The 72,089-nt window shown below is 39.8% G+C and overlaps 2 long non-coding RNA genes across 2 annotated transcripts; one reads left to right on the top strand and one right to left on the bottom strand.

Moving 5' to 3' along the window:
• Window positions 1–37,697: 37,697 nt before the first annotated feature.
• Window positions 37,698–62,566, bottom strand: LOC309658597. Its single transcript, XR_014262297.1, has 3 exons — window positions 62,440–62,566; window positions 44,639–60,268; window positions 37,698–44,604 (listed from the first exon to the last, which is right to left on the bottom strand). It is a non-coding gene; the product is annotated as an uncharacterized lncRNA (long non-coding RNA).
• On the top strand, window positions 58,095–71,101 carry LOC309658603. Its single transcript, XR_014262305.1, has 2 exons — window positions 58,095–58,226; window positions 58,358–71,101. It is a non-coding gene; the product is annotated as an uncharacterized lncRNA (long non-coding RNA).
• Window positions 71,102–72,089: the final 988 nt, after the last annotated feature.

Below are 72,089 nucleotides of genomic sequence, written 5' to 3'. Positions count from 1 at the left end.
ACCTCATTTTTATATTAATTTATTTTTCTAATTAGATTTTTAATTAAAACATTTATATTTGTTTTAAAGTAAAAAACTTAAATACACATATAGAAATAATGTGACTTCAATAATTATAACTAACATATATTATTATTTAAATATCATAAATATTAAAAAAGCATATGCTTGAAAAACATTCAAGAGGGTTTAAAGAGTAACATATTTTACAAAATTATGAACTGAAAAATAGAATTAAGATTATTTATAATCAGGAAAAATTTATTAGCAAGTTGAAATAATTTTCTACATAAATAAAAAATCACTGCTATTGTAAAGGATTCTTTGGACTGAATAATCCATATTCATAGTCTACATTGATCAAATCCATTGGACAATTGTATAATTTATTCTTCACCTTAACTCTATAGCCAGAGACTGAGTTTAAACCTCTCACATTAAGCAAATCAACTGGAGAATTCCATCTTTTGTTTATTATCCCCCTTGTTGCAGTGAGCAACTATCTGACCACAGTTAAATGACTGATCTCTCCATTTCTTTATATCCCTTCCTGGTGAACAAGAATTCTATCATGCACCAAGGATGAAGACACTTTTCTTAAGATGTTGAGACATAATTCTTAATTCGTAGAATCTGCTATCTTTGTGTGCATGAGACAAAAGATGTCCTACAACATTTCCCTTATACGCTACCCCCACCTCATCAGCAACATCCCTTCAAAGCAGGATATAAAGGAGAAAAGAAAAAATTAACTTTCAGGCGTAATTATTTTCCAACTGCCTCTTGGAAAGAGTATGGGAGGCATTGCCTAACATGGTGCTAGCCTGTTGCCTCCATGTAAAAAGTGAACCTGGATTCATTTGCTCAAAATATGGAAGGCATTTGGCCAGGGCCAAGGTATTACAAAAGAAATAGGGTTTCTATTTTCTAGGAACTTGCAGTCTAGAGATGAGGAAAGCACAAAAATTTGCATATATATATATATATATATATATATATATATATATATATATATATATATACATATCCTTTATATAAAGTCTTTTTGTATATTTATATATTTATATTAATTAGGAGATAGATACACATATTATAAAACATCAATTGGTATATATACATACATAAATACACACACACATAAACACAGACATGCACTCTTTTTTCCAAGATATAATATTTTCAATCTTCACAAGTTAATATTTCATTTAAAATTCAGAGGGTGTTCTTTTTTAAATATAAGATTATTCTAACTTCACCTGAAAGTGAAACAAAACATTCAAGAATAACTAAAAAATTTTTTTGAAAAGCATTAAAATTTAAGTGGAGACATATTCTATTAGCTGCTTCAGAGCCACGCTTGTGGTAAATCGAAGATGGTGGAAGAATAGAACGTGGAGATCACCTTCCTCCCCACAAATACATCAGAAATACATCTACATGTGGAACAACTCCTGCAGAACACCTACTGAACGCTGGTAGAAGACCTCAGACCTCCCAAAAGACAAGAAACACCCCATGTACCTGGGTAGGGCAAAAGAAAAAAGAAAAACAGAGACAAAAGAATAGGGACGGGACCTGCACCAGTGGGAGGGAGCCGTGAAGGAGGAAAGGTTTCCATGCACTAGGAAGCCCCTTCGCGGGCAGAGACTGTGGGTGGCAGAGGGGGGAAGCTTCGGGGCCACGGAGGAGAGCGCAGCCACAGGGGTGCGGAGGGCAAAGCGGAGAGATTTCCGCACAGAGGATCGGTGCCGGCCAACACTCACCAGCCCGAGAGGCTTGTCTGCTCACCCGCCGGGGCGGGCGGGGCTGGGAGCTGAGGCTCGGGCTTCGGTCGGATCGCAGGGAGAGGACTGGGGCTGGCGGCGTGAACACAGCCTGAAGGGGGCTAGTGCGCCACAGCTAGCCAGGAGGGAGACCGGGAAAAAGTCCGGAGCTGCCGAAGAGGCAAGAGACTTTTTCTTGCCTCTTTGTTTCCTGGTGCGCGAGGAGAGGGGATTCAGAGCGCCGCCTAAACGAGCTGCAGAGACGAGCGCGAGCCGTGGCTATCAGCGCGGACCCCAGAGACGGGCATGAGACACTAAGGTTGCTGCTGCCGCCACCAAAAAGCCTGTGTGCGAGCACAGGTCACTCTCCACACCGCCCCTCCCGGGAGCCTGTGCAGCCCGCCACTGCCAGGGTCCCGTGATCCAGGGACAACTTCCCCAGGAGAACGCACGGCGCACCTCAGGCTGCTGCAACGTCACGCCAGCCTCTGCCGCCGCAGGCTCGCCCCGCATCCGTACTCCTCCCTCCCCCGGCCTGAGTGAGCCAAAGCCCCCGAAACAGCTGCTGCTTTAACCCCGTTCTGTGTGAGCGAGGAACAGACGCCCTCAGGCGACCTACACGCAGAGGCGGGGCCAAATCCAAAGCTGAACCCCATAAAATGTGTGAACAAAGAAGAGAAAGGGAAATTTCTCCCAGCAGCCTCAGGAGCAGCGGATTAATTCTCTACAATCAACGTGATGTACCCTGCAACTGTGGAATACCTGAATAGACAACGAATCATCCCAAATTGAGGCGGTGGACTTTGGGAGCAATGATATATATATATTTTTTCCCTTTTTCTGTTTTTGTGAGTGTGTATTTGTATGCTTCTGTGTGTAATTTTGTCTGTATAGCTTTGCTTTTACCATATGTCCTAGGGTTCTGTCTGTCCGGTTTTTTTTTGTTTATTTTGTTGGGTTTTTTAAAAAATAGTTTTTAGCACTTGTTGTCATTGGTGGATTTGTTTTTTGGTTTAGTTGCTCTCTTCTTCCTTTCTTTTTTTTTAAATTACTTAAAAATTTTTTTTCAATAATTATTTTTTATTTTAATAACTTTTTAATTTAATTTTATTTTATTTTATCTTCTTCTTTCTTTTTTTTTCTCCCTTTTATTGTGAGCTGTGTGGATGACAGGCTCTTGGTGCTCCAGCCAGGCATCAGAGCTGTGCCTCTGAGGTGGGAGAGCCAAGTTCAGAACATTGGTCCACAAGAGACCTCCCAGCTCCACGTACTATCAAACAGCAAAAATTTCCCAGAGATCTCCATCTCAACGCCAAGACCCAGCTCCACTCAACGACCAGCAAGCTACAGTGCAGGACACCCTATGCCAAACAACTAGCAAGACAGGAAGACAGCCCCATCCATTAGCAGAGAGGCTGCCTAAAATCATAATAAGGTCACAGACACCCCAAAACACACCACCAGACGTGGACCTGCCCACCAGAAAAACAAGATCCAGCCTCATCCACCAGAACACAGGCACTAGTCCCCTCCACCAGGAAGCCTACACAAACCACTGAACCAACCTTACCCACTGGGGGCAGACACAAAAAACAAGAGGAACTACGAACCTGCAGCCTGCAAAAAGGAGACCCCAAACACAGTAAGTTAAGCAAAATGAGAAGACAGAGAAACACACAGCAGATGAAGGAGCAAGGTAAAAACCCACCAGACCTAACAAATGAAGAGGAAATAGGCAGTCTACCTGAAAAAGAATTCAGAATAATGATAGTGAAGATGATCCAAATTCGTGGAAATAGAATGGAGAAAATACAAGAAACGTTTAACAAGGACCTGGAAGAACTAAAGAGCAAACAAACAGTGATGAACAACACAATAACTGAAATTAAAAATTCTCTAGAAGGACTCAATAGCAGAATAACTGAGGCAGAAGAACGGATAAGTGACCTGGAAGATAAAATAGTGGAAATAACTACTGCAGAACAGAATAAAGAAAAATAATGAAAAGAATTGAGGACAGTCTTAGAGACCTCTGGGACAACATTAAATGCACCAATATTCGAATTATAGGGGTCCCAGAAGAAGAAGACAAAAAGAAAGGCACTGAGAAAATATTTGAAGTGATTATAGTTGAAAACTTCCCTAATATGGGAAAGGAAATAGTTAATCAAGTCCAGGAAGCACAGAAGGTCCCATACAGGATAAATCCAAGGAGAAACACACCAAGACACATATTAATCAAACTATCAAAAATTAAATACAGAGAAAAAATATTAAAAGCAGCAAGGGAAAAACAGCAAATAACATACAAGGGAATACCCATAAGGTTAACAGCTGACCTTTCAGCAGAAACTCTACAAGCCAGAAGGGAGTGGCAGGACATATTTAAAGTGATGAAGGGGAAAAACCTACAACCAAGATTACTCTACCCAGCAAGGATCTCATTCAGATTTGACGGAGAAATTAAAACCTTTACAGACAAGCAAAAGCTAAGAGAATTCAGCACCACCAAACCAGCTCTACAGCAAATGCTAAAGGAACTTCTCTAGGCAGGAAACACAAGAGAAGGAAAAGACCTACAATAACAAACCCAAAACAATTAAGAAAATGGTAATAGGAAGATACATATCGATAATTACCTTAAAGGTAAATGGATTAAATGCTCCAAGGAAAAGACATAGACTGGCTGAATGGATACAAAAATAAGACCCATATATAAGCTGTCTACAAGAGACCCACTTCAGACCTAGGGACACATACAGACTGAAAGTGAGGGGATGGAAAAAGATATTCCATGCAAATAGAAATCAAAAGAAAGCTGGAGTAGAAATTCTCTTATCAGACAAAATAGACTTTAAAACAAAGATTATTACAAGAGACAAAGACGGACACTACATAATGATCAAGGGATCAATCCAAGAAGAAGATATAACAATTGTAAATATTTATGCACCCAACATAGGAGCACCTCAATACATAAGGTAAATGCTAACAGCCATAAAAGGGGAAATCGACAGTAACACAATCATAGTAGGGGACATGAACACCCCACTTTCACCAATGGACAGATCATACAAAATGAAAATAAATCAGGAAACACAAGCTTTAAATGATGCATTAAACAAGATAGACTTAATTGATATTTATAGGACATTCCATCCAAAAACAACAGAATACACTTTCATTTCTTCTTTTTTTTTCACACACACACACTGTATTTTATTTTTACAAGAGACAAATAAACTGACACCAAACATTGTAAATGGATGACCACAACAAAAGCAACAATGATTGCAATTACCAAACAGAAAACACACTCATACTATGTCATAATATTGACATTCAGTACAGTAATCCTCCACTGTAACAGCTCCATTACTTTGCAGTGAAAATTGATTTGTATATTTTTTGCCTCTGAGTCCTTGTGGGATTTTTTTTTTTATTCAAACAGAAAGTCACAAAAATTATAATCATCCTCATCAGTTCACTCAGTCCCATGTAATTAATTTTTTTTCATCTTGATCTTTTGTTAGCACTTTTATGAATTCATCAGTTTTCCATTAGAGTTCTGAAAATGCTTATTCATTCAGTTCAGCAGTATAGTCAGTTACCAGAAACCTGTACTTGTCAGAGTCTTTTCCATCAATTCCTTGAAGATGAAACACTTTTGTAGGAACATTTTTGCAAAAGCATCAGAGTATACGCAGAACTGTCTGTAAATGACAAAAGACTTTAAAATGACCACGTTTAAAGATTTGATGAAAGTTCATAATAATGCAATTGACAAGGAAATTTAGTTATTTCTGAGATATACATTTTAAAGTAATAACTAGAATATGATTTATAACATTATACCAGAACATATAACATTTTTAGAAAATTCATGTAATGTCTGAAACATTTATATTAACATATTTCCATACAAATAACCCAAAGAAAGATTAGTATTAGTAGTTTTTTTGTTTGTTGGTTGGTTTTTTATACTGCAGGTTCTTATTAGTCATCAATTTCATACACATCAGTGTATACATGGCAATCCCAATCGCCCAATTCAGCACACCACCATCCCCACCCCACCGTGTGTTCCCCCCTTGGTGTCCACAGGTTTGTTCTCTACATGAGTGTCTCAACTTCTGCCCTGCAAACCGGTTCATCTGTACCATTTTTCTAGGTTCCGTACACATGGGTTAATATACGATATTTGTTTTTCTCTTTCTGACTTACTTCACTCTGTATGACAGTCTTTGGATCCATCCACGTCTCAACAAATGACTCAGTTTCGTTCCTTTTTATGGCTGAGTAATATTCCATTGTATATATGTACCACATCTTCTTTATCCATTCATCTGGCGATGGGCATTTAGGTTGCTTCCATGACCTGGCTATTGTAAATAGTGCTGCAATGAACATTGGGGTGCATGTGTCTTTTTGAATTATGGTTTTCTCTGGGTATATGCCCAGGAGTGGGATTGCTGGATCATATGGTAATTCTACTTTTAGTTTTTTAAGGAACCTCCATACTGTCTCCATAGTGGCTGTATCAATTTACATTCCCACCAACAGTGCAAGAGGGTTCCCTTTTCTCCACACCCTCTCCAGCATTTGTTGTTTGTAAATTTTCCGATGATGCCCATTCTGAATGGTGTGAGGTGATACCTCATTGTAGTTTTGATTTGCATTGCTGTAATAATTAGTGATGTTGAGCAGCTTTTCATGTGCTTCTTGGCCATCTGTATGTCTTCTTTGGAGAAATGTCTATTTAGGTCTTCTGCCCATTTTTGGATTGGGTTGTTTGTTTCTTTAATATTGAGCTGCATGAGCTGTTTATATATTTTGGAGATTAATCCTTTGTCCGTTGATTCGTTTTCAAATATTTTCTACCATTCTGAGGGTTGTCTTTTCGTCTTGTTTATGGTTTCCTTTGCTGTGCAAAACCTTTGAAGTTTCATTAGGTCCCATTTGTTTATTTTTGTTTTTATTTCCATTACTCTAGGAGGTGAATCAAAAAAGATCATGCTGTGATTTATGTCAAAGACTGTTCTTCTTATGTTTTCCCCTAAGAGTTTTATAGTGTCCAGTCTTACATTTAGGTCTTGTATCCATTTTGAGTTTATTTTTGTGTATGGTGTTAGGGAGTGTTCTAATTGCTTTCTTTTACATGTAGCTGTCCAGTTTTCCCAGCACCACTTATTGAAGAGACTGTCTTTTCTCCATTGTATATCTTTGCCTCCTTTGTCATAGATTAGTTGACCATAGGTGCATGAGTTTATCTCTGGGCTTTCTATCTTGTTCCATTAATCTATGTTTCTGTTTTTGTGCCAGTATGATACTGTCTTGATTACTGTAGCTTTGTAGTATAGTCTGAAGTCAGGGAGTCTGATTCCTCCAGCTCCGTTTTTTTCCTTCAAGACTGCTTTGGCTATTCGGGGTCTTTTGTGTCTCCATACAAATTTTAAGATGATTTGTTCTAGTTCTGTAAAAAATGCCATTGGTAATTTTATAGGGATTGCATTAAATCTGTAGATTGCTTTGGGTAGTATAGTCATTTTCACAATATTGATTCTTCCAATCCAAGAACATGGTATATCTCTCCATCTGTTAGTATCATCTTTAATTTCTTTCATCAGTGTCTTATAGTTTTTTGCATACAGGTCTTTTGTCTCTCTAGGTAGGTTTATTCCTAGGTATTGTATTCTTTTTGTTGCAATGGTAAATGGGAGTGTTTCCTTAATTTCTCTTTCAGATTTTTCATTATTAGTGTACAGGAATGCAAGAGATTTCTGTGCATTAATTTGGTATCCTGCAACTTTACCAAATTCATTGATTATCTCTAGTAGTTTTCTGGTGGCATTTTTAGGATTCTCTATGTATAGTATCATGTCATCTGCAAACAGTAACAGTTTTACTTCTTCTTTTCCAATTAGTATTCCTTTTATTTCTTTTTCTTCTCTGATTGCCATGGCTGGGACTTCCAAAACTATGTTGAATAATAGTGGTGAGAGTGGACATCCTTGTCTCGTTCCTGATCTTAGAGGAAATGCTTTCAGTTTTTCACCATTCAGAATGATGTTTGCTGCAGGTTTGTCGTATATGGCCTTTATTATGTTGAGGTAGGTTCCCTCTATGCCCACTTTCTGGAGAGTTTTTATCATAAATGGGTGTTGAATTTTGTCAAAAGCTTTTTCTGCATCTATTGAGATGAGTCTATGCTTTTTATTCTTCAGTTTGTTAATATGGTGTATCACATTGATTGATTTGCGTATATTGAAGAATCCTTGCATCCCTGGGATAAATCCCACTTGATCATGGTGTATGATCCTCTTAGTGTGTTGTTGGATTCTGTTTGCTAGTATTTTGTTGAGGATTTTTGCATCTATATTCATCAGTGATATTGGTCTGTAATTGTCTTTTTTTGTAGTACCTTTGTCTGGTTTTGAAATCACGGTGATGGTAGCCTCGTAGAATGACTTTGGGAGTGTTCCTTCCTCTGCAATTTTTAGGAAGAGTTTGAGAAGGATGGGTGTTAGCTCTTCTCTAAATGTTTGATAGAATTCACCTGTGAAGCCATCTGGTCCTGGACTTTTGTTTGTTGGAAGATTTTTAATCACAGTTTCAATTTCATTACTTGTGATTGGTCTGTTCATATTTTCTGTTTCTTCCTGGTTCAGTCTTGGAAGGTTATACCTTTCTAAGAATTTGTCCATTTCTTCCAGGTTGTCCATTTTATTGGCATAGAGCTGCTTGTAGTAGTCTCTTAGGATGCTTTGTATTTCTGCGGTGTCTGTTGTAACTTCTCCTTTTTCATTTCTAATTTTATTGATTTGAGTCCTCACCCTCTTTTTCTTGATGAGTCTGGCTAATGGCTTATCAATTTTCTTTATCTTCTCAAAGAACCAGTTTTTAGTTTTATTGATCTTTGCTATTGTTTTCTTTGTTTCTATTTCATTTATTTCTGCTCTAGTCTTTATGATTTCTTTACTTCTCAGAGAACCAGTTTTTAGTTTTATTGATCTTTGCTATTGTTTTCTTTGTTTCTATTTCATTTATTTCTGCTCTAGTCTTTATGATTTCTTTCCTTCTGATAACTTTGGGTTTTGTTTGTTCTTCTTTCTTTAGTTCCTTCAGGTGTAAGGTTAGATTGTTTACTTGAGATTTTTCTTGTTTCTTTAGGTAGGCTTGTATAGCTATAAACTTCCCTCTTAGAACTGCTTTTGCTGCATCCCATAGGTTTTGGGTCGTCGTGTTTTCGTTGTCATTTGTCTCTAGGTATTTTTTGATTTCCTCTTTGATTTCTTCAGTGATCTCTTGGTTATTTAGTAACGTATTGTTTAGCCTCCATGTGTTTGTGTTGTTTACGTTTTTTTCCCTGTAATTCATTTCTAATCTCATAGTGTTGTGGTCAGAAAAGATGCTTGATATGATTTCAATTTTCTTAAATTTACTGAGGCTTGATTTGTGACCCAAGATGTGATCTATCCTGGAGAATGTTCTGTGCGCACTTGAGAAGAAAGTGTAATCTGCTGTTTTTGGATGGAATGTCCTATAAATATCAATTAAATCTATCTGGTCTATTGTGTCATTTAAAGCTTCTGTTTCCTTATATATTTTCATTTTGGATGATCTGTCCATTGGTGTAAGTGAGGTGTTAAAGTGCCCCACTATTGTTGTGTTACTGTCGATTTTCTCTTTTATAGCTCTTAGGAGTTGCCTTTTGTATTGAGGTGCTCCTATGCTGGGTGCATATATATTTATAATTGTTATATCTTCTTCTTCGATTGATCCCTTGATCATTATGTAGTGTCCGTCTTTGTCTCTTGTAATAATCTTTGTTTTAAAGTCTATTTTGTCTGATAAGAGAATTTCTACTCCAGCTTTCTTTTAATTTCCGTTTGCATGGAATATCTTTTTCCATCCCCTCACTTTCAGTCTGTATGTGTCCCTAGGTCTGAAGTGGGTCTCTTGTAGACAGCATATATATGGGTCTTGTTTTTGTATCCATTCAGGAAGCCTGTGTCTTTTGGTTGGAGCATTTAATCCATTCACGTTTAAGGTAATTATGGATATCTATGTTCCTGTGACCATTTTCTTAATTGTTTTGGGTTTGTTTTCGTACGTCCTTTTCTTCTCCTGTGTTTCCCACTTAGAGAAGTTCCTTTAGCATTTGTTGTAGAGCTGGTTTGGTGGTGCTGAATTCTCTTAGCTTTTGCTTGTCTGTAAAGCTTTTGATTTCTCCATCGAATCTGAATGAGATCCTTGCCGGGTAGAGTAATCTTGGTTGTAGGTTCTTCCCTTTCATCACGGTAAGTATATCATGCCGCTCCCTTCTGGCTTGTAGAGTTTCTGCTGAGAAAACAGCATTAACCTTATGGGAGTTCCCTTGTATGTTATTTGTCGTTTTTCCCTTGCTGCTTTCAATAATTTTTCTTTGTCTTTAATTTTTGCCAATTTGATTACTATGTGTCTCAGCGTGTTTCTCCTTGGGTTTATCCTGTATGGGACTCACTGCGCTTCTTGGACTTGGGTGGCTATTTCCTTTCCCACGTTAGGGAAGTTTTCGACTGTAATCTCTTCAAATATTTCCTCGGGTCCTTTCTCTCTCTCTTCTCCTTCTGGGACCCCTATAATGCGAATGTTGTAGCGTTTAATGTTGTCCCAGAGGTCTCTTAGGCTGTCTTCATTTCTTTTCATTCTTTTTTCTTTATTCTGTTCTGCAGCAGTGAATTCCACCATTCTGTCTTCCAGGTCACTTATCCGTTCTTCTGTCTCAGTTATTCTGCTATTGATTCCTTTTCATGTAGTTTTCATTTCAGTTATTGTTTTGTTCATCTCTGTTTGTTTGTTCTTTAATTCTTCTAGGTCTTTGTTCAACATTTCTAGCATCTTCTCTATCTTTGCCTCCATTCTTTTTCCGAGGTCCTGGATCATCTTCACTATCATTATTCTGAATTCTTTTTCTGGAAGGTTGCCTATCTCCACTTCATTTAGTTGTTTTTCTGGAGTTTTATCTTTTTCCTTCATCTGGTACATAGCCCTCTGCCTTTTCATCTTGTCTATCTTTCTGTGACTGTGGTTTTTGTTCCACAGGCTGCAGGATTGTAGTTCTTCTTGCTTCTGCTGTCTGCCCTCTGGTGGATGAGGCTATCTAAGAGGCTTGATGGGAGGGACTGGTGTTGTGTAGAGCTGACTCTTTCTCTGGTGGGCAGAGCTCAATAAAACTTTAATCTACTTGACTGTTGATGGGTGGGGTTGGGTTCCCTCCCTGTTTGTTGTTTGGCCTGAGGCCACCCAACACTGGAGCCTACCCAGGCTCTTTGGTGGGCTAATGACAGACTCTGGGAGGGCTCACGCCAAGGAGTACTTCCCAGAACTTCTGCTACCAGTGTCCTTGTCCCAACAGTGAGCCACAGCGCCCCCCCACCCCGGCTCTGCAGGACACCCTCCAACACTAGCAGGTAGGTCTGGTTCAGTCTCCCCTGGGGTCACTGCTCCTTACCCTGGGTCCCGATGCACACACTACTTTGTGTGTGCCCTCCAAGAGTGGAGTCTCTGTTTCCCTCAGTCCTGTTGAAGTCCTGCAATCAATTCCCACTAGGCTTCAAAGTCTGATTCTCTAGGACTTCCTCCTCCCGTTTCCGGACCCCCAGGATGGAAAGCCTGATGTGGGGCTCAGAACCTTCACTCCAGTGTGTGGACTTCTGTGGTTTAAGTGTTCTCCAGTCTGTGAGTCACCACCTGCCAGTTATGGGATTTGATTTTACTGTGATTGCACCCATCCTACCGTCTCATTGTGGCTTCTCCTTTGTCTTTGGATGTGGGGTATCTTTTTTGGTGAGTTCCAATGTCTTCGTGTCAGTGATTTTCCAGCAGCTAGTTGTGATTCTGGTGTTCTCGCAAGAGGGAGTGAGAGCACATCCTTCTACTCTGCCATCTTCAGAATAAACTTTCTTCTCAAGTGCTCATGGAACATTCTCCAGGATAGATCATATCTTGGGTCACAAGTCATGCCTTAGTAAATTTAAGAAAATTGAAATCATATCAACTATCTTTTCTGACCATAATGTTATGAGACTAGATACCAATTACAGGAAAAAAATCTGTAAAAAATACAAACACATGGAGGCTAAACAATACACTACTTAATAACCAAGAGATCATTGAAGAAATCAAAGAGGAAATCAAAAATTACCTAGAAACAAAACACCACGACCCAAAACCTGTGGAATGCAGCAAAAGCAGTTCTAAGAGGGGAGTTTACAGCAATACAATCCTACTTTAAGAAACAAGAAACATCTCAAATAAACAACTTAAACTTACACCTAAAGCAATGAGAGAAAGAAGAACAAAAAAACCCCAACGTTAGCAAAAGGAAAGAAGTCATAAAGATCAGATCAGAAATAAATGAAAAAGAAATGAAGGAAACAATAGCAAATATCAATAAAACTAAAAGCTGGTTCTTTGAGAAGATAAACAAAATTGATAAACCATTAGCCAGACTCATCAAGAAAAAAAGGGAGAAGACTTAAATCAATAGAATTAGAAATGAAAAAGGGGAAGTAAGAACTGACACTGCAGAAATATAAAGGATCATGAAAGATTACCACAAGGAACTATATTCCAATAAAAAGGACAACCTGGAAGAAATGGACAAATTCTTAGAAAGGCACAACCTTCTGAGACTGAATCAGGAAGAAATAGAAAATATGAACAGACCAATCACAAGCACTGAAGTTGAGACTGTGATTAAAAATCTTCCAACAAACAGAAGCCCAGGACCAGATGGCTTCACAGCTGAATTCTATCAAACATTTAGAGAAGAGTTAACACCTATCCTTCTCAAACTCTTCCAAAATATTGCAGAGGGAGGAACACTCCCAAACTCATTCTACGAGGCCACCATCACCCTGATACCAAAACCAGACAAAGCTGTCACAAAGAAAGAAAACTACAGGCCAATATTACTAGCAAAGAGAATCCAACAGCACATTAAAAGGATCATACACCATGATCAAGTGGGATTTAGGCCAGGAATGCAAGGATACTTCAATATACGCAAATCAGTCACTGTGATACACCATATTAACAAATGAAGGAGAAAAACCACATGATCATCTCAATAGATGCAGAGAAATCTTTCGACAAAATTCAACACGAATTTATGATAAAAACCCTCCAGAAAGTAGGCATACAGGCAACTTACCTCAATATAATAAAGGCCATATATGACAAACCCACATCCAACATCGTCCTCAATGGTGAAAAACTGAAACCATTTCCACTAAGATCAGGAACAAGACAAGGTTGCCCACTCTCACCACTATTATTCAACATAGGTTTGGAAGTTTTAGCCACAGCAATCAGAGAAAAAAAAGAAATATAACGAATCCAAATTGGAACAGAAGAAGTAAAGCTGTCATTGTTTGCAGATGACATGATACTATACATAGAGAATCCGAAAGATGCTACCAGAAAACTACTAGAGATAATCAATGAATTTGGTAAAGTAGCAGGATACAAAATTAATGCACAGAAATCTCTTGCATTCCTATACATTAATGATGAAAAATCTGAAAGTGAAATTAAGAAAACACTCCCATTTACCACTGCACCAAAAAGAATAAAATACCTAGGAATAAACCTACCTAAGGAGACAAAAGACCTGTATGCAGAAAATTAGAAGACACTGATGAAAGAAATTAAAGATGATACAAATAGATGGAGAGATATAGCATGTTCTTGGATTGGAAAAATCAACATTATTGAAAATGACTATGCTACCCAAAGCAATCTACAGGTTGAATGCAATCCCTATCAAACTACCAATGGCATTTTTCACAGAACTAGAACATAAAATTTCACAATTTGTATGGAAACACAAAAAACCCCGAATAGGCAAAGCAATCTTTAGAAAGAAATATGGAGCTGGAGGAATCAAGCTCCCTGACTTCAGACTACACTACAAAGCTGCAGTAATCAAGACAGTATGGTACTCGCACAAAAACAGAAATATATATCAATGGAACAGGATAGAAAACCCAGAGATAAACCCACGCTCATATGGTCACCTTATCTTTGATAAAGGAGGCAAGAATATACAGTGGAGAAAAGACAGCCTCTTCAATAAGTGGTGCTGGGAAAACTGGACAGCTACATGTAAAATAATGAAATTAGAACACTCCCTAACACTATACACAAATATAAACTCAAAATGGATTAAAGACCTAAATGTAAGGCCAGGCACTATCAAACTCTTAGAGGAAAACCTAGGCAGAACACTCTGTGACATAAATCACAGCAAGATCCTTTATGACCCACCTCCTAGAGAAATGGAAATAAAAACAAAAATAAACAAATGGGACCTAATGAAACTTAAAAGCTTTTGCACAGCAAAGGAAACCATAAACAAGATGAAAAGACAACCCTCAGAATGGGAGAAAATATTTGCAAATGAAGCAACTGACAAACAATTAATCTCCAAAATTTATAAGCAGCTCATGCAGCTCAATATCAAAAAAACAAACAACCCAGTCCAAAAATGGGCAGAAGACCTAAACAGACATTTCTCCAAAGAAGATATACAGATTGCCAAGAAACACATGAAAGAATGCTCAACATCATTAATCATTAGAGAAATGCAAACCAAAATACCATGAGATACCATCTCACACCAGTCAGAATGGCCATCATCAAAAAATCTACAAACAATAAATGCTGGAGAGGGTGTGGAGAAAAGGGAACCCTCTTGCACTGTTGGTGGGTATGTAAATTGATACAGCCACTATCGAGAACAGTATGGAGGTTCCTTAAAAAACTAAAAATAGAACTACCATACAACCCAGCAATCCCACTACTGGGCATATACCCTGAGAAAACCTTAATTCAAAAAGAGTCATGTACCACAATGTTCATTGCAGCTCTATTTACAATAGCCAGGACATGGAAGCAGCTGAAGTGTCCATCGACAGATGAATGGATAAAGAAAATGTGGCACATATATACAATGGAATATTACTCAGCCATAAAAAAGAAACGAAATTGAGTTATTTGTAGTGAGGTGGATGGACCTAGAGTCTGTCATACAGAGTGAAGTACGTCAGAAAGAGGAAAACAAATACCGTATGCTAACACATATATATGGAATCTAAAAAAAGAAAAAAAAGTGGTCATGAAGAACCTAGGGGCGAGACGGGAATAAAGATGCAGACCTACTAGAGAATGGACTTGAGGACACGGGGAGAGGGAAGGGTAAGCTGCGACAAAGTGAGAGAGTGGCATGGACATATATACACTACCAAATGTAAAATAGATAACTAGTGGGAAGCAGCTGCATAGCACAGGTAGATCAGCTTGGTGCTTTGTGACCACCTAGAGGGGTGGGATAGGGAGGGTGGGAAGGAGGGAGATGCAATAGGGAAGAGATATGTGGATATACGTATATGTATAATGGATTCACTTTGTTATAAAGCAGAAACTAACAAAAAAAAAAAAAAAAAGAAAGGTAAATCAATCCAAATAATGGTCACTGCCAAATATACCCTCTAGTCTTATTATTCCCAAAGCAAAAACAAATATCCTGCTTTTTAGAACACAAGAAATCCTCAAAAGTTCATTTGTAAATAACTTTGGAATCCTGTATACATCTTCCCTCAGAAAACTATTATAAATGGTGATTCAAGTAAAAAAATGAACATCCAGTTATCACACACGGTAGCTGACCTCATAGTTTTAGCTTGAATAACAGTCCAGGTGCACTGAGGGAAAGAAGTAAGGAAAGAAATTCTTCCCCCACTTCCTGGGTGAATGAATCTTCCCAAATAAAGTTCTGAATGAGATCGTAATTTTCAGCTACAAGTGTAATACGAAGCACTTCTCGTAAAAACTTTTCCTCAAAGACAGAAAAGATTATATTTTCTTTTTATGAAAGTAACAAGGTTTTACTTCTTTAAAGTTAATAAAATTTAAGTAAATAAATTTATTTTAAAAAATTTTATCTCTTAGTGAAAGGAAAATGGTGAGAGGGAGGATTATAACCTTGTAGAACTAGGTGAAGTCAAGTGACAAAAAAGGAACTGCAGCCTAAGAGACCAGCACTGGCAGAAACAAGAAGGAGCATGCCACATTTTAAGAAAGTTTCTAACAAATGGACATCTTCAACGGGATAAGAGAAAGTAAAAGGTCTGGACACACACATGAACCTGTGGACAGTGAAAGGTAATGAGACAAGTAGGCATATCCTGATCAAGAAACTGGAACCCACCCATTTCTGTGCTTTAAAAGATAACCACAGGAGGGGATGAGAAGATGAGAAAGGAGGTAGCACAGAACAGGCCCCTTCAGATTCTCTCTTCCCAGTTTCAGCTACCTTGAGCAAAACGGAAGGAAACAGATCCATCCTCTCCCTAAAGTTGTATAAAAATTTCAGTAACTAGGCTTATATTTCAAATATCAGAAAAGCCTAATTAGATCCTAAGATAGTAAATCATTAGCATTCAAAAATTTATTATCATTAATTTCCATAACTCAAGAAACCCTAAAAGCCTTACTGAAGTGAGACTATGTATGGGAGTATAAGGATAGTGTGTAAACCTAGCTATCACAGCATCTATAGTTCAGTGTAGGGTTATTATTTTCTACTTGCCAATTTGGTAGTGATTAAAAACAAAAAAATAACCTGTTTTTTGTAATAAGATAGAAACGTCAGAAGCTAGAGTAGAGACTTTGCAAACCTGCATATAAAATCCCTATTTTTTCCTTCTCTTGAGAAGGAGAAAAATGCAAATGCAAACTTTCTTTATAGTGGGAATACAATAAATATTTGCTGAAAGAAAAAAAAAAAGCAACCACGCTTGTATCTTATTTTTTGAGAATTTTCCCAAATTCATGTCAGACACCAAACCACATATCCAGGAGGCTCATAGAAACCCAAATAGGATACAAGCCAAAAAAAAAAAAAAAAGGAAATCTAGGCATCTCATATTCAAACTGCAGGAAATTAAAGATGAAGAAAATATTGAAAGAAGCCAGAGAGGGAAAAAACATGTTACCTGTAGAAGAGTGAAGATAAGAATTACATCTGCTTCTACCCAGAAACCCTGTAAGCATAAGAGAGTAGTGTAAAATACTTAAAGTGTTGAGAAAAAAAAACCTACCAACGTAGACTTCTGTATCCTGAGAAATTATCCTTCCAAAGTGAAGGAGAAATAAAGACTTTCTCAGAAAAGTTAAAATTGAGCCATACTATAGGAGCACCCCGCCTAACTCCCCACAGCAGGGACTGCAGCTCCCTGTGACGGCTTCTCTTCTGCTTGTATGTCCACTAACCATGTAATAAAGCAAGTCCTCCTAGAAAACCTTCCCTGGAAGGAGGAGCAACCCACTGATACCCATTTGACTAAAGGGCTCTAAAGAGGGAAATAAAATGATAAATTAAAGCAATATTCAACAGATTATGGCGCCAAGTTTGGTGTACTGTTCAGAGTTGTGTCGTGGGAAGTACACACACACACACAATCTCTTTGACATAATAACTTATGTCACATTGTGGTGGAAAGTTCCCTTGTACAGAACCAGGACGTTGTTTTGGGGGTGAGATACGACTGTCCTAAGCAGTGCCAGGCTTTCTTGCTATTCCCTGTTAACCATTCTCTCCCTTTGCCTTAATCTTTACTGACTCCCCACCCCCCTACTTCTTTAAGCGTGCAGTGGACAACCCTGTCAGTTCTTCCAACTTTCAGCCAAAATTTTAGATCAGCCATGTACAACTTAGTGCAAATAATCAGACAAGGTATTCATTTATTCATAGCAAAAACTGACTGAGTGCCCCTCCAATGCTTGTACTGAAGGTGGAACAGCATGTTTTGTTTCCAGTTTGCAGATGGAAAACTTGGGGTAGAGGCAGAAGTCTTTCCGTGGGCCCCTGAAGTCACAGCTTGGGCTGGTCCTGACAATCAGTGCTTTGGTGTCTGTAAGGCAATGAATGGCCTCTCTCTATTTGGAACAAATTTCCCAAAGTTCCAGGTTTCTGGAAAGGACCAGGCTGTAGCCCTCCAGTGCTGTTTGTTCTTTTTAGGATTGGATCACCCATACAGTGTCCACGACACACGGGTCCAAGCTCCAACTTCAGGTATAGACTCGGGGAATGACAGCATCCTGGAGCACCTTATTTCTGTGTATAAAGAATTGCAGGCTGAAAGCAGTCTCAAGACTGCCTCTCTAACAGCTTCCCTAAGGGAAACAACTTAATCCCACAGTGCCCCTCACAGCTGTGTTTTCAGTTGTGAAAGCTGGGCTCTGGCCTCAGGTAGAAGTGTGTCAGAATTTATTTGTTGGCAGTGGTGGTATCTTATTTGCCTTGCTTTGCTAATCAAGTGTCTTCTTTAAAAGAAAAAAAAATCAATAAGGAAAGGATGGGATACATACAAGTGAAGATGGTGATGATGATAATAGTAACGATGACAATGATGGGGAAGAGGAGATAGCTAACCCCATCTAGCACTCACAATGTATCAGGCAGTGTTCTCTGTGCTTTACATGTTATGACTCAGAATAGTTCTCTAGCAAATGTATGAAGTTGGTAATATTATCATCTTTAATTTACAAATGAGGAAACTGAGTTAATGAGAGACATGTTCATAGTACATAATTCACAGTACATACATAGCTAACAGGTTATATACTTAAAAATTAGTTTCTCACCCATATCATATACCAAAATAAATTCTAAGAGATTTAAACAGTTAAGTGCACTAAGTGAAATGAAAAAAGTACCTAGAGGAGAATTTTTTTTTTAATATTCATGGCATGTCTGATTATGTGATGTTTTCTAGGCATAAATACAGTAGAAGAAATCACAAACATATCTAAACAGCTATTTTTAACTTCTAATTGTATAAAAGCATATATTCAGTTAAGAAGCAAAAATTTAAAAAGAAGCCAGAAATATCCCTAATGGTTAATACCCACAATATGTAAAGTATTTGTAAATAAATAAGAAAAACAGTAATAACCTGAAAGATAAATGGTCAAAGAATAGGAATAGACAATTCAACAAAGGAAAAAACAAGCATTACTAGTGCTATATAAAAAATAATAATAACGGCTATTATTTACTTATTACTCTGGGCTAGAAAAGGTGCTAAATACTTTAATTATCTTATTAAATCTTCAAAAAAACTGTATGATATGCATGCCCAAGATCACAAAGCTAGTACATAGACTGGGAACCCAAGCCTGACCACAACTCCAAACTCAGTATTTAAACATAAAGCCACACTCCAGTGATGTGCTGGTGCCAGCTCATTCCCATTGGCTGGAGTCCACTGCATATACCTCTTCCCAACTACATGTTCAGTCATGCCGTGTTGGTAGCTTGAAATAAGCTATGAGGGGAGTATTTACACTGCAGAAATCAGCATGTGCTCCAAATAACACCCCCACCCGCAAAGCTTATTATTAAATAGTTCTCAACCCACCATTTACTATCTCCCTAAAACAACTGGAATCGGATTTCAGAACCTGAACAAAGGAACTTTATCAAAGCACAAGTAATACTGCTGAACTGTTTTTCTAAATGTCAACTTCATTGCTCAAAGAAATGTGAACTAAAATGAGAGCTAGATACCATGTTTGCCTACAAATTAGCAAATATTAGAAGAGAGCAATGGTAAACTAAATTGAGATATCAAAGGCATGTAAATTAATTCAACCTTTCTAGAAAAGTATTTGGTACTACGTATCAAGATTTTTTGAGAAGTTCATATATTTCAATCTCATAATTCCACTACTGAAAACCTAAGGGAAATAATCAGTGATGTGTACAGTGATCTGTGCATTAGGATGTTCGTTTCAACATTGCTTAGAGTAAAAACTTGGAATCTACCTAAATAGCCAATGGTAGGATAACAGTTAAATAGTGTATGTGACAATCACATGATGAAATGTAACGGAGCTATTAAAAATTATTTTCAATTTCAAAAAACATTGTAAAACTATGTACACAATGATCCATACATTATTCAAAAATATATATATTTCTATACATATATAATAGATACATTATTCAGATATATACTCAGGTCTTGTTTATAAACCTCAGTAAAGTTTTACATTTTTCTTCATATAAGTCCTACATATATTTGATTAATTTTGGTGTGTGTATAATGTAGGTATATATAATACACATATTATATCTATAATGCATTTATATATGCTGAGATTATATTTTTAAAACTAAACAAATGGAAATATATATCATGCTTACAGAATTGAAGACTGAATATTATAAAAATGCCAATTATTTATGTTAATTTATGTTTCATGAACTATAAACATAAAAAAAAAAATCAAATACAATTTCAGCAGAATTTTTCTTCTTTGAACTTGGCTAAATGATCTGTAAAATTATGTGGGATTCTGAATGATTTTCTCATTTAGGAGTTTAATTTTCCAGATTTTATATGAGAGCATATATCACTTCTGAAAAATACTTGATAATGATATAAATGCTTAATACATATTTAAGTACATAATAAGGATTTTAGAATATGTGTAGTCTTTTACATATGTGGATCTTACATGTGGTATCAGGCAAGTGCCACAGATCTCAAAGGGAGAGATTTTTCTGTCAGAGGACCTGGGGATTCAGGAAAGTTGCTATTACCCATATGTAAGGTGACCATTTGAGCAACACATTATAATCTGGAGTATAATCTGTTTACTTGAAATCAAGATGGCGACTCTTCTGCTCTCTGGGAGTCCTTTCATATCACTCATTATTAGGAGCTAATTGAAAACAGCCCAAATTCATCGAGGCTTGTTAGCTCCCACTTTTCTAGAAACAATTGTCTTGGGTGTCTAGCTTTGCAATCTCTTAGGGAAAGTGCTTCTTTTAGTTTTAGGAGGGTTAAAAATAAAATGCCTGATAATAATTCATCAGAGTGTTTCTAAATCATGAGTGGTGACAGTGGCCTTAGGATTCTTGTCTAGATTAGTTTATTTTCCCCAGAATAAACATTGAAACCAAATGTAAGTTTTGCAATAGAGGTAACCTTGTGTACAGGAAATAGCATGGAATTCAAAATCCAAAGACCTGATTTGAGTCACAGCCCGCACTCTGCCTAATGGAGCGGTGGAGAGCAAGCCAGTTAACGGTACATTCTCCTCGCATCATTCACTCATTCATTCAGTAGACCAGTATTTGTTGCCCCCCCTACCATGTATCAAGCACTGTCTTGGCACTAGAAATCAGTAAAGAAGAGAGTAAAAGCCCATGCCTCTATAGATCCTACATTTTAGTTGCAGACATAGACAACAGTATCAAAATGATGAAATAAAGATTCATATAATTTTTAGTTAAAAGTGCCTGTAGAGAAATAGACAGGGTTAGGATGGTGGAATGTGTAGAGATAGAGGGGAGTGAATTGGAGGAGGAGGTTGATAAGATGGCCAGGGAAAGCCTTTCTAAGGTTGTGATGTTCAAGCAGAAACTGAACCCAAGGGTGTTAGCCCCAGGAGGACAAGGATGTGAAGTACGATTGCAAAGGCCCAGGGCTGAGGTGAGAACATCAAGGTCAGTGGTGCTAGAGTGGGTGAGCCAAGTGGGAAGCTGGCAGGAGATGAGGTCCAAGCAGTAACATTGACCTTACCACCGGAGCCATCACAGAGATAAACAGTGTGTAGGACAGCCACAGGGTACCCGACGACTCACTCTACAAATGTTAGGAGAAAGAAAATGTTAGGAAATGGAGCTCTGGTATCCTTGTCATTGTCCATATCCGTGTGTCTTGACCACGCGGTAAGAGTTCTGTGTTTGGACAGAAGAGAATTTGGCCACTGACCTTTTCCTTGGGAGGACTTGACAGCACCAGTCCATTTGGGGCTCAGAAGGGGCCACATTGTGTTTTATACAAGGTGTTCACTTCCTGCACAGAACCCACCTGGGTTAGCTGCTGGTCAGGACCAACAGCTGGTCCCTTCATTCAGTAGGCATTTGACACGTGAGTGTGCACTTCTGCTATTCATGCTTGGGATGTCATGTACAAGAACAACTATCTGATGACACAAGAAACTGGGAGGGAAATTTTCATAATGCATGGCATAGTATAAGGAAAGTTTTATTTCTAAATGTATGTAATGGTGCATGGGCAACACATCATGTTATCTTTACCATGCCCTTTCCATCTGGGCTCAACTGCAGGTCTTGCATACAACGTCGTCTCTCATCTGCTTAACATTTGGAGAGGTACGATCACTAGAGAATGATGTGGGAAACCAGGCTCAGTCATAATAACCCTTTCCCACAGTCAAGAAGGGAGTAAGACTACTCGGTTTAGCCTTTGACAACATAATGCAGGGTTGTCAGACTGGCCGCTCTTCCCAGATCATCACCTCCCTCCTGCTACTCTGCTATTAGTGTTGACCTCGTTGCTCTTTCTGCTGTCATTGCTCCTCTGCCTACCTCTTCCTGCTGTCCCAGCTCACACTATACTTTCCTGGGGCCAATTCTCTGCCCAGAAGTGTGGGAAGACGAGGGAGAGGCGGCTGTGCTCATTTCCCAGGGCTACAGTTGTCTCAGTGTCTTGGGGTGGAAATACCTGCCTGGGTGCCAGCCTCCAGGCACCACGGTCCAAGAACACACTCTTTCATAAGCTTTGGGCTCACAGAGTGCATGTGAAACCTACACAAGTTCAAATGCACTTGAAAGCTTTTCAAATATGCTTTCCCATTGTTAATCTGCACATTCATCTGCACATCTGGCTTGGAAGATCTCAAGCCACAAGATCAGCTCTTCTTAGGGTGACTGGTTTGCCGCTGTAATAAAGCCAAATGCAAACATGGGAGAAGAGGCAGTGAGAGGCAACTCTCCTTTCCACTGGCTGCCCTCTGGACAGGAGTTCTTCATTATGGGGATCTGTTGAGTTTCCATCACTTAGATAACATTTAAAGTGGTATCTCAATAAAGTGGGAGATGAAATGTTAGTCACCATCCCTCGACACTCCAAGCACACTCTGCCTAGTACGTGTAACTGAACATAAAAGAAAGCCAGCCTCTCCATTAGTCACTTATCTAGGCAAAGCTTTGATGCTGAGCCAGAAATTAAGAGTGCCAATTCAATCTTCCAGGTCCCAGTGATCTTCCCAGATTGGAAATGGATAACTATCGCACTGTGGACCACTAGGTATTGGTTGCCAATTGGAAAAGTCCTCAGAAAACTTTCTTGAAAAAGTGATTGGGTAAGTCATTTGGATATTGCTTTCAGCTCTGTTCTTCATACTGAGAGTTGATGTGTTGGTTTCCCAAGGGCTGGCTCTTGAATTCACTAGATCTTGTTTTAATCACAAACATAATCAGATTTGTGTGTACTTTGGGAAATTACACTCCCTGAATCCACAATTGTTTTATACAGGTGAAATCTGATAAAATAATTTGTAAAGGTAGAATTAAAGGTCCAGAGATGGGCAATATTCTAACAAGACCACATGCATCCTGGAGGACAGGAGCAGAAGTGTCCAGATTTCAGGCTACCAATGAGGGCAGCCCCATGTGTTCACTGATTATATAAGTCCTTCCCTCTAGGATTTTTTTTATGTCAACAGCTTGTGGTTACCTTCTTCTCTCACTCTCATTCTGCCACTATGTTATTACTTTCCTGCAATTTCAGTCCCTTGGTCAACGGTGAGACCACCAAGAGTACAAGCTCTGACTTTACAGGTGTAGAGTTTTCCAATCTCAACCCCTTTAGAAAATTCCCCCTGTTCAAGTCATTCCAACAATCAGTTACCAAAAGGCAGCTGACATTAACAGTGGGACTGTAAAGATAACTAAGTTTTGGTCCCACTTTAGTAGGTCTTAGGGTCTGGAAGAAGAGACAGACACTCAGCAGATAATTTTAATGATTTCAATATAACATATTAAATACTGAACTAGAAATCTGCCCCCTGTGCCATGAGAATACAGAGACGAGTACCCACAGCTCAGCTTGGGGTTCAGGGAAGACTTCCTGTGACAAATTATAACTGAATTGGGCCTGGAAGGATAAGCAACAGTAAGGTAAGTGGGAATGGTGTTCCAGATGGAGGGACAAGTATAAGCAAAGGCAGAAAGTCATAAAATAGCATAGGGTCCGCAGGGAATCATAAACAGTTGATATGATTTAAGCATTAATTATGAGTCAAGAAATAACAAATGATGAAGTTGTAGAGGTTGGTGAGTAGGTGCCAGGCACCAAGGGCCTGTGGGACAGGCAAAAGAACCTGAATTCTATAGATGATGTGTAGTCTTCGAATGTATTTAAATGGGGAATGATGTTGTCAGATTTAAATTTTAGATAGATAATTTTTGAAAGGTTTTGAAGTATGGATGTAAGGGGATAATACTGAACACTGGGAGATAATTTATGAGGCTTTGGGTCCACTATAGAGATGATGAGTGGGTATAGAGAGAGAGGATAAAGTTGAGAGATTCTGGACATGGTGATTGGTTGATTAGGTGTTGGGGAGGTAAGGAAGAAGAAGAAGTTGGGATGAACTCAGGTTTCTACATTGTGATGGCGTGGATAATGGAACTACCGATTGGATTAAGCACTATAGATGTTTGGAGGTGCAATTACCATCTAAGAAGCAGTGGTGCAGAGAGAATCCAAAGTGCCAGAATCATAGATACTGTATCCAGTAGTGATTTGCAGGACTAGTATTAGAGATTTCAAGGGTAGGATTTTTAAGGTGCAGAAGCAGCTCAACCTGGAACTAGGATAAACCTTCTGGAGAGAAAAAAGTAAAAATGTCCAAAGAAAATTCCTCTGATTTGGAAATGTCATAAATTTTCTTCCCTTGACGCCTACTCTCCCACCACCAGCCCTTGACATTTTGTAGTTACTGTATCATTAGACATGTGTTTCCTGTAAGTCCAAAGTTCCATTGACAATGCCATGAAAATTTATTCTTAAAACACCCCTTTCCTATTCCCAATTTTTGTCCATATAGTGTCACGGAAAACTGGTCAGAATGAAATTTCCTTTCCACCTTCCACCTTGTTGTAACTTTCACTTCTTTAAATCTCTCTGTGATTCTATCAGTGACCATATATGTATACATAAAAGCGTACTTCATTTTATTGCACTTCACTTTATGTGCTTCGAAGATATTACATTTTTTTTAACAGTTACCTCCTATTTTTTAATTTTTAATTTTTTCATTTTTTTTTTATACATTTATTTATTTATTTATTTATGGCTGTGTTGGGTCTTCGTTTCTGTGCGAGGGCTTTCTCTAGTTGTGGCAAGCGGGGGCCACTCTTCATCGCGGTGCACGGGCCTCTCACTGTTGCGGCCTCTCCCGTTGCGGAGCACAGGCTCCAGACGCGCAGGCTCAGTAGTTGTGGCTCACAGGCTTAGTTGCTCCGCGGCATGTGGGATCCTCCCAGACCAGGGCTCGAACCCGCGTGCCCTGCACTGGGAGGCAGATTCTCAACCACTGTGCCACCAGGGAAGCCCAATTTTTTCATTTTTTAAATTTTATTTTTATTTTTTGGCTGCGTTGGGTCTTCGTTGCTGCATGCAGGCTTTCTCTAATTGTGGTGAGCGGGGGCTACTCTTCATTGAGGTGTGCAGGCTTCTCACTGCGGTGGCTTCTCTTGTGTGGAGCATGGGCTCTAGGTGCGTGGGCTTCAGTAGTTGCAGCATGCGAGCTCAGTAGTTGTGGCTTGTGGGCTCTGGAGCACAGGCTCAGTAGTTGTGGCGCACGGGCTTAGTTGCTACGCGGCATGTGGGATCTTTCTGGACCAGGGCTCGAACCTATGTCCCCTGCGTTCGCAGGCGGATTCTTAACCACTGTGCCACCAGGGAAGTCCAGATATTACTTTTTTTTTTTACAAACTGAAGGTTTGTGGCAACCCTGCATTGAACAAGTCTATTGCCACAATTTTTCCAACAGCATTTGCTCACTTCGTGTCTCTGTGTCACATTTTGGTAATTCTTGCAATATTTCAAATTTTTTCATTATTATTATATTTGTTATGGTGATCTGTGATCAGTGATCTTTGATGTTACTATTGCAAAAAGATTAAGACTCACTGAAGACTCAGATGATGGTTAGCAATTTTTAGCATTAACATATTTTCTTTTTTGGCTGCGTTGGGTCTTTGTTGCTGCGTGCGGGCTTTCTCTAGTTGTGGGGAGCGGGAGCTACTCTTCATTGTGGTGAGCGGGCTTCTCATTGCGGTGGCTTCTCTTGTTGCAGAGCACGGGCTCTAGGTGCTTGGGCTTAAGTAGTTGTGGCGTGCAGGCTCAGTAGTTATGGTGCACTGGCTTAGTTGCTATGTGGCATGTGGGATCTTCCTGGACCAGGGTTCGAACCCATGTCCCCTGCATTGGCAGGCAGATTCTTAACCATTGTGCCACCAGGGAAGTCCCCTAAAGTATTTTTAAATTAAGGTATGTACATTGTTTTTTTAGACATAATGCTACTGCACACTTAATAGACTGGAGTGTAGTGTAAACATAACTTTTATATGCACTGGGAAACCAAAAAATTGTGTGAATAAAGCAATATTCACTTTATTGGGGTGGTCTGGAACTGAACCCACACTATCTCCAAAGTATGCCTGTATATATACATACATATACTTGTATATGTATATATATATGTACGTATATACATACAAATATATGTGTATATATATATTTCACTCAAGAATTAGAAACTTACAAATTTTTGTGACTGTAATAAGAAGCAGTTGTATATGCTTGTTCATGGAGAAGAAAGCTTATTGGCTGTAGCCTTTTGTCTCTTTTGGTTCTCTTCCTTCCTGACCTCAATTTCCCTTTGAAGATTTAAGTAATTCTATTTGAACACAAAAAGCATGTTTGACAAATAAATATTAAAGCTTACTGCCAGAGATATGATAAGGCAGGTGGATGAACTACAATAGTTATACTTAAGTCAAAACTGCCCTTTGGACCAGCACTATCAAATGAAAATAAAATGTGAGCCATATGTGTAATCTTAAATTTTCTAGTAGTTACATTAAACAAGTAAAAAGAAAGAGGTAAAACAACTTTAATAATATCTTTTATTCAACCCAATATATTCAACATATTATCATTTTCACATTTAATCAATACAAAAATACATTAATGACTTTTTTCATAGGAAGTGTTCAGAATCTGGTGTGTATTTTACACTTAGAGCACATCTCATTTCAGATACCAAGTTTTCACCTGAAACCCATGACGTGTACTTAGATTTCATAAACTTAATTTTTAAAAAGTATATACATGTATCCAAGTTGTTCCAATCATACTTAAAATTTCCTTAGTTGCACTCTCTGCACGTTAAGTGCTCATGGCCACATGTGGCTTTTGTGTTGGACAGAGCAGCTGTAGACCTTTACCCTTCCTCTCATCCAAATCTCCGAATGCTGTAAATGAACTTGAGGCAACTGAACATTTCTGAAAGATATTTCTGAAAGTTTTCCAAACCACCCAAGCCTTTGAGATCTCATCTGTAAGCTCTAGTTGATGGAGTTTTCAAACTAGCTCAGTCAGGCTTCCGAGGGGCTTTAGAAGAAAGAGTAAAGGTCTTAAGGTGGAGAAATAACAGAAAACAAAAGCATTTGATCAAGAAGATATCTGGTACGTGTCCTGCAAAATAAATTTGTGTCCATTTTTAGACATTGATTATAAAATTTTTTATAATATGAAAGTAGTCTTGAAAGTAAGTTTAAAACTTTAGGGTAGGTTTTGTTGTTGTTGTGAGGTTTGTTGGCTGGTTGTTTGGTTGTTTTACCTTCTAATATATGATCTTAAAAAATTCACAAATTTCCATTTGTACTACGAAAAACACTCCAATGTGAACCTAGTGACCCTCAGCAGTTAAAAATATTTATTAGTATGGTGAATCTAGCCTAAGGTTAAAGCTGATCCCCTCTGTACCAACACACACACACACGACACACACACAGGCACATACACACATGCATGCACACACACATATACTAAAGGACATGTGTGGCTTTAGAGCAAAAAACTTCCCTAACAAAGGCCAGCAGACATGTTTGGACCATATTGTATGCTACATCAGAGCTTAGCGGTCAGAGAGATTGTTTCATTCCATCATATATGTTTAATTTTTGGCAGGGGTGAAGGAGTGAGAGGCAGAGAAGCAAGGAGTCATTCATTCCTTCTTCTCTCCCAGTGAACTCGAGTGGGATGAACCTGGCAAGAGTTGAGCCTGAACACCCCCTTCACTGCGAGCCAATGGACGGGGTCTGGAATGGGTGAGAAGGAAGAGGAGATGAGCAGGCGATTCCAGGATCCTACAGGCACCTCCTGTCCTAGCCCTCTTCCTCCTCCATCTTCTGTGCTCAAAGTTCACTATTAGTGATTATTTAACAGACCTCTTGTCTTAAGAGTCTTAGGACACATTCCAAGAAACCCTGGGCTTTCATCTCTTTCACTTTTTGAAATGTGTCAGGCTAGCTCTCAGAGTCTGACGTCTGCTGTTCTATCTGCCCCTCCTCTAACTCATCATTTTCTAATTTCTTTTTTTTTCAAGTTTGAGCTCATGTTGTGTTTAACATTAGCATTTAGTGAAAGACAAACATTTCAGCTTCTTGACTGTGGTTTTCCTGGGTTTGAACACCAGTCAGTTAAACATAGCAATCATTTATGGAACACCTGCTCTGTGCTAGGGGCCTTGCTAAGTACTTTGGTGTCAAACATACTGTATAACTATATAGTATACACTCAGGCAGGGGCAGGGATAAACTAGAAAATGCTGGACTTTCTTCCATGCACAAACAGGGGTGATATGAATACTTAAATGGCCAGGTGTTTCCCAAAAGACAAATCAGTAACAGAGTATACATAACTTATTCTTTGCTCTCAAAAGTTGTAGTAGTGGTCTGATTATTTGCATTCTGATCCTACTGATTACACACCAAGTGGATATTTTATGAGAACAAAGCCAAGAAAGAATGGAAATCGCACACACACAAAATCTTGCTAGCTCTTTGCTTTGGATCTCTGACTGCTTCAGCTTATAGTGACAACTTGGGTCAAGGCTTCATTCATAGACGTTTTACTAAATGAATCCACTAATTTATTTTTATCCCAATAGAAACATGGGCCCTAAGGTTTTTCATATATCTTACTCATAGAGAATATTTTTCCATGAAATACCTAGAAACAACCTAAATAGGGGAAATGGAACCCATTGAAAATGCAACATGAGCACAATTTCAAATCAGATCAGAGACTGTTTGGGGTGGGTAGGTTGGGAGGTGGGGAGGCTGGAGCCGAAGGAAGAAAAGGAGAGAAGAAGAAAGAGGAAGGCCCTCCTGACCAGAGAAAACAGCTCTAGGGAAGGATCAGCCTCTAGGAGGGACACACATCCATTTAACCAGCTTTTGCTCTTGTGATCTCTATCACTAATTTCTAAATTCTCCTCTCCAAAATAGGCACACCCACTTCTGGTGTGAGACTTCTGTGTGAAAGTTATTTTTACCTTCTTATTTGTACCCTCTGTGAGAAGGTTATTCTACCTTGAGTGACTTACACAACAGCCGTCAGGGCTTTGAAAGGGGTAGAGACCTCTGTGACAATTTAAGTGGCCATCTCTGGACATCAAATCCACAGTCCTTTCCTGACAAGAAAATATTACTGGTAGCTAACAAGGCCATCAGAGTAGGAGTAGAATAAAAGTAAGAAAGAATTGGAGACAGTTTTGGGGGGTGAGTGGGACTGACTTGTAAGATTTAAAGATATGAAGAGGGAGAGAATCTTTGGTGATAGAGAATAGATATGGACTGGATTTCATCACGACATGATTTGCTACTGAGAGAAACAAACAGCCAGTAAGGAATAAATGATTTACTAGAGAACCAGGATGCTGTGAATCAGCCCTGAAAGGCAGGATCGATTGCAAAATAGGAAGCCTAGGTCCTAACGTGGCTCCTTTCCCAGCTGTGTGATTCTGGGAAAATCCCTCAGCCCTCTGAGCTTCAGTATCTTCATCCATAAAATAACAACATGAGCTGAGATAATCTTTTACATTCCTTCACCCCTAGAATTTTTCTCTTCTTCTTACCTTTTATATTTTTAAAACCTTGAGAGGATGAGTTGGGAAATTATTCACTAAAATCCAAAATAAAAGGCTTGGATTTTCACCAATGATCATTTATATTGGTAGGGGAGGGCAAAAGGGAGCTGAGTCTATAGTGAATTAGTTTTGCTGATATAATAAACAATGGGGGAAAATAACCCTACCTATCATGGCCTTAAAAAAAAAAAACAACAATATTGCCCTATATTCCTATTCCATGTTATCATTTACAAAACAATTGCAAATCCATTGCTTTGTTTGATATTTATAATAGGAGAAATAAGCAGGAACTTACCAGTCTATTGCCTTGTTTGATATTTACAGCAATTAGGAGAAATGGGCAGGAAAATTACTATTTTTACCAGTGACATTAAATTCAGAAAGTTTAAATGGTTTTTTTCAGTCACAGAGCTAGTTAACGGGCGTTGCAAATGATGGGGCTGGAACTAGATTTCAGGTCTTCAGAACCCTGAGCTTGGACACTTGCCTGTGCTTTTGACATGGTCTTCCCAGAAGTGTCCAGAAACATAGGTAAGCTGCCTGAGTTGTCACATCCCCAAATGATGTCAGAAGGAGGATGCAGCTTCTCAGATTGGACTATACTTTCCTTTGGTCAACTCACAACTGTCTTTTAGTCAGGAGCCTCCAACATAGGGTGCAAACACCCTGGGAGGGCACAAACGATGCGTTAGGGTACAGGGGGGAAATATTAAGAAAAATTCTATTTATATTTATTTTGCATCACTCCTTTACTTTGTTTTTGAGTGTTTTATGACATGTAATATATTAGCACAAAGTATCAACATAAGTATTATAGTTCATGAATATAATTTATAAATGGGGCCATATTTTTTACTGATTAAGTCCTTGATCAAAAATATTTGGAGACTATGCTTTAGAAAACATTTGGAGGAAAAAGCCAAGAGACTAAAAGAATTCATAAAGCTATTTTTATTAGTCCCTCTTTTTCTATCCCTTATGAGGACTGGGGGAAAGTGAGAAGGGCTGTGGAAAGGAGCAGGTTCAATCAGAAATCTTGAAGAAAATCCAGAAAAGTAGACTAACAAATGGAACTGCTCTGGCCTAACTGGGGCAGCTGGTCACATGCTTCCCACCACACAGAGGCCCCTTTGTTTCTCTCTCACACACTGCAGCTCTTTGTCAATCATAATCAACAATTCCATTCAGCTGTTCTTGCCGCCACTTTTCTCCTGTCTTTCAAGTCTATTAGGCAATAAATGTAAGGCAGAACTTCACAAGCCTTTCAAAGATAAGGTTAAAAGGAAGAAAAATATGTCCTGATCAATGAACCCATAGGTCCTTTCTAATGGAAAAAAAAAAAAAAAAAAAGTCTAAGCTACCCAGAGAAAATAACTGGGGAATTTTTATATTATTCATACCTTATAAAGTAATTGCCAACTGATTTTTAGTGTTCTCCCCAAATCCTTATACTATACGTGGAAAGTGTATAAAATAGGGAAGGAATATGCTGAGAAGGAGGAAAATTATTGCCTTTCACCCTTGGGCTCCAGGAAGGTTGTGAACCCAGAGTTATTGGATTATTAACACAGAAACTATAAAGGAAGGACATGTAATATTAAAGAAATAAATGAATACTCATTATAATGGCAAGTAGGAGGTCATCTCTTAGGGTCAATATTTGGGACTATTTCAAGGAAGGAGAGATCTACAGAAGGGGTGTAATATTTCTTTTATATATAAAAATAATAGAGCACAAAAGGAGTCCACCTAAGATTATGGTTACAGTATGCATGTGCCTTTAAACTGCTTTCTTTACTTACAATTGTTGGTAGACATTAAAGGCACTGGATCATTGTTACGGTATTTTATAACCAGCAGAGACCATAGACATCGTCTCATGGGAGCCTAAGGAATCTGGAGGCTTTTGAGGATGAGCTTTCTGTATTTAGAGGGTATGGCACTGACTCTGAGGGGTGGGAGGACAGCACGGTCTTTGGTTTCTTGTCCTCCTTCTGTCACTAAATTTCTTGGGCAGACTTCTTAATTTCATTTTATAGAGAAAATTTATTATGGAGAAAATCATGAGAAAATTCATTTCTCATCTGTAGCATTTATTTATCTGGCAAACATTATTGTATTCACTCTGTGCCAACACTACTTTAAGTGCTGGAGATACTTAGATTAATGAAATACTACCCCTTAAAAGGTACACAGCCTGATTAAAGAGATAAGACACATACAGTTAAATTATCAGTATAAAGCAACCTATGAACCAAGACACAAATAAGTGGTAATTTCAATAAGTACTATTAAACTCTTCAGAGGCAAAGAGGAAGTTCTTTTGTCCTGCAAATAAAGTCATCATAGCTGCTCTCTGCTATCCTCTTCCATTTCCCTTTGTTCTGGCTGCCATCTTTGGCTCCATGGACTGGATCCCACTGGCATGGAAATGAGAACAGTGGAATAAAGGACGCAGCTTAAAAGCACAGAGCTGTGATGTCTGTGCCTCTTTTCCCATCTTAGAGCATTTTTCAGGGTGTTTGTTAGTACACGCTTTAGAATCACAGGCCAGGGGTGGGTTGGGGGTGGGGACTGAGATGCAGAGAACAATGGTAAACACAAAAAGTGGTAAGATGTGTTGGCAAATTGAACCAAATACTCACTGTCATGAATGATTACTATTTTTGTGTGTGCTGTTTAAATAAAAATAAGGTGGGAATAAAAATAGCTGAGGGAAAACTACTGCCATTTTCTTCCTTAATGAATCAGTTCTCTCATTCAGTGTGGTTTAGAATCAACTATTTAGAATAATTATCTTCCACGTTCTTCCAGGAGAGAGATTTGAGAAAGCTAATTTTAACAATTGCATGGTGACCATATATTCTAACTAAAGTACCACAATACGTGGCCTAATAAAAACCACTTGGTTGACCCTCCTTTTCTTGGCGGGAATCGGGCGTGCGGTCCCGGTCCGCGTAATGTACGGAGGTAGAAGGAAAGGGCTCCGGCCTCCTCGGCGTCATGTCTTCGGTACCGGCAGCTTTCAGTCCACGGGTTCTATCCTCAAGCGCCGGGACACAGGGAAAAAAAAAAAAAAAAAGGAAAAAAAAAAAAAGGAAAAAAGAAAAAAAGAAAAAAAGGAAAAAAAAAGAAAAAAAGGAAAAAAAAAAGAAAAAAAGAAAAAAAGAAAAAAAAAAAAAAAAAAAACCACTTGGTTTTTGTTCTTTGACTCTGTCCATAGGCATTCTTTCAAAAGTATAGAGGTTTATACTGAAAATAACTGAAAAGACCAAAACTTTCTGAACTTTACACTATCTGAAAATCTGAGATACATGGGGCTCATTCCTACCACTCCTTGGGTTTTCATTTAATGTAGCCTAAATCAAGTAGAATTCTGAGAATTTGAAAAGCAATGTGAACCAGTCAACTGATTATTATTATTATGTTATGTTGTTTGGCTCTGATTGTATACATTTATAAAATTTTCATTATTACCCATCCCACTTTTTCTCTTTGGTGAATTAGATTCCATCTCTATTCTTTTTAATGTTTATCTTCAAATTTTTAGCACACAAACAACTGTAAGATGTTGTCAAAGCCTAAATTTATTATACATCTTTACCTTTCTCCCAAATCAAGCAAGAAATTTATCTCCTATACAACTTCTATTTACTACCTTTTATTTTCCATGTTTTTATTATTATTAGTTAGCAAAATCTTTTCAACAGTCAACAGTTAAATATACTAATTCTTCCATGTATCTCTGTAACAAATTGCTCCAAAACTTAGTGGCATAAAAAAAAGAAAATCATTATTATGGTCATGAATTTGAGCAGGGCAAATTAAGGATGGCTTGTCATTTTTTCACACCATGTAAGGTCTTTATTGGAATCTGGCCATTGGCTGGGGGCCTCAGTCTCTCTGCTTGTGTTCCTTTCCAGGTGGTCTCTTTGTGTAGGCTAGTTTGGGCTTCCTCAGAGTATGATGGCTGGGTTCCCAGGGCAAGTGTCCCAAGAAAGAGATGGCCAAGTAGAAGCCATATCACCTACCCTTGAAAGTCACACAGTGCCTCCCTCACTGTATCCTATTCATTATAAGGCAGCCACAAACCTACCTCAGGTTCAAGGGCAGGGAAAATAGACTTAATCTCTTGATGGTGGTGTGGCAGGGTTCTATAATAGGAAGGACTGAAAATGTTGCTGTGACCATTCTTGGAAAATGCAACCAGTCACATTAACGTATTTTACCAATTTCCACAGTCACCCCCGTTCTTTTCATCTCATGTCATTCCTCTGGGTTTGCTTTTCTTTGTGAAGTACATCAACTAGTGGTTTATTAGCAATAGTTATGAATATTTTAGATTTTATACCTTACTCTTTAATAATAGATTAGCTGATTATGGAATTTATATTGGCAGTTATTTTTTATCAGCACTTTGAAAATATTATCCCATTGCTTTTTCTTTTTCTTTTTCATACATTTATTGTGGTAAAATATACTTAATAAAATGTACTCTCTTAATCATTTTTAAGTGTACAGTTTAGAGGATTAAGTGCATTAATATTTTTATATAACCATCACCACCATCCATCTCCAGAACTCTTCTCATGTTATAAATCTGAAACACTGTACCCATTAAATGAAAACTTCCCATTTCTCTCCCTCTTCCCCCAGCCCTGGGCAACCACCGTTCTACTTTCTGTCTCTATGATTTTGACTCCTCTAAGTACCTCATATAAGTGGAATCATACAGTATTTTCTTTTTTGTAACTGGCTTATTTCACTCAGTATAATGTTCTCAAGATTCATCCATTTTGTTACATAATATTGAACAGAGTTCCCATTTTTAATCAACTATATTCCAATATAAAATAAAAAGTTACAAAAAATAAAAACAAAAACAAACAAAAAGATTGATCCATTTTGTAACATGTTTCAAAATTTCCTTCCTTTTTAAACGAAATTGGGTCATTTGCAGAGACGTGGTGGACCTAGAGACTGTCATAGAAAGTGAAATAAGTCAGAAAGAGAAAAACAAATATCTAATATTAACACATATATGTGGAATCTAGAAAAATGGTATAGCTGATCTTATTTGCAAAGCCGAAATAGAGACACAGACATAGACAACAAACACATGGATACCAAGGGGGAAAGGGGAGGGGGTGGGATGAATTGGGAGATTGCGATTGACATATATACACTATTGGTACTATGTATAAAATAGATAACTAATGAGAACATACTGTATAGCAGAGGGAACTCTACTCAGTGCTCTGTGGTGACCTAAATGGGAAGGAAATCCAAAAAAAAGGGGATATAGGTATATGTATAGCTGATTCACTTTGCTGTACAGCAGAAACTAACACAACATTGTAAAGCAAATATACTCCAATAAAAATTAATTTTAAAAAATTAATTAAAAAAATTTTCTTCCTTTTTAAGACTTAATAATACTCTACTGTGTGTATACACCACATTTTATTTATCCATCAATGGACACTTGGGTTGCTTCCATGTTTTAGATATTGTAAATAATGCTGCTATGAACATGCATGTACAGCTATCTCTTTGAGGCCTTGCTTTCAATTCCTTGAATATATACTAAGAAGTGGAATTGCTAGATCATATGGTAATTTTATTTTTAGTTTTTCAGGAACTGCCATACTGCTTTTTTCTGTCCATTTTATGTTCCTACCAAGAGCAGGAAGGCTTCCCCTGGAAGTTACAAGCCTTCAACAGGCTCCAGAGCTCCAAAATAGTTGAATAGACAGATTCTGTCAGTGTAAATGTTGTCTAGGTGGGGAGACAGATTTATGGTGTGTCCTAATCTGCAGTCTTCCCAGAAATCTCCTATCCCATTGCTTTTTGACATCTATTGCTGTTGATATAAGTCTACTTTCCTTCTAATTGTCATCTATCTTCTATATCTATTAGCTTATACTTTGTTTTATTTTTATACTTGATATATAAAATATCAATTCAATTTCTAGGTCTAGACTGATTGATTGATTGATTTTGCTCAGTACTGTATGTGCACTTTAAATCTGAAAAATCAAGTATGTTATTAATTCTAGACAATATTTTTTGCCATTCTTCCTTTGAATATTGCCTCTCTCTCATTTCCCCTATTTTCTTTTCCTGGGGATCCTGTTGGATACATTATATCCTTCATGTCTCTCAACTGCTCTTTTATATTTTCAAATCACTTTTCTCTCTGTACTGTGTCTTGGATCAGTTCCTTAAAACTGTCTTTTAATTTACCAATTCTCTGTTTAACTGTTTTTGTTTAGTATTTTAGGGAGAAAGTGTTCTTCCTTTTTTATCACTTTGAGCATCCTTAATACACTACTTTTAAACTAATGTTCAGATTGTTGTATTGTTCTTATCTTTAGGTAAACTCCCCTCCTGATTGCTGATTTTGTTGGCATTTACATCCCTCTTATGTGTGTGATTTCTAGTTTAAGGTTAATCTTGGGTAGCAGTATCGTTTTTCTTCTTCTTCTCTTTTGGAAATCAGCTAGTGCTATCTACTAGTTTTGTGGTTGGTTCTGCCCTTTTCCTCAGGACCCAGAATTCAGATTTAGGCCTTCTATTGGATATTCAGGGCATCCATGGTGGAAAATATTGAAAATATTACACACCCAGTCCAAGCTAGTAAACAGTTTGGCTCAACTCCTGGCACTGAAGCTGTATTTCTCTTTCCTGTATCCCAATCACATAGCTTTATAGAAGCCATAGCCCAAGATGGTAGCAAATAGTGTTATTTTAGCCTCTTTTACAGGTGAGGTTAACCCAGCCTCTGAGTTCAAGAAGTAAGCCAACCTCCAGTCTTACATCAGGAAATTTTAGTTCCCATTATCCCACAAGCATCAACATCCTTAGTATCCTCTGCCAGTTTCCAGACCTAGAGCCTGAAGGTTCCCCAGCCTAATGTCTCTCAACTTCAGTCCACCTTTTCACTCTATAATTTATATTCCTCTTCTGGTCCATGAAAATTTCTAAATTTTTTAATCATATCTATTTTTACAATTTTTTCTCTTTTTAAAATCTATTACTGTTATATGTCTGGTGCATTTGGAGTGTCTAAAATTATGAATTTACAATGCTATCCTGACTAGAAATATAAATTTATCTTTAATTCTTTGTCTTAATTCATTAAGTAACACCAAAGATAACACAAGTTAATATTAAAGCAGAGAGAAAAGATAAATGTTATGCAAGCATCATAAAGCCTAACATCAAAGTAATTTTTATTCTATCTCTACTCTCTCATAATAACTGAAGTAGAAAAGAACTGCATAGCATTCTTTATATTAATTACAGAATTATATAATTTGTGTGTCATACTAAATGCCCAGGAGAGCCCAGTGACATAATGAGAGTCCATGTCTAACTGGTTCTTCCTCAGGGAAACATTCACTTTGGTACTAAGTACTTTCTTATATTGCAAATGCTTTTAATCCTTATACTGTGTTTAGGGATTTTCTATTTATAAGCTCTTCCTGTTACAAATTATACAAAAAAAAGTAGGGAAAATGGCAAAGATTGAGTAAATTCTTTATGTACTGGTAGACTTGGTTTTCTTAACATGAGGTACTGAATATTCAGATTTCTTCTCTGTTTTTTCTAAACTCAATGGAAAACTAGTACTATATACATTTTGCTTAATATGAAAATGAGGTTCTGTCTTTTCTATATTTTAAGCAATTTATGAATGGGATTTAAAAAAATAAAATAGTAAAAAAGCTTATAGATTGAAAAGTAGGCCTCATTCCCATCCTAGATAGCTAGTCCTCTCTTTGGAAGCCACCTTTTTTCCCCCACATAAATAAGTATATGGCACCCATATTTCTATACCTTGCTTTTCCACTTAATATATTTTGATATTTGCTTTTAATATCAACATATGTAGGTTGACCTTCTTTTTAGTAGATACAGAGTATTCTGTTTTAAGGGTGTGCTGTAATTTACCTTATCTGTCCCTTATTTATAGGAATTAGGTTATTTCTAGACTTTTGCTACTACAAACCATTATGCAATGAATATCCTTGTGGGTACAATTTTGCTCACAAATGCAAATTTATTGAGAAATGCTGAGCCAAACTGCCTTCTATTGTGGTTATATTGAAATAAGTCTTTAAAAACAAGTGCAGCATTCTCTTAAACTGAAAACACTTAAAATTAAGCAATGTTGCTTAAATATACAAACAATCTATACCCATTTTCTTCAGATTTGTAGCCAACCATATTTTTGCATGTGGGCAATTTATAATTGATACTTAAACATTTTTACAAACAATTTATTTTATTTTAAAAAACAAACTATTGTCCAAACATACACATTTTGATCACACATTTTAAGGAAATGGTCAGAAATTAATCCTAATCAGTTACGATTAATCCTCAGAATATATTTGCCCCATAATTTTGTGCTTAGCCAATCCCTGGCCTCAACCATTTTTATGTTTATATATTTTAGAACATCCACTATTATTTTGCAGACTAGGAGAGTTACTTGACAAATGTTTTCTCATTTTGAGAAGGCTCAGAATGGCTGTATTGCCAGCAACCCTCTTTGTGAGGGTGAGGTGGAGGGATTCCCTCCCCATACAATCCTTGTCATCTTGCCCTCAGCTGTTTTCATGGAGGATGAGCACCAACCTCAAGCCTAGGTGAGGTGAGCCAGTGGCCTGTGAAGCCTTCTGAATCAGCACCCCCACCAACAGCAGTGTCCTAATCAGGTCCTCACTCAGGAAGGGAATCATCAGGAGTGGCAGGATCTCTCGAAACAAAGTGGGTGGATAAGTCTCTAGGCGCTGGAGGAGCGAGCAACAGACACCTTCTCCTAAGGGACAGTCCAGGTCATGGGGCTGGTAGGGCCATGACATCTTCTGGGCGGCTCCTAGGCTGTGTCCTATTCTCCCCTGATGCCCTCAATAAGTAAAGTAACTTAAGCACAACTTATGTTCCTTGCAACCTGAAAGGAACTGACTCAACAGCCTTAGCAAACAGTAAAAGAGGAACACATTTAGTCAGTCAACAAATGGCACTTGAGTCCCAGGGATGTGCAAAGTATTAGGGACACATCAGTGACCAAAGAGAATCATGGAACTTACAGTCTCTTGGAAAAGGGCAGAAAAAAGTGAGTAAGAAAGATAATAGATAATGCTAAGGGCTAGTTAGGTGGAGAAGCATTTGCAATCTGGGGTATGCTTCACAGGGATAATCCTTAAGACCTCTTGATGAATACTGTATGCTAACTCATATATATGGAAACTAAAAAAAACAGTACTGATGAACCTAGGGGCAGGACAGAAATAAAGATGCAGACGTAGAGAACAGACTTAAGGACACAGTGGGGGAAGGGTATACTGGGATGAAGTGAGAGAGTGGCATGGACATACATACACTACCAAATGTGAAATGCATGGCTAGTGGGAAACTGCTGCATAGCACAGGGAGATTAACTCGATGCTTTGTGATGACCTAGAGGGGTGGGATAGCGAGGGTGGGAGGGAGGCTCAAGAGAGAGGGGATATGGGGATATATGTATACATATAGCTGATTCACTGTGTTGTACAGCAGAAACTAACACAATATTGTTATACTCCAATAAAGATGTAGAAAAAAAAAAGACCTCTTAATGAATTAACTTAGAGTGGATGAGCATGAATGAAAAGAACAAGGGAAAATACACATTAAACTCTAAATTTTCCTGGGTACTTTAAACCTAAGAACATCCCTTTTCTTTTCATTGAATCACTAAGTCCTGTTGAGAAACAGGTAGCAAAAGCATTGAGCCCACTGTTTAGCAGTACTCTCCTAGTCTTGGCTTTCTAAATCACCAAGGAAAGATTTGATTATGTTGAGTGTGTTTTAGTTTAGGAAACACTTTATCATATGCCAGGTATCTGGAAATTTCTATTTCATGTACCTTGTATCGCATTGATTCTAATATGGTAGCAATGAGAGTGATGAAGACAGAGAGTTGGTTCCTGAAGGTCTAGGAGAAATCTAGGGCATTTCTATCACTCAGATGATACCAGTTCCTGTAACGGCCTCTACTTCCCCACATTGTACTGTACTGGCTTCATTGTGCGTGGCTTCTTCTCCCATGTCCTGTGAGAACTACATGAAGACAAGACCCAAGTACCCTGTTCACCACTTTTGTGTTTTTGGTGGTGTTGAATGGGTCAGTGAAAGAATGAATGAATGACTGAGTCAATCAATCCTGAGGATCTGGCCCTTGGTTGGCTCTTTCCTTGAAACACACAGTTTCTCTAACTTCAACCTGTCCTCTCGGTTAGTCTCAGATTGGCTTTTGGCCCCAAATAATTTTTCAGGTTGTTGGTTCTACATCTGGGTTTCTGCATATTTCATCCCTAATCTGAGCATCCTCTTTATTTCATTACTCTCTACTTTTTTTCTGCCTACATTGGGCATCCATATAAGATGAACATCCGCATAGGATGTTTGTGAAAATCCTATTAAGACAGAAGAAGGTTTGCTCTCAGAAACTTTTCAGAGTGGACACTCTAGGTTCTATCATCATTAATGTTTTGGGATGGGGGACTGTACCACACCACTTGTGATGCTGTACAAGACTTTACAACGTCTCCTTTCAGCTTCAGAGTGGATCTAAAACCATTACATTCTATCTATTTGGAGACCTAGATATCATATTTTACAATGCTTCCTGCAGAGCAGTTCAGAGAAGAGTACAATGTATCACTTAAGTACAAAATATTGACTATTTCTATAACGAAAAAGTACAGAGAGTTCCATTTATGTTTATCCTTTCATTGCAAATTGCTGCAACCTGGTCAAAAAATTTTCTCTGTGGCAGCAGGATATCTGCCAGTAAATGAGTCTGTTGAAAGGGCCACACCAAATCCAGCATCATGGGCCAACCCTGACCACAGCTGAGTGGTGTGAAGAGGGCTGACAGCCGCGTGGTCAACACCCAGGCCAGAGAGGAAAGCAGCGTGAGGTGTTAACGGAAAAATCCAACTTCCCCCTCTTCCAAAGATGATGAGCAAAACCAAAATGGAGCACTCCCTGGTGAGTTTTAAAAGAAACTTTCATTTTTCAGAATGAAAGCATTTACTAAGCTTTTGCATCTTTATGTCTTTTTCCATATTTCTTTCTGTAGGATAAATGTCTTTTTAAAAGCTCATGCTTGCTTAGTAATAATTATGTGTTTCTATTGTTTTATGTGAGAGGTTTAGTTAATTACTATATTAGTTTCCTAGGGCTGCCATAGCAATGTACCATGCACTGAGTGGCTTAAATAACAGAAATTTGTTCTGGAGGCTAGAAGTCCAAGAACAAGGTATTGGCAGGGTTGACTCCTTCTAAGGGCTGTGAGAGAGAATCTCTCCCATGCTCCTGCTCGGCTTCTGTGATTTGCTGACGATCTTTGGCATTGATTGGCTTATAGAAGCATCACCCTGAACTTTGCCTTCAGCTTCACGTGGTATTTTCCCCTATGGGCTTGTCTCTGTGTACAAATCTCCCCCATTGATAAGACACCAGTTACATTGGATTAGGGCCCACCCTAATGATCTCATCTGAACTAATTACATCTGCAGTGATCCTATTTCCAAATAAGGTCACATTTAGAGGTACTGGGTGTTACCCAGTAACATAATTCTTATGTTACTGGTCAACATCAGAACTTGGGGGAGATACAATTCAAACCATAACAGTCACCAAATTCTGCACAGCAGCATTCTGAAGGGCAGGGTCTGTGTCTTATGACCCCTGGGTTCAGGCATAACGACTTAAACTTAGTAAACATTCAATAAATCATGATGGAATGCCTTAGAATTGTGGTGCAAAATCACTTCAACAGATCCCTATGACCTAGAGCCAATAAGTAGTAATGAGGAGCAGTATTATGAGTATCCTTGATAACAAAGTTTCCTTTTTGAAGCTAAGGCTTTGTATTTGCACAACTCTCGTTGGACTAAAGTTTTCAGATTCCAAATAAGTCTTTAGTACCTAATGGAAATAAAGTAGGACCAACTAACTCCAAGGGGAAATGTAGAAAAAGTTGGCCACGGTCAGCTGGGGAAATCTTTTGGAGATTATGGGGACCTAATCCGTCTCTACTCCCTACCAGCTTGAACTTGATGCAAAACAGACACAAGAAGTTGATAGTCAGATGAAATTAAAAAGAAAATTAAGACAAAAAAGAAAAGCTAAACAAAGTCAGCTTTGTTAATGGGCAAATGCTCAATGACCAATAAGGATGTCTAAGAAGAATCGAGTGGAAACTATAGGTTGGGTTCAAGTCAAGGTGATGTCTCTTTATCTCCCTTCCCACGTGGGGGAGAGGCTGGTACTGCTGGGCAGACTCTGTCAAGATGTGGGGTGCAGACTCCCTTCTGCCAGGTCGGCCACAGCAAGAAGAGTGTGAGAGCTTGGGTGCTGGACCACACTGTGACTTTCACGAGCCTTAGGTATATTATGTAAGCCCCTTCCTCCAAAAGAAACAAAAATAAAAAATTATATTTTTTGACAGTGTTGGTATAAAGATTAATATATTTATAGTATCTATTAAAACATTGCTTGTGATGTGTTCATTTTTTCTCCTGATTTTAAAAGCAGTTAAAACATTTTTGTGGGTCCCTGCAAGTATTTTGAGCCAGAGGACCATGCCAAATGTACCTAATGAATAAGTCAGCCCTGCCTGGCCAGATTGGCCCTGACTCTGAGAGGCAGGCCTTGGACCTGAACCCTGGTGTATGACTTTCACGATGGCAGGAAAGAGAAGAATGTCTATGGTCTCTCATACCGTCTTCCAGGAGGCAGGCAGTGAAGGCACAGGGGTAGCCAAAGCAACCCCTCCGACTGGTGAGTGAGGCCCAGTGCAAGCTCTGCAGTCTACCCAGGTCCACCAGGGCAGAACAGAGGCTCTGTTCCCCTCCACCTCTGTCGGCTTCAGCCTTCCCCCTCCTTCCTTCCTCCCGTGCTGCTCTCTATGTTCCTCCTCTCCCCACATACAAGTCGAGCAGAGAAGCAGCAAAAGCAGCCCAACCTGCGCTGATAAGGAGGGTTTCCTTAGCAGGGGAGATGGGAATGGAAGGATTTAGAGGAAGATTCTTCTGGGGTCCTTCAAAAGCAAGCCCTGGCTGGAGGATGGAAAGTGAAAGGGAAGAGGAATCAGATCTGTGAAGGCAGTTTAATCTGTTCTAAACATTTTACTAAGCGTTTTACATTCTTTATCACGTTTAATTCTAAAAACAACACTGCCTGGAGGCATCGCCATTGTCACTCCTACAGAGGAAGGAAAGGGGTTGTTAAGTGGCAGAGTCTAGATTTGAGGTGAGGCTTTTCTAGCTCTCATGCCTATGTGTAGGATTTTCCTCTGTCCAGATTTAGTTGCCAGTTCAGTTCAGGAAAATTTATAATGGAGGTAGAGTGCAAGGAGGAGACGTTAAAAAAAAATTCCCATGCATAAGAGATTTTTCTTTGCAGATTGACTCTTTTTTTTTTTTTTTTTTTGGTTTGATCATCTTTAACATTTATTTATTTATTTGGTTGCGCCGGGTCTTAGTTGTGGCAGGCGGGCTCCTCAGCTGAGGCAGGTGGGCTCCTCAGTTGCGGCACATGGGCTCCTTAGTTGTGGCATGTGAACTCTCAGTTGCTGCATGCATGTGGGATCTAGTTCCTTGAGCAGGGATCGAACCCACCAGGGAAGTCCCGCAGGGAACTGCACCACCAGGAAAGTCCCACAGATGGACTCTTAGAAGGTTTAACTGTCGTTCTGTATCTCTCTGAAGGCTCATTTTACCCACAATCCACTACCAGCATCTTTATGACATGCCACTGATAGCTAGTAGAAATTCAGAATCACCTGTCAGTCTGGTGATTATCATAACTTTTGCTGCACTAAATAGTGGATTAAGGAAAAGCCCTGGTTTTCAACCACTGGACCACGATCCTCTTTAAATTATATGTTTTTTATTTAAACACCTTTGCTTCAAAAATCTGCTCTGATACTTAACATAGCTTTATAGTAACAAACACTTCAACATATTGCCTGGCTTTGTGAATTCAATTAGGGACTTCTGAGTGCATCAGTGCCTTTCTCAAACAACAACAAAAACAAAAACACCTGACAGGCCCTCTGTTCTCCAAGATTCTATTTGTCTGTTTTTAAGACCCCAGAAAACCAAGGGCTAGACAGGCTCCCCTGAATACCATGATTAATTGGCTACTAAGCACAGAGTTAGTGCATGTAATTTGGTCAGTTTTTTTATTATTTGGTTTTCTTTGTAAGTGGCTTTACTCCTTTTAAAGAATTTCTTCCAAGCTCTTTTTCTTCCTTTTAAAAACGTAAGTTCAGTGACTTGTCCTTGTGTAAGGTGGGGGTTGCAGATGCCCTCTTTTGATTATAAAACACAATATACTTATTCTATTTTAGGGACCAAAGCACTCATAAGAGCTTTGTAAGTTTTTTTTTTATTTTTCTTAAAAATAGGACACTTCATGATGTGTAGGTACTTGCAAACGTAGATCTCAATAGGAAAGAACTTTAAAATTAACCTATGAAATAGTCACAGGATATGAAAAATAGCATACGACAGAGAGAGGACTGTCCCAACATTATACGAGTGTGCTCTCTTTATTCTGACCTTCGGTAACCATCGGGTGAGCTGCTGCTTCTCAGCAGGAACTCCCTGCCCAGGTCAGGCAGAGCTCCTTAGCCGTTCCACAAGCCAGAGTGGATCCCCTGCCTCCCGAGATGTTCTGCCTCCCGAGATGTTCTGCCTCCCGAGATGTTCTGCCTCCCTCTTTCCCCAACATCCCTGGGATGCTTTTAGCTTCTCAGCCCAATTCAGTTATATAGATATTTCTGCAAGTATGGTTAATAGATGCTTGATATCACTTTGGCTTAAAAGATTTTCTCTAGCATGAGTAATTGGTAGATCTAGCCTTTAAAATAGGTTATATATAATAAAAGAAATTTATATGTTTGATTTTAATCCCATTTCTGGGAACTCCTAAAACTCTTGGAATTTCCTAAGTATAAGCAATGGGAGCATCTTTTGTTATACTATTTGGTCTTTTGTCTTCAGTTCCTGAAATTACTTCAGAGCATAAAGGTGAGAGGAGTATCTTGTTATACCTAACAAGCCCCTTTCAACCACACCTGAGTTCATGTTGACTCAGTGACTTTTGGAGATCCTCTAGGCATGAGGACTAGTTCCTGGGGGGGAAACAACCAGGAGTAGAGGGTTACAACTTAACCCCACCTGTCGACCTTTAGGGAGGGGAGGGGAGTTGGAGGTTCAATCAATCAAACAATGGCCAATGATTGAATCAATTATGCCTATGTAATGAAGCCTCCCTAAAACCCCAGAAAGATGGGGTTTGGAGAGCTTCCGGGTTGGTGATTACACAGAGGTGCTGGGAGAGCAAAGTGCTCAGAGAGGGCATTGAAGCTCTGTGTCTTTTCCAACACACCTTGCCCTGTGCATCTCTCCATCTGGCTGTTCCTGAGTTATAATCTTTTATAATAATGAATACGTGATATGAATACAACTAGATACTCATCTGAATCTACAAATATTCTCAATTACTGCTTAAATCTAACTTTGGTTTTCATCTATTGACAAACCCTAACTTGTCTGAGCATTCTTGGGACTGCAGGCCAGGTTGGACCAAAGCTGATTGACCAAGCCTCCACGGCCAGATATTCCATTAAAACTGAAGTCATAGTTTTAAGGTTTTGAAAACATTACTAGTCGATCGAATATTGGCTAGTACTATTCACCCTGTTTAAAGTCATTAGCTCAATGTATTATGGTTTGACTTTTTGACAGTCTTGACTTCTCCCATTCACCCCGTACAATACATGGTAGAACCTCTCTTAATTAAAATGAACTAAAGTTGTGTCTTGAGAATTTCATAAATTCACACTTAATAATCCATTTAATTTCTCTGAATCTCAGAGTGTAAGTCAATATCAAATTTGTATTTTTCCATGGTGACACCAGTGTCTGAAAACTTACATTAGCTCAAAGGATGAGTCATCAGCCCTTCCAAGTGGTTGCTTAGCGACACCTGATCTGCAGAAAGTCGGGGAAGCATACTGGATTTGTACCCCTGCTCACTTGATTGAGTACACTTGCTTCCTCTCCGTGCCACCCTCCTCAGCTCAACCTCTGTCAGTCAGGCCTCCTAGCTCACGTGAAAAGAAGGATGTGTTTTTCAAGGTTTTGAGTCTGGGAAATCATTTGGTCCCGTTGTCCTAGTGGATCACCTTCTTTAAACAATCCCTTCAAGCTCCCCATTTTTTTGTTTGTTTGTTTGTTCCTCTTGTTTTTTGCAAGGAGTGCCTAATCAGCTAATCATTATTGTAGATTTCCTGAAAGTGTTTTATGTTTTGAATGTAGGTGAACATTTATGGAGAAATTGTGATTTGAAAATCAGGCAGACCTGAAAGACCTGAGAGAAACCACCTGTGCTCCCTGAATTCCAATTTGAAAATGTTGACAACAAGAAAAGAGAATCATTTTCCTGCAGCAAATGAAGGGTTGAATTTTCCCAAAGACAGCAAGTTTTATAAAAAGCAGACCTTGTGAAAAATGATGGGAGATGTAGGCACTTTTAAGATGTCTCTTGATTTCCATTTAGGCCTAATCTTTTTGTTTCATTTAGCCCAGGTATGTGGGTTTGAATTATTTTGGTGACTAAATTAATAGCTATTTAAACACTTTAAAATGGTTATCTTCAGAGCTTATTTACTCTAACTTAGCCCATTTATATTATTGTAACTCGTTATTTCATTGTGTTCTTTTAGTTTTGTTTTGTTTTTTGGACTAGGGATTTTCTTTTTTCTTTTAATCAAAGAAACAATAAAAGGCTTCGGCCTCTTTAGAAAAGAAAAGCATGAATGAGGGCTCCCTTCGTTAGGTTGTATGTGATGGTGTGAGTTTAAATGTTAGATTCTCTATCAACCTCCAGGTTTGAGAACATGTTTCCTCTCTGGGCATCATGGTAGGATGGAACCCCATCTGTGATCTCCTCTACCCAGAGAGAATTGAAGTGTAGCTAACAAGAATCAAACTAATGAAAAACAGGAGTTTGGTGTTGCCGGAATATGTAGAAAAAGGTGGAGTCTTAAAAAAAAATATTTCTCCCGCCAAGACAATATTGAGGAAACTCGTTATTTTCCGTCTGCCTATTTCTTATTCTCAGTGTGAAGTGAAAGCAAAGTTTTAAAACTTTTCCCCACTGCAAAGAAAATATATTTCAGAAAATCCCTATCTAGAAAATAAAGCAATTAAGAATTATCTGGCTGTGAGGATCTGGCCCCAGCTTGACTTCAAGCAACAGCTTCATTGCTTTAAATCAAGATGTGCATGAGAATTAGGCTGCTCTGATCAGCCAACGCGCTGAGTGACTTGACATTTTAATAAATAAATAAGTATTCAAACCGTCATAAAGTATCCTTTGAAATTATAAACATGGGAAACTTTATGAGATGCAAGTGGGTGTTAAATGGTCCAGCAAAGCAAGGCCTGAGCAGTTGGTAGGCTTTGAAATTGGGAGATTTAAAATTGGGAAAATTGGGGGAAGTTTTTGGGAAAATTAAATCTACCAAAAGACCATCTTTATTTATTTCAAAGGCTTATGTCTCTTAAAATTTCTAAATTTTGCCCCCTAGTTTGGAAATACAAAGAGATTTGAACTTATTTTTTTCAATTGACTCATGATTAACATACAATACTATATTTGTTTCAGGTATAAAACATAGTGATTCAATATTTTACACATTATGAGATAATTTCCTTTGTCCCCCCACCTGCACCCCCCTGGCATCCACCAGTTTGTTCTCTGTATCTATGAGTCTATTTCTGTTGTGTTTTGTTTGTTTGCTTGTTCTGTGAATTCCATTTTTATACAACCAGCATGCGTAGGCTACCGTTTAATATTATGGTAACTTAAAAAACTCATTTAAGCGAAAACAACTATTTAGAAAGTTTAACTTTTACTTTAAAAAGATACGTAGGACTTCCCTGGTGGTGCAGTGGTTGAGAATCCGCCTGCCAATGCAGGGGACACGGGTTCGATCCCTGGTCCAGGAAGATCCCACATGCCACGGAGCAACTAAGCCCGTGCGCCACAACTACTGAGCCCGTGCGCCTAGAGCCTGTGTTCCTCAACAAGAGAAGCCACCGCAATGAGAAGCCTGCACACTGTAACGAAGAGTAGCCCCCAATTGCCGCAACTAGAGAAACCTCGCTCGCAGCAACAAAGACCCAACGCAGCCAAAAAAAAAAAAAAAGATATGTAAAAGTTATTCTGTGTATGCTAATGTGGGATACCCAGGAAATTACTCATTGGTAGTTAGTTCAATTTAATTAATTAGATGTTTACTCAGTGGCTATATGTGCCTAGTCCAGGTTATGCACTATTAGAAAAATTAACATTGTGTGTTGTCCTATCTATGCTTCCTGTGAAGCAAGATATTGGAAATAATTTGATGTGGAAACACTTTTCTCAAAGCACTAGATAGACAGCATGTATTAAAGTCCCATATTGATTTTGATCAAGTACTAAAGTGTGGCAGAGACTAAGCAGTAGGGATAGTGGGGACCTGAGAGGTTTGTGTTATAAGAAAAGATAAAGGTCGACAGTATAGATGACTTAAGAATATTTGGTAGATTAATTGTTAGAATTTTGCTTGGTAAAGATAGTTAAAGAAGAGTTAGCCAGATCATGGCAGAGAAGAAGCACCAGTGAATTCATGAGTTATTTCCCTGATTACCATTTTTCAAAGCATACATGTATCATGCATCTGCCACTAGTCAGGTTAGTGGATCAGTTAATATCTCTTAATGACTTGTAAATAGTAGACTATTCCCTTCTCAATATGTATATTATCCTAGTGGTTGGCTTGTGTAATAAGCAGCTGCTTTTTCTCACCAAGGGCTGTTAGCATGTGTAGCTGGTATTTCTGTACAGTAGCTCTCTCTGTACTTTTGACAGGCTTAGCTTCATAATTTGCATGGTCCAGTGCAAAATGAAAATGGGGTCCTTCTGTTCAAAAATTAAGAATTTCAAGATGGTTACAACAGAGCACGAAACCTAAGTATGGGGCCCTTTTAAGTAAGTGGTCCTGCACAACCGTACAAGACACACACTCATGAAGCTAGTTCTGCTGATGGGGAAAGCCAAATCAGTGTAAATGAACTATGATTAAGGCAAAACCTCTACATCAAGGCACAGTCAACTAGTGTGCAGCTCATAGATGAGCAACCAGTTAATGGTCATATATATATATATACACATATATACATACATGTATATATATATGTAAATACATATTTACAACATAAGTATAAATTTGTATAATATTTAACATTATATTTTAACAAACATACATATGTAAATATATATATATATATGATTAAAATATGTAAAATAGAATTCTGAAAACCTCTGATGTGATAGCCTTGGGTGAATAAACTAGAAAAAGGTCACTTGTCACTATCCATAAATCATGTTATGCATCAGGTGAGATATCATTCAACAAATATTCTCTGAGTCTCTATACTGTGCCAGATACTTTTTTGCGGTGTGAGGATATAACAGAGAACAAAATAAACAGAGTCCCTGCTCTCAGAGAGCTTTCACACTATGGAATTTTGGAAATTTTGACTGATTTGCTCAGTCTTTACTTTGTAGTTTTGCTTTCATGTTGAAACCCCTGGCTTTCCTGCCTCTATTCAGACCGGAAGCAAAAGTATCAAAACTTGGTTATTCTTGTCACTGTTTAGAACTGAGTAGAACCAGGACTCTCTGGAAAAGAATGTGCTGAAAGTTTGTCTTTGAGAGGTTTCCAAGCTGAAGACACTCCTAGGAGCACTTCCCCCGAGGCCAAAAGTCTCATTTACTATCAGCGATTCACAGGGAAAGAAGGCAGCCCACTTATCTTTGGTAAGAGGACAGCTCTGATGCTACTGAGTGACACAGGATTGCCCTCAAAGTCCACCGCGTCCATCTTACAAAAATCAACAACCCTTGCTTTTCCCCCTTCCAAAGAATTTACTGGTCTGGTTTGGCCTTTATGTGCCACATTCCATTCCAGAAGCCCAGCTAAAATGTGCTCAAGGTCTGACCAGAGATTCCTCCTCCCTTCCCCGGGCTGGTACAACTTGACCGCTGCTTGACATCAAGGTCAACTAGAGACTGGGAACAGTTATGTAACTGCATTATAAATTGAATTAGAGCTGTACATGAGCCCAGACCAAGTAACCAGGGCAGCTCCAGGCAAGAGCAGCAACGTGTCCCCAGGAGACAACATTGGAGGAATCGCTTTATGAGGAAAGGAAATAATGTATCACAGGCAAAAAATAATCTCTCCCCAGTCCCTCCCAAGTCTGGGCAGGCTGCTGCCCTGTCAAGTGAGGAACAAGAAAGAGGCATTGAGTGCGGAGAGAGCTGGTAGCAGTGTGGCAATGGGTACTGAAGAAGCACCATGCATAATACACACACACACAGAATGAGAAAAAGAAATCCGTTTTAATATCAGAACAGACGCCACCCATACAAGAGAACTAAGAAGGCTTACTCATGGGGAGGGGAAAAGCTTCTGGCAGTCATCTGGTGCTCTGGAGGATGCGCAGGAGAGCTTACTGCAGCACAGTCCCCCTGCTACCGGGGACCAGTTGTTCTAGAGAGAATATGTGCACACAGGTCTTAAAGGCTGGGGCTGAAAACTCTTTTGATGCCTCTGATGACCCAGGACCTTCTACCCCAAAGTAAGATGTCGTGCTAGAGAGAGGGGAAAATAGTAGCTGGGTTTTTTGTTGTTTTTTTTTTCACAGGCAAATGAATACAGGGGTAACTTTTGAAATGATAAAAGGTGCTGGGACCACATATTATGACCTTGGTCTATGCTAGCATAACCATCTTCAGAAACAAATGAGGAGAGGCAGAATAATGTAAAGCTGAAAGCTTGGACTGTGTAGTCCACTGATGGGACCTAACCGTACTTCCATCTCTTACTAAGTGCTTGACATGTGGCCAGGTTCTTAAATCCCTTCTAAGCTCCAGCTTAGATAATTATAGTACCTACCTCAAAGGGCTTTTGTGAGATTCAATGGCGTCAAATGCAATAGTGTTTGAAAATTAGTCACACGGAGACTTGAAAATACTAACAAAAATAGCTAATAATTATTGAGTGTTTTAAGTGGCTTATATGTATTAATCCATTTAATTCTCACAGTAATCCTATGAAAGACACAGAGAGGTTTAGTAAATTGCTCAAGTTTGCACATCTAGTAAGTGCCAGAGCCAGAATTTGAACGCAGGCAGTAGCTTTCCCATTCATGTTCTAACCTAGGATGTGTTAATGAAGGGATTGGGGCTCATGAAATTATATATGTATAATAAGTAGTAGGTTTTTATACGGTGCCTCAGAGGTGTTTATTGCCCATGTATATTTTCCACTAGAGTCAGTGTTCTGTAGACGTTCCCTCTGAACGTGTGCCAAGGTGGCCGTGCTTTCACATGTGAGTGAGCAGAGGATGTGGCTCTTTTGCTGTATCCCTGGAATAGGGCAAAATGACTATCAACGTATAGGAATTTAGGAGGCCATATGGCACAGTTGTTAAGTGCATGAACTCTGCTGTCAGATTGCCCAGGTTTTCTTCCCAATACCAGCAATTATTAGCTCTGTGCCTTGGACAAGTCACTACACGTGCCCAGCCTCAATTTTCCTTACTACAGAAAGGGATAGCGTACTAGTACTTACTTCCTGGGCTTGTAGTTAAGATTAGATCAGTTCGTACATGTAAGAGGACTTAGCACAATACTTGGCAAATCTTAAGTGTTCCGTCAATGTTGACTGTTATTGTTGATTTTTCTGCCATTCACCCTGCCAGGCCCAGGGATACAGCAGTGACAGGTCAGGCCGCTGCTCTGACGGTTTTTCCATGAAACAAAAAAACAAGTAAATAAACAACAAAAACGTAGATTGTGAAAAGTGTTATGGAGGGCAATATACTACAGACTAACTGAGAAAATGGCTCTCTGAGGTGGTGACAGTTAAGCTGAGGCTTGAGGAATCAGTGGTGAGCAGGGGAAGAGTACCCAGAAGAGGAAAAGTAAGTGCAAAGTCCCTGAAGCAAGAAGGAACTCACCACATCCAAGAAACAAAACGAAAGCTGTGGTGGTTTGAGAACAGTAACAGGGGCATTGGCCAGGCTGGAGCCAGGGCTCACCTAGTTCTGGTGAGTGGAAGGCAACGTCCCATCTCCCTCAATTCTGTTTTCATCCATTGATTGACATTGGGCCTGAGGAATATCCTGGAACTGAAACCTGTTTGCCTATTGGGATTCAGTCACCAAATGTGTCAGCTTATTGAAGTGGCCCCAGCAAAGGAAGAAAATCTGTAAAAAGTGGACCCAAACCAGTAGCGAGCCAGAGCATTGTAGGAGACTGATGGTTCCAGGTTAAATATGATAAAGGACCCCATAAGTCATCTTGACCCAGGTACCCTTGTGTTGTGTTTACTCACCTGGAAGAAAGGTGTGAGTGTCCACTGAAAGAAATGCAGCATTAAGTACAACTGTGGCTACTGGGACTCAAATATCCTTATTGGGGACCCCTCCCTAGCACCATGCTAGGCTTAAAACTGAAGTGCTCCCTTGTCACTTTGTGAGAGCAGTGGCAAGATCTCCAGCCCTAAGGCACAACCATCATCCAGTTTCTCCACCATGGGCACCATGAATGGGAACCATGGATTTGCAGCTCTGTGAAAGTGGCCGTCACAGTGTGAATACAGTTTTAAGAACAAGTTTTAACTTCAGAGACTCCAAAGCACTGGTTTGGCTGGCCAGCCTTGGCAAGAGATAGCAAAGTCTGATTCGGGGGCACGTGCACATCCCCATGAATTCCTGGAAATATTTAGACTGGCCTTCTCACACTTCAGCAGGTGGGAGTTTAGAACCACCATACACATTTGTACAGTAACATTAAAAAAGTCACATTTCATACAATTTTAAATATATCTGTATATTCATATTTAAACTGAGAATCATTAGATAGGTGAAACCTATCAGGCCATCTCATTTCCCTTTGAAAACAAGTGATTTTCTAATCTCACCTTCAATTTGTTTCCTTATTGTACTTCCTAGAAAGCGATAATGAGAGAAGAAAAGCTGATGTTTAGAAAGTAGACCAGAAGCATGAGAGCCAAGGTCTCAATCTCTCATCTGAGTTAGATGGAGATGGCCAGAGGGGGTACCACTTTGCTTCTGATAGAAGCCATCCCAACACTCCACTCAACTCCTACACTTGGTTTGTGGCACCATATCTAAGATGAGTTTAACATACCTGACATGGCATGGAGGCACATTTTATTGCTTTTTCTTCAAAACTTGCTTCTCTGGCATCATTTACCAGGTACCTCTGGTCCCTAGACTTCAAGGGCTGTGCTTTCCCCCATAGACCAGTACATGATTATTATATTACCTTATTTGATTTTTGAGAGTTGAGACTACTTGAACGATCTTGATCAAGTAGTGTTTGCTTGATACACTTTACACTGTACTTATAAACCCCTTTCATTTCTTTTTTGACCTTCTCGAATACTAGATGAGAAGGGAAGACAAGCAAGTATTATCCTTATTCAATGGATGAATAAAATTTACCTTCAAAAGGTTAGGGGACATGTTCAAAATCTTGCTACTAGGAAAAGGCAGAACCAGAACTTGGATCTAGATTTTCTGCTCAAACTTCTCTATTTTTTGCGTAGAGTTAAGACACTTTTCATCTACCCAATGCAAATGACCACCATCATTCCCCTAGAAACTGCCCGAGTTTCTCATGGCAAATGCCACTCAAAGATACTTACATTTTATTCTCAACCTCTCATCTTCCTCCTCCTTTCCAAAATAGAATACCTTGCTGACCACTAGACATGACATAATGCAGAAAGCTCAGAGCTGGAGATTTGGAGATTAGGAGATTCAGCCTTTTCTACAGGGCCTTCACAAATGCCACAGATAAAGTACAGAAGGTGTTATTTTTCCGAGAGGAACTTACAGTCTAATCTTCTCATTGTTTGGGGGCCTAATGAAGCAAACTCCCTCTGCAGTTGTCTGAAATGCTGGCCCATGACAGGCTCTGCAGGGGTAAACAGCATCCAGCAAGCCACACCACTCTCAGAGTATGTTTTCTCATCTGTGAATCATCAGGTCCTAAACTGAACTGATGCAATGCATTTGCAATCATTTCTTACATTACTGCTCCCCTTTGCCCCTGGTTTGGTCTTTTTCCCAGTCTGTAGTCCCTTCCTGGCTCCAGACAGACAACTCCAGGAAACTCCAGGTACCCCTTCCCCCATCAATGCCCTGTCTAGGCCCTACAGATTTCAACCCTGAAGCAAAGTAGGAAAAGCCATGGAGACATGTTAAATGTGGCACTGCCACCTGAGGCGTTTTCTTTCTTTAAATTTTCAACAGGGCTTGAATGTACAGTTAGAGCTTAATTGAACAATAACTTTTCTCTCTCTGTAGGATCTTGCCAGTGCTTTGAGCAACAAGAAGGCAGTTCATTGCCAAGTTTGTGTGGTGAATTTAGGGGTAAGTGGGAGAAGGGGAAGAAAGGCCGAGTCTCATAAGGTGTGATTTCATTTTAAAAATGCTTAGGCTGCTTTTTATAAGAATATCCATTTAACTGGATTTCTTTCTTGCTGACAAAAGAGGCAATTGCTGTATATAAAATAAATCTGATTAAAACTCCTTCTCTGTTCCTGTCAAGGTGAAGGATACAGACCCCAGGAACAACACACATTTGGGTTCCTAGTGTGTGCAAATGATTGTTTATGGGACGTTGGATGCCAAGACCCACAGAAAGCTCTTGTGCTGCCCTGTAAAAGTAGAGAGAACAGAAAGCTTTTCCTGAGGCACAAAAAGTTTATTTTCTTTCTTATTCTCTTCCACAGTGGTAGCTATTACTTTGTAATTTTCTTGGCATTTTGTTGGCAGCCAAAAATGACAGAAATAATATCCCTTGCTTACACTGTTTAGTTCCCATTCATTTTGTTTAGCTCAAGTTGCCTCGTATGGTAAAGGCAGCAGCTGCTAGACCTTGTGCAGAGGTCTAAACCAGAGCAAGTTCTTTGAGCAAGTCCTTAAACAGAAAGGCAGAGCAAGTTCAAACCCTTCCCTTTCCTTTATCCTAGCAGGGTTTTTAGAAGGCAGAGAATAGCAAGAAATGAATACAGCTTTAGTAATTATCATCGAAGTCTTTTCTCCTCAGTGTCCAACTGAGTAAACAACTTCTATCAAGCCAGTGAAGCACCATTTCGTACAATTGTATCTGTGTGATGCTATTTGGACAGAGGGTCATCATGAGTCATGGACACAGGTCAGGGTATGGGGCCTGAGATAACGAAGTGTCTGAGGATGGATGCAGTCTCCCAGATCTGGGGCAGGTGTGTGGAGTCGCCAGGAGCCAGGGACCATTAAGTCGATGGCTTAATCAAAACATGGAGTCAGAAATCCAGGCAGGGACACAGAGGTCTGGGCATGTGCCCAGTCATCAAGAGAAGTGGTGGCCTTTAAACCAGGAGGCACAAATGCCAACAGACAAGACTGCTGAATCTGGGGACCCGGGGTAGCCAACAGATAGAAGCCAGCAAATGCAACATGAGAGAGGCTTAGCTTCTATGTAAGAGGCCACTTCTCTGCAGCCAGAGGACGTTCATATGCTGCTTCTGTTAAACAAAGACGCTTTAGCCTTGTGCAGCTTGCCTAGAGCCTTCAGATGCAGACAAGCAAATGCGATCACTGATGTGGGTTATAGTATTGGGTGGAGAAATGCCTTCCTGAAAATGTAAAGCACCAATTCGTGCTCTCTTTATTTAATGAACTTAGTAACAAAATTATGGAGAAATCTAAATACTAAAATATCGTGGCTTGCTTTGAATGCGGCCCTTTTTTCAGGTGAGAAAGCTGAGACCAGATAAATGCACCGACTTACCCAAGGAGGCTGAGTCAGGAACAGAATATACGGCTTGGAATCCACTGATTACTCCATTATTTGGCACTACTTAAGGCTTGAGTCGCTAGGTTGATTCTGTGAACCCAGAATCCTTTGGGATCTGTGTCTGAAGAAGGGTTCTCCTCTGGTCGGAAGGTTTTCAGTTTACCTCTGCAGGGTTTATTTTTCACTTAGTGGGAAGCCAGGGTGGGAGATCCCCGTCACCAACGCCCTCCTTCCTAGATCCAAGCACACTCTAGGGCGTTCCTAGGCCTGGCAGGAAGGCTGGCGTAGAGATCCAGCGAGCTGTGCTCAAGACAGTTTGAGGTCCAGATGTCATGGGTGCCCCACTATCAGAGAAAGTGGTAGAAAGTGTCCCAGGCACAGCATGTGCCGTCTGGACAACTGATAGGAATAACAGATAAACTTTCGTAGTTGTGAAAGTGATTATGATCTTTCAAGATAGTCAGTTGTATGCAGCTAGAGAGATCTAGAGGTAGTTTGTGGGTGATATTGAGTGATAAAATAGTATGAATAGTGATGTTGATGAGGAGGAGGGTTATGAGAGTAGTAGTTTTGATTAGAAGAAGGAGGAGACATGCAGTGTCTAATTTATACATAATGGATTAAAGAAGCTAAAATTTATTTTTGGCCTAGGAGTGGATGACTCTGTGAGGGCAGGGACCAGGTCCATCTTTTTCCTCACTGCATGCTCGGTGTCTTGCTCTGTACCTGGCCCTGCAGGGCTGTGCTGTTATTAACATTATAGGATTGAATGCACTGATGGCCTTGACCCATGACCATGCTGGGGAGGATGTGCGATTGAATTTTGTCCCACTGGGTGACAAAGTCTGGAGCACAGCCTTGAGATAAGCTGTGGTTTGGCACTCGTCCATTCCAACCTCATTTATTTTTTTGAGGCAGGCAGTTTTTGCCCCATTGGTTTTCACTGCTCATCGAGTTCCATTAGCCTACTCATTAGTGACGGCTTCATTCCCTCCCCACATATTCTGTCTCCTGAGTGACACTTCTTTGTGTCATTAGCACTGACCACGATTGCTGGGTATCAGTGGAACGTGGCATTACCAGCAGGGCCTGCTGGCTGCAAATAACGCCCTCCTCTGTCACACTGATACCCACAGGAAACAGCAGTTTCAATGACAAAGGACTAAGAGCATCGGCTTGTAACACTGACATTTAGAGTTCTAGTTTCTCTCTCTCTCTCTCTCTCACACACACACACACACACACACACACACACTTTTTCCCTGGAATGGCACTTCTGCATTACCTCAGGTACTTCCAACTCACTTGCCTAAATATGAACACATCATCATAATCCCAAACCTTTTCTTGCTCCTGAATCCATTTTTCCACTAGAACCACTCCTGACCCATCAGCCAAACTAGAGGCACAGACTCATCTTTGACTCCTTGCTTTGGTCTTCCCCACATCTGATCAGGCACCAAGGTCTACCCACAGTTCCAGAGAAGCAGCTCGTGGACCCTCCGCTTCTCTCCTTTGCCACTGCCGTCCTTGTCATATGGCCTCTGTCGTCTTTCACCTGGGCGTAACTCCAACTGCTTTTCTGGCCTCCAGATATTTCATCCTTCCAACGCCTCTTCTCCCGGGAACAGGGAGGGTGCAGAGCATCTGTGGGACGGTTAAGGGAAGACAGACTCCTGGCATGGAAGAGAGAATACTAATAGCAAACATTTTTTGAGAACATTTATTGAGCACTTTCTATGTGTCAGGCACTGATTTATTAATATTTACATGACCTTATTTAATCCTCACAAAAACCTAAACGTAGGTAGTATAATTATCTTTAGTTTACAGGTAGGAGAAATTGTACGTGATGTACAGATCCCATCACTAGGAAGTGGCAGAACTGGGACTGGAAACCAGACTCATCTGACTCCAAAGTCCACACCATTTGCAGGACAGCATCCTACCTTTCTAGTCGCTCTAGACCAGAGGTTCAGAATCACCTGGAGGGCTTGTTAAAACGCTGATTGCTGGGCCCCACCCCCAGAGTTTCGGAATTCCTACTCTGGGGTGAGGTGGCAAATTTGAGAATTTGCATTTCTAACAGGATCCCAGGTGGTGCTGATGCTTCTGATGCGGACCGGCTTGGAGTCACCGCTCCAGGCAGCGTTCATTTGGAGAACTTTCTCCTTCGCCAGAGCACACGCGGTTCAAAACTCAGATGTCAGACTGGTTTCATATCCTGGAATTGTGCCTGTGTCTGTGCGCCACCGGATTTAGCCTCCCTAAGCCTCCATCACTTCTTCTATAAAATGGGGATTTTTGAGGACTGCAAATCATGTATATAAAGCTCGGAGCTCTGCACCTGGCCCAGAGAAAAACTCAGTAAGTACTAGCTGTTTACAAGTATCTTAAGTGAGCCCTTTTAGTCTATTTCTGCCTTTTTGCTGTTTCTCTCTCACTGTCTTAGACACTTTGCACTTGATGTTCCTTAGATTTGAAATGTTGTTTTCCAGGTCTTTGCATGGCTCACTCCTTACCATTCGGGTTTCATCTGAAATGGACCACCTCAGAGGCTTGGAGCCTAGATGAGGGCGCCTCCAAGCACGTGAGCATTGTTTGTTTGGTGGTAGATTTTTAAGTAGTGATCTAATTTCTAGAATGATTACAGAACTGTTCAGGCTTTCTATTTTTTCTACAGTTTTAAGTTTTGGCTTTTAAGATAGTGATCCACCTTTCCTAAGTTTTCAAATTTATTGGCATAAACAAATTCATTGTACAATGTTAATATATTTTTAATCTCCACCCCTCAGTGTTGTACCCCTTTCACTTCTAATATTTTTTGCACCCACCTTCTCTCCTTTTTTGTTGATCATTCTTGCTGAGTTTTGTCTATTTAATTAGTCCTTAACAAAAAGAAACTTTCTGGTATTATCTTTGTTTGCCATTTATTTCTATGGTTTATTTCATGTATTCCTTCTTGCCTTCATTGGATGCTTAGATCTTTATCAGTGTTTTTCCATTTCTTCTGTAAGCATTTAAAGCTGTAAATGTCTCTTGAATTTCACATATCTCACTCTCATGGTGGTTGGCTTCCAACACATCTTTCAATATCTTTGAGCTACTTGAGCAACTTAAATCTGTTGGAATTCAGAAGGACCTCAGTTCACACTGAGCAGAGAGTTTTCTTTGGCTTTGGCCAGGTGCCCAGGGCACTCACCATCCTGTGTTAATTTCTCCATTTAGGGTTTTCCAGATCACACAGGTGGTACAAATTTAAACCTCAAACCCACGCAAGGGCAGGGCTATGGTGATGAATTCTCAGGTGAGACCATTTTTTGCTTCCTCCCGGATTGAAAACCAAGGCAGAAGTTCTCTCATCCCCTTCGGAAGGTAGGTGGAATTTTTTTTTTTTTTTTAAGATTTTGTCCAAGTTTTAGAGATTTATGTTTTGATCTACATTTAGTTAATTCTTTTATTTACTTATTTATTTATTTATTTTTGGCTGTGTTGGGTCTTCGTTTCTGTGCAAGGGCTTTACTCCAGTTGCAGCGAACGGGGGCCAGTCTTCATTGCGGTGCGCGGGCCTCTCATTATCTCAGCCTCTCTCTTGTTGCGGAGCACAGGCTCCAGACGCGCAGGCTCAGTAGTTGTGGCTCACGGGCCGGGCCTAGTTGCTCCGCGGCATATGGGATCTTCCCAGACCGGGGCTCAAACCCGTGTTTCCCTGCATTGGCAGGCGGATTCTCAACCACTGCGCCACCAGGGAAGCCCAGGTGGAATGTTTTTTATCCCACCCTTTCACTGAGTGGGTCGCCCTTCAGAGGCCTTGAATTTGCTGACTTTTCAGTTCTCATGCTCCGCTGTCTCCTCTAACCCCGAAGCCATGAAAACGCCATATCGGTAGATGGCCTCGGAGATTCAGTGCTAAGTGTTATTTTAAATAATCGCTTACTTTTATATTTGGTCTCTAGGGAGTTTCCTTACTTTCTTGCTAGTTTGGCTATATGTTCCAAAAGAAAAAAAATTTGTATTCTTTCCAAACTGTGTTATGTGTTGGGTTACTAAAAAAAAAAAAAAAAAAAAAAAAAAAGGCTGTTTTCATAGTCAACCATATTACCAGAAATTGAAGTAACCCTAGTCAGTCTTCAGCATATGATTCTTTTATCTTCTCTATAGTACTCATCAGTACCTGAATTTATTTTATTTATCTATGCGTTTATTTTCTGTGCCTCATCTCCTAGTTAAATGGGAGTAATTTGATGCCCGGGAGTCGGCTTTGTCCACTGGTGTGTGGTCAGTACGAACAGTTGCTGGAGGTGTCAGGGTGGCCAAGTGGTCTAAGGTGCCAGACACAGGCTCTGCTTCTTTGTATAGAACAGTCACTGGCATTGAGTGAGACAAACAAAATTTGTTGATTGACTGACCTACAAATAAATTATGTATTAAAGAATATATAAATATGTATGTTAAGTATTCACACAGTAGACTGTATCCTATGCAAACTTTTCAAATAATTATATTCAGTCATTAATATGAAAAATAATATCATGAGATATTAAGGTAGAAAAGTAGATTTTAAAATAGCATGTGTAATATGACCCCCATTGTAAAATATATGTGGGCTTGTGTGTGTTCATTATATGCATGTTCGTTTAAAACTATCTGGAAGGATATACGATAAAAGTTAACTGTTTATTGCTAGTTAGTAGGATTTTACAAAATTTTTCTTTTATCCTAATGTTTTATACTGAGCACAAATTTTTATAATCAGACGAGTGGAAAGAAACATCTTTTAAAATTCTAGGGTATTTGTTTCCTAAGGTTCAAGGTGCATATTACAGGTAAAACTTCATTTTGTCTTTCTTCCTAAGGACTCAGCTTTATATTTGTTTCTACTTTTCTTGAAAGCAAAAATAGGCCATTTTCAGGCTCAGTATGTTTTCTTTAACAACATTAGTATCTCTTAACTTTTTCTACACACAAGGTTTGAGTAAGGTTATGCTGGAAGTCAGCTCAAGTCTGTTCTAGATTTGATACTGTATCAACTTTGTCTTGTTCCTTGTTTTGTGGGAATAAAGGACACCATATGTCCCACTCTGACCTGGTACGAGGAAAAGGACATCATAGGGCCTTTTTCTCCTCCACCGCGGCAGTTTTTGTCAGCATACCTCTTGACTCTATTATATTCTTAAGCTGGGTATCGCCTATCTTTGAAGAATAGCCAGAAATACTATAATTAATCCCTTTCCATTTCAACTGCTTACAATTTACATCAATGATAAAGTTGGGAGCTGGGGACACAGAGTGTGTAAGAATCAGCTTCTGCCCTTCAAGCCCATAGACATGTTTAAAAAATACAGTAACAACATGGTGTCATAAGTGTTATGTGTAAAAGACTTTCAGAATTCAGAGAAGGTGCTTGATGGAAAAATGATGATGAGGAAATAATCTCCCTACTGTTTGTTTTTCAGCCTTTTCCACCACTCTTAGCATTTTTGCTCTAGCCACATTCTATTTCTTATATTTTTCCACAAACATCAGGCCATGTGTTATGTTCTTATTTATACTTGTACTCTCTACCAGGAATCTCCTTTTCCATTTTCCAGGCAAATTCCTACTTAACCTTTAGAGTTTGGATCAGGCATCAACTCCTTCAGGCAACTCTTCCTAACAGCCCCTCCCCAGGCAGGCAGGTTCTATGCATTCACTCATTCACTCAACAAGCACTTATTGAGCACCTAGGATGCACTAGTCTCTGTGCCAGATCTAGAAAGGCAGTGATGAAAAGAAAAGTTGCATCCTGTGCTGGGAGTTCTTACATCCTAATGAGGGAGACAGGCGATGAACAAAAACAAACAAGCCAACAAATAAAAGAGAGACAGTCTGTTATCATTGGTATGAAGAAAATAAGCCTGGGGTTCTGAGAGAACTGCTGACTTGGAGATAGAGGAGGGTGTGGTCATGCACAGATCAGGGAAGAGTGTTCTGGGGGAGGGCGCGACGTGCACAAAGCCCTCTACTTGCTCTTGCATCTCCCAGTATTACTCTGTAGTTTTGCCTTTATCTGTTGTATTGTAGCTATCGGCTTGTAGGTCTCTCCTCCCGAGCTGGACCCTGCCTTTCCCGGGGAGAATGCATTGTTCATCTTGGAGTCTCTGCTGCTGGGAGCCTCTCACATCATCACGCTCAGTACATGCTTGAATGGCCAGGTGGATAAGTGGATGGGTGAAGGGAGAGGCAAAGAAGGAGGGCAGAGCCATTTGAGTGGCTTCACAGATGAAGTGACACTTAAATTGTTTCTGGAGAGAGGAAAAGGATTTTTTTCTTTCAGAATGGGTAGGCAAGGCACCCCAGGCAGAGGCAAAAGAATTTACAAAGGTAGAGAATTTAAATACATATTGAGTTTAGGGAACAACAAATCCTTGCCTAGTGAAGAGGAAGTGATAGAGGAGGGAAAGTTAAAGATAGACAAGAAGGCTGGCCCCATCAAGAATGACCTTGTGTCATTTTATGGCAGATAATGCTGGACTGCCCAGATACTGAAAAACTATTACATATGTTACTTTGATGATTGTGTAAGTTAAGGTAACCTTACCTGCTAAATCCCCAACATCTTAGTAGCTTGTGAGATTTGAAGTTTTTTCCTCTGGCTGATAAATGAAGGTATTTAGCAGATAGTCTCTCAAGATGTGAGGCAGGGACCCAGCCGCCTTCCACCTTGCAGCTCCTTCAGTTCCGCAGTTCAGAGTCGTTTGCTTCCATCCAGCCAACTGGGAAAGGGAGAGAGGGGAAGAGAGGAGGTGTGATTGGGCCTGTCCTGAACTGAACAGATCTGTGTCAATTCTGCCCACATTCTGTAGGCAAGAATTCGTTCCCAAGGTCACACTTAGCTGCAAGGAAACCTGGAGTATATAGTCTAGCTATGTGCCCAGGAGAAAGAGGATGTGGGTTTGATGAATACTTCGCCAGTCCTTACCACATTTGTCAAATGCAAGACGTGGTTATCCTGGACCCTCATGTAAGAAGTAACGTCAGTCTCTGGGCATGTGGGCGGCTCTCTAGCAGTGATTCCAAGTGACTAATGCCTCGACTTTCTCCTCCCCAGACTACTGCCTAAGGATAGTTAGGCCACTTTCAAGAAATCAGCCCCTGTTTAACATATATTTCCTTGAAGAGAAATCAAATACTTAATTTGATATTGTGACTCCTACATTCTGGTTTGTTTTTTTTGTTTGTTTTGTTTTATGACCACACTATGGTTCCATTAACACCAGCGAGGAGCTGGAGGAATGAACTCTGAAGTATTGACAATCACTGTAGCAATGCCAATAATCCTGAAGTGTAGGCGCTTCTTTCTAACATGTTTTCCCACATCAACAGAAATAAATATATAAATAAGTTTTTCATCAAATAATTCTGGGAGACATATTTATTCTGGGTTATTAATTTTTAATTATTTTTAATTTAAACTCTTTATATTTAAGAAGAACTGTAACTTCTATTTGTAATCAGAGGGTCAATAGAGGAGAGAACAAGTGAAAAACAATACTAGACGGTGGTAATGTTCCCTGGACTCACGATTTCTCTGTTGGAAACCAAATTTTTGCTACATGGTAATTTTGATCATCTGGTGTTAAGGTGCATACCCATTTGTGTAATGGAAATTCCTAGCAAGGTAGAGAATACTTCCTTTGTGCCATGTTCACCCAACACCTCCACACGCACACTGCTCCCCACTGCTACCATTCCTTCTGCTATAATCTCGTCTTCTAGCTTCACCAGCAAATGAAAGCAATTAAATAGATGAGGGGAAAGAATAAATAAGAAAATCAATTTTGTTGTTAGCTTGTGGCTGTTGTGTCTCAAGTATACCTTCAACCCTCTTGTGAATATTCATCTCTGACTGTAAACTGTTTCTGGGCAGAACTGTTATTCTTACCTGTGCTGTGGGTGCTGAGTGTGGTTCTTGACTGGAACCCAGTGACAGAAGAAGGCAGGAAAATGGCAAGCAGAAAAGGAAATATTGAAAGGCAAAAGGATGTCCAGTATGCTTAAATTGGCATTGAAATCTAGACCTTAGAAAGGTAAATCTCTAAGAAAATTAACGAGTTCTCAAAGTTAGGATATTTTGTCTTTGAAATTGGAACTCCTTCTCCAGCATTATATATATAGTTTATATAATAATGTTGTCATTCTGGAACTCTGTAAGAAGACTGGCTTTAATCAGGAGTGTTTGGGAGTGGACTTCATAAGACCAGTTTATACATATTGAACTTGAAATGTCTCTAGGAATTCAAGAGAGTATTTCACGTAGGCAGATGGATATACAAGCTGAGGTATATAGCCTGGAGATACAAATTTGTGCTTTGTTTGCAAATGGGGATAACTGAAGTTATTAGCTTAGATGATATCTGAGAAGAAGAAAGCATTGAAGAATAGAAGGGAGCCGAGTACACAACCTAAAGAAATTCCAACATTTAATGGTAGGTTAGTAGAGCATAAGCCTGCAAAGGAGACAGAGAAGAAGCATCCCATTAGTAAGAGAAAAGCCATGAGAATATTAGATTCCAGAAGTCAAAGTAAGAAAATGTATAAAGGAGCATGTTGTCAGAAGTTCAGAAGCTGCTGAAAGGTCAGATAAGATAAGAAATAAAAAATATTCCTTGGCTCTAGAAACAAGTAGTCGCTGGTAACCAGAGCAAAAGATGGAAAATACATACATATAGGGCCAGAATTCATACTGGAGCAGATTAGAGAGTAAATGGGAGGTGAGAAAATGGAGCCAATGAAACTAGATGCCTTTTTCCAGTACTTTGGCTATGAAAGGGGATGAGAAAGATAGGGAAGAGATGACCAGAGATGAGGAATCCAGTAAGAGAGCTTGTTTGGTTTGGTTTGGTTTGTTTGCAAGGTGAGAGACTCTAGCTGGTGTCTGAAAACTTGTTCAGTATTTGGAGAGGAGATTACTGGGGGTACTTTCAGTAGAATGCTAGGCTGCACTTTTTACAATTTACAGTTCTGCAGTGGCAGAATATGGAGGTTTTTACCCAGTAGAGATGCAACTAATTTCTATCTGGAGTGAACGGCCTATCAGTTTGAAACAGGTTTAAGGACCTTTTGGACGCTAATCAGTATTGCATCCAACCCACACAGCCTATCCTAATATTTCTTTGTTAAACTGACAATGAGGTAATATTTCAAGTGCCCTTTGGACTGGTTTTAACATCTTACTGGCTCCTCTTTAATTGATGAGTTAAATAGAATGCTTGTCATGTGTTTGTTTTCCATGTGCCTGAGAATCGTGATTTTTACCTTTTTGAAGATTACACTTTAACAGTGGTCAAGCCAATTGAAAGAGGAAAATTGAGAAAGCACATCAAGCACCTTGGAAGGAATATATTCAGAATAATATAGGCAGCAGAGCCATATAAAGGAGATGCACCAGCAGGGCTGAGACAATCTTAGGAGATATATGAACTTCTCAAACACAGAACCATACTATTTGGGCTTTTAAGTTTGAAGCATACCAAATTTGCATTATGAATTCATTTAAGGGAGGCTGGCCGATACTTATAGTAACCGAATAAAGTAGAAAATATAGAGACTTTCACCCAGAAAGAAAAGCTGAGTAAAGTAAGGGGCCTTCAGGTACATTTGTGAATGGGAATCCACGTGCAGTTGATTCACTAAACTAATAGTGTCTTTAAATTCCCAAATCAATAGCTCATTTCTGGGCAGAGTTCAGCAGCTCCATCGGAACATGTCGCTAATTTTGGAGCCTCACCACGTACTAATGGCTGCTCACCCAGCACTAATGTAGGCCGTGTTCCACGCAGCCCAGGAATGAAGTGGCCATTATGGAGACAGATCGGCTGTGGTTAAAGGCAGCAACACACCATACCCGAAGCTCCCAAAATAAACTTGCTTACATAATAGGCCAAACTCCCCATCACTCCCTCAGATTCTCTTGGCAGAACAAGCTGATTCCCACCAAGAGGAAATATTCCATTATCCAAGATAACTCCGCTCACGAGAATTTTTGTCACTCCTACATTAACTCTCTTTATGAACTTCCCTCTGAAAGGTCTTTTTTGACCCATTTCACTACACAGAATTGGTAGTTGTGGGAATCAAATTGGTCAGCAAAAACTAAAGGAGATGCGATGGTAATTCGCCGGCTTACCTGTTTTCCCACCAAGAGTCTGCTTACCTTGTGTACAACTCCTCCTAAGAGGTCATTGTAACATTGTTTGTTTGGACAGTGTGTTTTATTCAGAGTTGCCCACCTCTTGTTGTCATCTTAATATTGTAAATTCGTTTCAGGCAGGGATCTGTTCACAGATTTTGCCTATTGAAGTGTTCTTTCAAACAGAAAGCAAAAGTAGGTTTTTTGTGGTTTTTTTTGAAACAAGAATAAGAGTCATGATAAAAAGAAGGAGGCTCAGAAACACGTGGGGAGTGTTTCATGCAGCCCAGCCCTGATGCAGCCCAGGGCAGGAAGCATGCTCGTAGTCATGGCTGGTGACATGACACAGTTGTGGAAGCAGCAACGTATACAGTTGATGGATTCTGGCTCTGCTAATGCTGGAAGACAGGCTCTTCCTGACTCTAATTTCTACGCATTGCAAAAGACTGTTTAGCCTAGAAATGTGGTTACAGTGTCTAACTCGTTTAAAAAAAAAAATATATACTTTCCTCGTTGGCTTTTCTCTTTCTCTGTGTTACATGTGCTGCTGTATGGTACTAAGGAGAAAACCCCTGGTGAACACATTTGCTGCAGCCAAAGCCACATACCCATCACCGGACACCTAAGAGCTATGGGAGGGATGCAGATATGCATTAGCGGGGATGGCTCTTTCTCCAAGGGTGTGCGAAACCACAGGCAGGAAATGGGGAGCCCAAACATTGTATTGACTGCAGAGGAAATGGCACATCATCAACCCATCATCTTTTGCCAGGAGGAGCTCCAGTCACCTTCTATTCCTGGGACAGAGCAGGAGGGGCAGGGAACCTAGGGAGGGGAGGTGTAAGGAGATTGCTGGGGGACCCATTTCCATAGGTGCCAGAGCCCCCTTGGTTATAATGACAGTAACCACCGTTCATGAACCTGTGATGGGCTCACATCTGTGAGCTACGTGCTTTCTGTGCCCGATCTAATTTAATCCTTATGACACCCCTTATGAAGTAGGTCTAATTAACTTTTTAAAAGTCATTTACTGGTTTATTTTTCTCTACAAAACACATTAGTCATTCACTTAAATATCTGACTTCATTAGAAATCACGTTAACACTTTTTCTCCCTCTTGCCACAAAAATACACTAATACACTGGCTTGAAAAACAAACAGCTATGAAGGAGTATTCCGGTTTCCTTTCACTCGGCAAATGTGTACCTCAGTGACAGCAGTTTGTAAATCAGTGAGACAGGAGGCTGAAGACTGAGGTTCAAATGATCTTCCACTTAAAAGTGGTAAAAAGCTATGGAACCTTCTCTATTCCTCTCCTCTCTATAGCACACGTACAACTTTTTATAGATTAGGAAACTGAGGCTTAGAGAAGTTAAGTAGCTTGCCTTAAATCCCACAGCTGGAAGTTGTTGGAGTACAAATTCAAATCCCAGGCCTGTCTGACTCCGTAACCTCACCCTTCGTCATTGCGTTATGTTAATCCCATGGAAAATTAGCAGTTATGTAGCCTCCTCGAGTCCAGCCTTTTACTGAATGTACAGATCCCCTTGATAACACACCCAGTACAGGGTCATCTGTGACCGCAACCTCCAGTAAGGGAGCAGCACTGGGTAGCCTGGTGTTTCCCAAACTGGACACCTGCACCTCCAAAGTGAACAGCCATTTGTACCCAGGAGATAATCAACCGTGGTCTAAACATGCCCTCTCTTCTGGACGGTTAATTGTACTTAAAGCCTTCATAGAGAAATTATTATTTTTTTTTTTTTTACATTTTTAAATTTATTTATTTATTTATTTATTTATTTATTTATAGCTGTGTTGGGTCTTCGTTTCTGTGCGAGGGCTTTGTCTAGTTGCGGCAAGCGGGGGCTACTCTTCATCGTGGTGCGCGGGCCTCTCACTATCGCGGCCTCTCTTGTTGCGGAGCACAGGCTCCAGACGCGCAGGCTCAGTAGTTGTGGCGCACGGGCCTAGCTGCTCCGCGGCATGTGGGATCTTCCCAGACCAGGGCTCGAACCCGTGTCCCCTGCATTGGCAGGCAGATTCTCAACCACTGCACCACCAGGGAAGCCCCGAGAAGTTATATTTTTAAAGTAAATATAGTAGGGGATGAATTGCAACATTGTCATTCTTTTTTAAGATAAAACACAAGACCTTAAAAATTAACACCAGAAGCTGCAAATCCCATCCCCGCCCTCAACTGCCACCACTGCCAGGGTTCAAATTCTCTCTGTCCTTAGAAGGATTTCAAAGCAAAAGTGTGAGAAGAACTGGGTTAGTGGACTATTCATATTCTTGGGAACTTGAGTGCAAGGCTCATATCCCATCGCTGCTGCTAATGGTATCAGCCTAGTGTTGGGCAACTTACTTAGCCTCTCTGAACTTCCATTTTTCTTATCTGTAAAATGGGAATGACAATGCCAACTTCTCAAAGCAGTTAGGAGGTTTAAATAAAGTGACAAGTGCAAAGTGTCCAGCACATTCTGTCATAAGTAGTCAGTAGAGTTTCCTTCCCACTGTTCCAAAAACCCACCCCCTTAAGGGGAATCAACTCTCCTGACATCACAGAGAGGCTCCCCCTTGGCACTGATGCTTCTTGAACCTGTACTTACCCCACCCTTCACAAGACTCAGTTCATGAACCTTGCTGGAGAACAGCTAACATGACTTCAAGCTGTTTCCTGTGCTCACCTCTGCCCTCGCCTGGGATTTCTCACTGGAGGGCTGGCATTTCTCCCACCTGTGAGACCTGCATACAAGGGGAATGTCTGCCTGCCTGTTCCCCTCTCAGTGTCAGCAGGAATCCCAAATCAAAAGGCATATTAGGTACCTGAGTAGGAACTCAAGGAGACCTAAAGCTGCTAAGGGGTGGGTTTTTTTTTCTATAAGGACTACCTTATCATCTTAGCAGTAATTCGTCATTGTGGACAAGTTGGGAGAAAGAAGTAGCACCTGGATCCTAGAAACATCACTGTTATTTGGGGCTATTGCAATTGTTCACTTTGTTTTGTAGAGGCCTCCAGATCCTGACTCAAGGTAGGGGGATCCATTGGTCACTGTCAGGGGTGTGGAAAGGGGGTTTGCAAACAAGGACCCACATCTCACCCACAGGTGCCTCTCATGGAAATTGCATCCAGATGCTGTGAGCTCTCCTTACACTGACAGAAGTGGCAAAGGAAACAAAGGGTCCAGGTGGACCCCAGGCTGTGCCTCTGTCTCACAGCTGATATCTCATCTCTCTGAATCCCAGGGGATAGCTGGTTGGGGTGGGGTTACAGGGTTGGTGAGTTAAAAAAAAACAAAACAGATTTTACTATGATAATTGTTGTTAAAGGAAGGAGGTGAAGGGCAGGTGCCCCTTGGGAGTCATTTGACAGCATTGTTACATGTGATACTCAGAGAAAGCATTTCCGTTTCACCCAAGAAATGGCCAGCTACCCAGGTGGTGCCTGGGTAAGGTTTCTCCTCCAGCACCTTTTTGACCTGATGAGGAAGCCAGTGACAATGTAGGTCTCTTGTTTCATCCAACAACCACCTAGCTCACACCCGATCTGACTGCCTCCCCTTTATCCTTTTCCCTAGAGCACAGGGTCAGCACCCTTTGGACTCGGCTTCCCAGACTAGAAGGAAGGGGCCCAGCCAGGCTGCCATGTGGCCATCTTGGCCTACTACAGGCTCGGATGACAGGAGCTTTTCCTCTGTCTCTTGGAAGGTGAGGCCAGAGAGAGAGAAATATGTGCGCCTGGGGAGGATCTGAGGAGTAGCTCAGGCTCACTCAGCATCAGCGTTCTCAGCCTCAATCAGTTCAGTCAGCTGTGCCCCTCTGTCTCTCTCAGATGAACCAGAAGCGAAGCAGAAAGCCACTGTGCAAACCCAGGAGTTGAGGCGCTAATAAAACTCTTCTCTCTCTATGACAAGGCAGATGATTCCTTCAGCGGGTTGCTGGTTGGAAAACTCTATCCATGGTGAAAATTGAATGTCCTTGATGTAAACAGCTGGAGTTGACAGGCCTTTCAGAATTCTCTTATCACGTGGGTTTTTGCTTCTCTGAGTATTCTAAACCCAGTAGGATGAAGAGTTAAAAAGTTGTCCACAAGTTCATGAACCTTGGGAAACCGAGGAAAGGCTCTGCTGGGGGGCCAAGGCTGCTATGGTGGGGTGTGTGCTCCCAGAGTGCCCTTCCCTGTTTAATGAGCTAAAGCTTCAGGACAACCCTGTGGAAAGGGTTAATGCCACAGTGGTCATTCTCTTCATTTTATCCATAAAGTGTCAAGGGAGGAAGTGGTATGCTAGGGTTCCTGAAGACTCTGCTTGGTCTTGGGACTTGAACTCTTAGTCCTCCAAGCAAGAGGGCAGGCTTATCCTTCTCAGCTTTTACCCCTAAGCCAGTCACTGGCCCCCTGAAATGGGCTCCTCTTTCGACTCTGTCTGCCCACATTAACCATATCTTATTTACACATCTGTTTATTAAATCCTATTTTAGAAGCAATGTGAGGCTAAAGGAGAATTTAAGAGAAAATATTCATATGGTAAGTCATTATGTCCTCACCAGATGGAAGGAAAATAAAGAAATATTTAGAAGTTCTTTTTTTTATATACATATATATATTAGTTGAAAGAATGTCCCTGTGTGGCTTGAATGGCAAGAAAAGGAAACTATTCCTCTTTCAATGGGTACTTCCTCTACTTTAAGCTGGCAAGAAATGCTTCAATAACAGGTTGTCCCAGAATGTTACTTCAAAGACCTGGAGTTGGCACACTAGATACTCTTGCCACAAACTGTATCCAAAAATGATTTAACTTCCCCAGTCAGTGATGTGTACAAATGGCACACACACCACTAACCACACATGCACGCAATGTATGAATTCCCACATTCCTGATTTCTCATTCCAGCCAGAGAATCTTTTTTTTCAGAGCTCAAAAGAAATGAATCAAGTTTGTAAAAGGATATGTGTGGAAAATGCCAAAGGAAAAATGAAAATCAGATGCTTTTAAAGGCAGGGCCTGAAGTGCTTTGCTGAGATGTTCTGCGCCCTTCCATGCTCTCTCATAGGAAGTGACCAAGGAAACAGCCATCGAATCCAGTAGACTTAGCGGGTATAGGGTGTGGCAGGAGGAGAGTCATTGGTAGTTCTTTAAAATGGTTATGAAATAGCTAGATCTTCTGAAGGAAAGGTATTTCAGGCAGGTTCCAATGGGCATAACATCTATGCAACACAAAATATTTTTTCTGTATCATTGCTGCTCTGCTTTCAGCTGGTGGGATTCTTAAAAAAGAAAGAAGCCATTCTCAGCACAGTAAATCCCCTCTTAGCATGAAGGGACCTAGGAATCAGAAAATATATATATTTTTCAGCCTAGTGCATTCATAGACTCACAAAAAGAATTATTGTGGGACATAGAGGGGTTGGAAGGTAATATTTTGCATCACAGTTTTTATTTTGATAAATCCCTGATGTGAATTCCTCTGTTCTCAGCCAGCTTCTCATCAACAGAATTAACACAGTCTCCGCTGTTCCCGTCACAGCACAATATTGATCACAATGCAGAGGAAACTCAACTGCCTTCTCTGGAAATTGCTACACGTGGGACAACGTAGATTTACTAACAGGATAATTGCCAGCTTTAGGAATATTCTGTGGATGGTGACCTGGAATGTTTTATGTATACCACTGCTTATGCGTCCTCATATTGAATGATATTTAGAAAGTCTATTAACCAGTGGAATATCAAAACCCTGGACCAAGCATTCATCAGAAGCATAATTTATGAATGCCCTGTACATTATAGGGTCTTTACACTTTTCTCTAAATCTTCATTTGAATGCTAAATATTTAACTGGGAGCATGTATATACCATGTGGGCTATTGTCTTTTTTTATTTGAATGAGGAATTATGATTACTCAAGGGAAAGACAGAGATTTAAGTAGTGCCATGGAACAGGAAATGTGGTAAGTAGCTAGAGAAACATGTTAGCCATATAGGCACACAACACTCCCCATTTTTTTTTTATAAGGAATGCCTTGATACACATGGCAGTAATCTCTGCTTGACTGA

Source organism: Balaenoptera physalus, assembly GCF_965194825.1.
Source record: "Balaenoptera physalus genome assembly, chromosome: 3".
NCBI lineage: Eukaryota > Metazoa > Chordata > Mammalia > Artiodactyla > Balaenopteridae > Balaenoptera > Balaenoptera physalus.
The sequence above is the reverse complement of the archived record's forward strand: the minus strand, read 5'-3'. Positions and strand labels throughout refer to the sequence as shown.